Source organism: Parasteatoda tepidariorum, chromosome 7 (assembly GCF_982258835.1).
Source record: "Parasteatoda tepidariorum strain Cologne lab strain chromosome 7, Ptep-v5.0, whole genome shotgun sequence".
Classification (NCBI taxonomy): Eukaryota; Metazoa; Arthropoda; class Arachnida; order Araneae; family Theridiidae; genus Parasteatoda; species Parasteatoda tepidariorum.
Window position 1 is genome coordinate 81,923,622 of NC_141761.1, and position 72,089 is coordinate 81,995,710.

Here is a 72,089-nt window from a genome sequence, read left to right on the forward strand (position 1 = left end):
TACAGACGCATCATAATTCACCACCCTTTATCGAAACTATGTGAGAATTACTTAAATAGGACTTTAATCTTTTGCTAACCATTTTGGTTTTCTTTCTGAATTAATGATTTCGCAACAGATGCTTTTAACTGCTTCTGAAAAGTTGCTTTGTAAAGTCCTTAAATCGAGTTGTGAGTGACTTTTTTTAACAGAAACAAAAGCAGCTTGCAAATGTTGTAATTTAGCTCTAAATTAGTAAGCATTTTGCCTTAACCACGATGAAACTATAATCAATTATATGTATTAAAAATTTAAGGAAACATCTATTTTAATTAAAAGTGAAATAACGATAAGGGATTCTAAGGCTGTGAAAAGTGATAGACAAGCATTTATTTCAGCAAAACAAGAAAATAATCTATGTGACGTTAACGTCACATTTCATTTTTTTATTTTTTATTCCTTGCTCAGACTTCTTCATGTTTAGGCATACAATAGCTGAACTTAGTAAAACTGCAAGTTCATAAAAATTATCATGCGATGGAGTTAAATTAAAAAATATTTGGAAAACACGGTATCAAATTGTTTCTCGGTCAACTTACAAGACATTTTGCTGTACTTTCTTAATTGAGAAATAATTAAAAAGTCGGAAACAAAATAAAATATTTCTAACATCAATACCGATGCAAGGAAATACCACGCGAAACGTACAGATTGACTATACGCGGAGATAAAGAATGGTGAAATCTACCAGAACCTGGTAAAATTTACCATGTATCCGACACTGAAAAAAACAAGCAGCTGGGCAATTTTCCCAAAGCGCTTTGGTAATGATTTTGGTAAGCAATAAAATTTAATTTTATACTATGTGATAAACTTTGAAAAATGTGGCACAATTTGGCAATTTTATCATGATTACTTGGAGTAAAGCATAAAAAACCTCTTATATCGTTAATTTTACTATTCAGTTTTGTGTATTAAATGCATAGTAATACGAACTATAACTTCAAGAGAAATAATTTCCGGTAAGTCGCTACGAAAAAAAATATTAAATTAATGATTTAAATACCGAATATTTTAATTTTATTTACCCGAATTATGCTGTAGTTTATTTTACCAGAAATGTAATTTATCATACAGTATGACATTTCTTGCAGAATATTTTTCTCTGGGTAAGATAAACCTACATTTGAACTTACGAATTAAATTTGTACATTTTGAAATTACGAACAACATATAGGAAACAATGTTCCTTCCGAACAATTACATTTTTTGTGCTTTAATCAATAATAAAACTAGTTGAAAAATTATTTCCTGCAATGCAAAATCATCTATAAATGAATTCTTTCTCTTCTATTTAATTAAATAAAGAAATACTTCAGCTTTTTTTTAAATTAAAATTATCATCTATTTTATAACAACAATTTCTGTTTAAAAATAATCTTAATAAGTGGACATAATTTTATTTCATTGTTTGTTTGAATTATATCAGTTTAAAAAATGGCTTATGTTTAATATGAAGCTCTATAATTTTTTAGCTATCTTGGGGAATTTATAAACTCATTAATTGTAACTATTTCGGCGTGAATTTTGTTTCATATCAATAAATGACGACCTAACAGACCATAAACTGTCAATATCACTTCCCCTATCTTTCGAAGAAAAAGAAGCCCATGGCACTGATTCTTTTGACAATAATCATGTTTTGATGCTCAATGACCTCATTCCTTTCCCGTATCTTAACTCTGATCCAAATACTGCTTGCTGTTCATTTGAAATAAAATGAAGTAATGATACTTTAATGAGGGAAAAATTTTGATATAGTAAGATGAATTATTTTCAGCTTTGATACTCTTAAAATATAATATTTTTATTAATATTTTTTGATAGCTCTATATTAATAATGAGATTTTGTATCATCTCAGCTATTAAGAATTAAAATATAAAAATTAATTTATAAATTACAAAATCAAATCCGACGAATATTTCTGACACAAAAAATAAATTTGTTTTATCTTGTTTACGGGTACTGTTTTCTTTTATTGTAATATTTACACAACTTCATTATGAAATAAGAGTTTTAGCATGTTTTGAAGGATTATAAATAAAGATTTCAATATCAACAACCAACTCAATATAGGTAAAGATAGTTGGAAGTGGGTAAAAGTTCGATTATTTGAACTTGTGAGAAGAGTTTAAAGAGTAAGCTTTTCATTTCCAAAACCTGAAAATAAATTTATTACCTATCATTACCTACATGATATAAATAATTTTATTACCTACAATTACCTACATGATATAAATAATTTTAGTACCTACAATATTTAAATGAATATTAATATTGTATAAACTTCATTTCCATATTTATCTGGAAATTTTGGTAATTATATAGTTATGTACGCACAAAGAAATAAAGAGTGTCCACGCCCTGTTCGCTACACTCAACAACTACCGAGATTTTCTTCCTCCTTCAGTTTCTTCAAAGACAAATTTTTTTTTTTGTAAAAAAGATAATTTTTTAGATAGATTTAAGATTATTTTAATTTTGAAATATGTAAACATTAAAATTTTATGTGAACACTTTTCATTAAAATTTTAATCATTAAAAAATAATCATTTTTCAGTTGAAAAATAAATTAAACTTAAGGATACAGAATGTATCAAAAGGCATGAAAGAGTAGTAATTTTACTCGTTAACGATAATGTTAACTTAATATCATATCAATTCGAATAGGATTTTTATATAGGATTTCATTTCAAACATGTTTTCTTTTCACTTGATCTCTTTAAATTTTTATATTTTTAAAATTTTCAATATAAAAGCTAAGATGCTGTATCTGGCCAGATCCCTCTCCGTGTTTCTCATCTAATTCTAATTCTCATCTAATTCTAATTCTTTCTCTTCTAATTGCTTTGTTACTTTTGAGACTAAAAAAATCTTGAGTTCTCAAGAAAGTTAAATAAAATTGTATGTATAAATCGAAAATAGTATTATTTTAAACAGCATGGTAGTGATAAAAAATCACGATCGAAGCAATTAAGTGTGCAAAAACATTCTAAACACGATATTTAGGAGAGTGCTAAAGAAGTTCATAAACAAAAATGTCCAGTATGAGTCGCAATTCCACGAGCATCAGAGTGGTCCACAGAGGAAATTTTATTACCAGTTTAACAGTCGATAATTTTCAAATAAATTATCGGATGTTAATTTTCACCATTTTACACACTTTTGCGATGCCAAGTCTATAAGAATTAAAGTATTTGCGCAACAAAACGAAATGCACCGTTAAAAACCAAAAGCAGCATTACTGGCATTGCCAATAATATTTTTTTTCATATAGAGAGATTGGATATTTATAGAATTTCTACCATTTAAAAAATAATTATTATTATAATTCATTATATGAATAAAAATAACGCTATTTAACATAATTTATTTTGATTATAATTTTTAACAGTAAGATAACAGTTTTGAAACATCGAATTTTCCAAAACGTCTACATTAATAGAAAATGCTATTTTTTTGAGTTCATGTAGAAGTGCTCCTGGCCTTTTTTGTTTTTTTTTAACTAAAATGTCTGAGACTGTGTATAGGTTTTTCTTCTGCTTGGATGTTCCACGTGGGGTAAGAAAAATCAAAAAATAAAGTTATAAAAAAATAAAGTTAAGATGATCTAAAAATAAAGTTAAAGATCAAATGACGTCATTCGCTAATTACTTTTAAGATTCATAAAATTTAAAATTCTGAAAATAATTGCATTCGGAAACATGTGTTATGTTAAGATGTTTTAGGGGAATATTGAATTTCCATTCATTTGATATATATTTTTTTTTCAGTGATAGTCGTACAAATAGTGCACGTTATGTTCTCTAAACACAGTAAAAAATTCCGGATCAAATTACGGTAAAATATAACGGCGCTCTTGGTGCCATTATTTTTTACCGTAAATTCCCTTTCTCACCGAAAAAATTTACGGAACCAAAAAAACTGATAGACGTTTTTTTTAGAGTAATATTTAAAAAATTATTAAATCACTGTTATCAAATTAATATTATTGTAAGTTCCGATAAAAAATTTTGTGATTTTACTACAAAAACTAGATATTTTCGATAAAATGGATATTATGGATGTTGTACTCAGTCTGTCAGTATATTTTCACCGTAATCAGAAAAATCAGTTGTGCGTTGAAGCATAATACCATGCTAATAACCTGTTTACAGTTTTGAAACATAAAAAAATTCCTAAAATAGAATAATATGAACATTTTAAGTTCCCTGAAAATTTGAACAATATTTAGGATCAACATTCTCCAAAAGTTCCAACATTATCCTTAAAATCAAATGCTTGCCTAATATATATTCTAACGAAGTCCGGGCAATGCAAATTAAATATAAATTTCATATTTATTTTTAAAGAACCATTTATTTTTTTCCCTTCATCAAAGTTAATCTCATTATCAACAAGAGTTTCGTTATCTTTCAAAAACAATACTCTCTGCTTCTTACTTTATCAAAAGAAGTCTCGAGAATCTCGTTAAGGGTTCTCTGCGTGTTTGGAGATGATAATTTATTCTAACTCTCTATTTTGTTCTTTCATTTATTGTACCGTTTGAATATTCTATCATTGATAAAAATAAGATGGAAAATAAAACATATTTTTATAAAATATTTATCATTAATTAGGAGTGTGACCTACCACAATCTTAATCTCCGTGAAAAATAAAATTAGATGGAGATTATTTTCTTTTCCTCGGGAAAAATTTAAAACAATTAAATCATTAGTAATTATGGTTTTGTTAAGTAAATACATGCAAAAAGAAATAAATTTTACTATTTTTGTTCTGATATCGAGCATTGTTAAATACTTTAAATATTCCCACGAAGCAAATATCTGTGCTCATATATAAATACCAGTTGGGGCTGCATTAACCAGCTGGTAAACCTACACGAACTCATAGCTTCACGGTTCTACATTTTTTCCACTATTTTGATACTCAGCAATATTTCTCCAGCAGTATTTCAACTCCATGTTGAGTTGTCAACAAAGAACCAAAATATCAATTGTGTGAGCTGTCATAAGCATGAAAACGTAAGTGTACATGTATTATATTTTAACAATACTTATGCATGTCACAAGGCGTTTAGAAAAATCAGTTTAGTTGTGACAAATTCAGATCTTAGAATGGACAACTTTGAATCTGCCTCAGAAGCGTTTGGTAATTTCACAGATTTCCAATCATGGCTCTAAGTCCTGAAATTTGTAATAGAAATTGTTTTTTAAATCAAAATTATTGTTTTGTATCTGCAAATTTTCCTTCCCCATACCATTTATTTCAATTTAATATTTGCAATTCAATAACCTTTTATGCATTTCAAGCAAATTTAATTCACGGAAGCAAGCAAAAATTGCTAAGCAAACAGTATAAGATTTTATAGCAATCTTTGGGACATCTACGAAATGTGGGTAGAGCCTACTAATTAAAGATAGTATAAAAAATACTTCTTTAATTTTTGGAGAAAAAGTACTACTTCTTTCAGAATATAAAATTTACAAGCACCTCGCAAATTCAAGTTTCAAGAAGAAATTATATCAGAATTCTTTAAAAAACACTAATAATTTATTTTATTCTTAATTTTTTTTTTTGGAGAAAAATTATTTTCCGCGTGTGCAATGTTTCAGAAATTTAAAATTTATAGTTAACAACAGTCATTGTTTAATAGAATTGCATCAGAAGCTAGAATCACAGTCTTGTTTTTTGCAGTTATATTTTAGGGGATTTTAATATTATTTCTCTAAAAGTATTTGTTAGTATCTGTTAAAAAAGTATTTGTTCTGTAAGTATCTGAAATATCTGGCATGTAAACAGTTTCCTTTACCTACTATTGGTATGAAGTGGATGATTGAGTATAGAGCTTTATGCCATAGACTTAAAATGCGTACCTGAATATAAAATCTTATTTAACAGAATAAACTTTTCTAGTCTACTTTTACACGAAAATTACCAAACTTTGAAATCATCGATTTCATAATGAAGTTTATAATTTCAAAATTGCTTATCTGAACTGTTTTTCTTTTCTTTTATAAGGAACCAAATGCATGGATTAGCCTAGGCTGTTTACTTGCATTCAGGTATAGCTTTTATATTTAGAAATGTTAAGAGCGAGAAACTAACTTCTCTCAATAATTTTATCTTAACTAATTAACTAAAATATATCGAAACTATTTAAATATAATTTAACCACCTATTTCAATATAAATTATAATGAATTTGAAAAATAATTAGTTAGTAAAACTCATTTTATTCATCACAATATCATGATATAAAAATAAAGCGCAGTATCATATTTAAAGCATGATTAACCAGTTTTATAGATTAAATGAAGCAAATATCATTTTTAATTTCAATATATTCCATATTTCATTGAGTAGCAGTAATCAAGCGGAAACTATCTTCCAGACTCATAATAAGAGAAATGCATTGGTATTCTGAATTTCTCCTTCTAATTCCTTTAAAGCCATTAGGTATTGAAGATATTGATCAGATATTAGCATAATCCATGAAATTGAATTTGTAAACCCTGGTACAAGTATGATTATGTCTTCCAATAGAGTACAATTTCTAACTTAGATAAATTTAAATGATGTGACTCATTTTAATTTTGATGTGCATTATATGATATTTAAAAACATTTTTCTCAAAAGAATAGCGTGTTTCTAAAAAGTTAAAAGCTTAAACTAATCAAAATTCAAGAAAAAATTTTAAAGTTTTTTACAAAGTTAGCAATTTTTTCAAAGTTCATGAAAATAAAATACGAAAGTTTTAAATATAATGAATTATTTCAAATATTATACAAATTGTTATTGAATATGATGCAAATATTTATTGAATTTAATAGAATTATTTATTTTTTACTAATATTTAGAACTTAATAAACTCAAATTTGATTTATACCATAATATTTCATATCTTAATATCCTAAACGTTTACAGTAGCCAAAATGAAATAGTACATTAAAATGTGTTCCCGATCAAATTTAAGCATAATATTGAGTGAAAATGTGCAATAAAATTTCGATCTAAAGATACTATGGGTCAAATTTGTCAGCTTATTAAGGTTGCAGAAAATTTAAACAAGATTATATATGATATTTAAGCACTCTCTTAAATGTCTGATAGTGTACATTCATTCGAAACATTTTCCATCGTGGCAAAATAGTTTTGACATATGTTCCAAAAATTGTCTAGTCTTTACATTAGTCTTAAAGTTGTGAGACAATAGAGTAAAATAGTAACAGTCACATATCCGATATCGAAGAATGTTCAGCAAGGGTTATAAAATAAAATAAAATAGAAAATACAAGTTACGAGAGATTAATTTCAATAAATATGACAATCACTCAAAAATAATGTGATAATTTTGTTTAAAAATCACTTAACATTTTTCATATCCAACTTCATTCATTTTTATGGTTTTGCGTGCACTTAACATGTCATTTCAAATTTTTCCTGTTATTCCATTGTTTCTCAAATAGTTTTTCATGTTTTCTTGCATTTTTTTCCAGATTTTTACATGTCGTTAGTTTTTATTTGATGAAATAAACACCTCTTTCTGTGACCTGTACTTTATTTAGTTATCCTAATACCTAATAATATTTTTATATAATCTGGTAGAAAGAGTTGATTGACTCACTATTAAATCGTTCAAAAATATGTAATAATTCTCCTTGAAATTAACTTTTACGTACTTCTTTTTATTCTAAATGACAAATTTAAACATGGCTTTTCCCATGGAAAAGGGATCTAAAATATATAGGATGTTTTTGAGAAAGCTTTGAATAATACAAAATAACTTCAAAACGAATCCTATTCATTCGAGATGGTAACATGGAGGTCCATTTTCGAATAAAACTGCTTCCTTCACATCAACTTTCGAAATCAGAAAAAGAAAAAGAAATAGATATTTCACATCGTAATGTTTTTGTTTCAATAATAGACTAAATCAAATTTTCTTTTTCTTTTTATCTCTTCCTCCTAAGGGACAAAACAAAGGATATTAGTTTTCAGGAAGTTTCTCTCGGGGATATTCCACTACTGCGTGGATTTAAACACTATAAAATCTTCAAATTTTATTGGTTTTTGTAGGTATGTATTTTTTATTGCAGAAAATCAGCTAGTAATTTTTTTCCAGACAAATAAAACGAAATAAGTCTGTAGAAAACATACTAAAACAAAATTAAAATAGATTTCCTTCAAAAAAATATTTTAATAAGCTTGAGATCAATTTTTAATCATACATTTTCAGATTTGCAGCAAAGTCGGTAAAAAATCACGGATAAAATTACGATGAAAAAAGTAAGTTGTAATAAGTGAAAAATATTGCATTTAGCATTTTAATAATTTATGATTATTAAATAAAGCGGCTTCCTTTTTTGTGTTAAAGGTAAAATCTTCCCCACACTGCTCACTACCAAACAATTACTGTTCGAATTTGCACTTATTTGCAGTTACATAGATCTGAAAGAAACTGTTACATATCAATGAAATTTCCTCAGTAAGCAAAGTCAATTATTGATAGATTTCTGAATATGTTTTTTTTTTCATATTTTTTCGGATTTTGTATTTTAGTTCACTATAATCCGAATTATCTAACAGATTTTTTTAGTAGCTACAGGACTGTTTTAGTTTTAAAAAAAATGCCAAAATATATTTTGACATTTTTTAAAACTAAAACAGTATACGTCAAAAAATACTAAAAGAAATACCGGTGTCCCATCTACGTTAAAGGGCTAAACATATAGTGATTTAAATGTTTTAATTATAAAACTGTCTCCTGCTTACAAAAGCAAACTAACAATTAAAGCTTTTTACTACCACTTTCAAAAGAGAACAGCAGTAAGTAATCAAAATCTTTTGATCGATGCAAAATATTATTGTATTTTATTTAAATATTGAAAAACTTGAAATTCGTATTAACTGTATTAACTTTGAAGTTATGATTACTTTCTATCAATAATGATATTAAATATATTTTATGCCTAATATTTAATCTGGAAAATTTAAAAAAAAGAACATAAAGCATATTTTCTACTAAATTATCTAAATTATTTTCGCACGAACTAAAGAGCTCCAGGTATACTAAGGTATTACAAAAAAATACACTCTGAAATTGTTTATGTAAAGCTTCGATTATATTTCTTAGTTTTTAAAGGTGTTTTTAAAATCACGTTTGATATATTTTCTAAATTGCATGGTTAATCATATTTCATATCTTAAAAGAAGTTATAAATATTAATAAGGTGGCTTTGCAGAAATTATAAGCTTGAAATCTGAGGAAAAATTTCCTAAAAAGTAGGTTCATTATTTCTAGAATTTAAAAGAACTATCATTTTTGTATTCATGTACCAACAGAAATAAAAAAAAGTTAAGTTAGTTTACTATATTGTATATATTTGCATTTTGTAATTAAAATGTAAATTGTTGTTTTGTAAATTCTTGATGTAACAAAATCTGATTCACTGAGCCTTAAAAAATTTTTTTTTTTTATCACTTTAGATATTTCTCGCTTTTTTCTAGTATTTTTTACGGAAATATCTTTCATCTTTACTTTTTATTTTGATCGATTGTGAGCAATTAATGATTGTAATTGAAGTAAATAATTTAAATTAAAACTACAAAATTTAGACATTTATCTTCTTTTCTATCATTTTGTTACATAATAATTCTGTTATCTTTACTTTTAATTTGATAGATTATGAGCAATGAATTCACACAATTGAAATAAATTATCTAAATAAATATTTAAAGTAACAAAATTTTAAAAAAAATTATTTACATTTTTAGACAATTGCCAAAACTTAAAATTAATGACATGATTAAAATTCTCTTAATTGTTTTTCTTTATAGTAATCAAATAATTTATTAAACTTTAATAAATAACTTCGTCCAAGGAATTGCAATATCAGGAAAACTGTCCTGAACTATCTAACGGTGAATACATTTGGAAAAGAAATTATCAAGATTTAATTGAATTTACTAAATTTTTTATGGTCATATGTACACATTGAACTAATACCCGAAAAAAACATGCAAAAATGAATACGGTAGAATATTATCTCTTCATTCAAATTTTTAGGAACATTGTTTGCTAATTAGGAAAGTAGTTATACCGATCAGTAATCAAGGTTTCCTTTACGCATATGTATTTAAATTTTAATTCGGAAACGAAAGGAAGGTCGTAATAATAAAATTTATTAAATTAGTCACGGTGTTATCAAACGTATGAAGCAGTTTACCACGGCGAATCATTTACACTGGTGACTAATTAACGAAGAGAGACAGATTTTATTCTTTAGGGAACCGGAGAGATGCGCAGTTTTGATATCTGATATAATATAAAATATTTTTTAAAAAAAATTCTCGACAGAAGGAAATAGGTGCACAAATTTAAATGAAATTCATTATTTTCTATTCCATGAATCAATAATTTAGATCGAGTTTTTTTTGCAGCAACTTGCAGCATTCTGTGATTTACTCCAAATTTCTAAATAATTATCTTATAAATATGTTTTCCTTAAAATTTTAGAATATGCATTGCTAAGCAACAAAAGTGTTTTTGGTAATTTTCATTTCACCGGAACTTCATGAAAGTCGCTAATGTCATCGAAAATAAGAATATTTAATTGTTTCTTTTTTATTATGTTTTTATTTGAATTTCGGTTATTTGTTTCAAAAAAGTAAAGAAGAAAATATCAAGCAAAATAAGTAAATACAATTGCTCAATTTACTTTTCCCGCGAAATAAAGTACTTTTGTTTTGTACGATACACGATAACATGATACCCATTTTCTAAAAAGTTACTTAGAAATGTCCAAAACTTTTAAATAGGTCATTTTAAAGCTGTCCAACTGTTGCAATATGAGATGATCAGCATGAATTAGTAATATTAAAATTTGATTCCTATAAATGGGTTGATACTTGCATATCATACAATTAAAAACTAACATTTGCTTGAATTTCAAAATTATTTGTCATTCAAGCCTGGCAGAGTAAATTAGTTTTTCTTATCCATTCCAAGGATAAAGCATTTTAAAAGTAGTAAATTACAAAAAGAAACGCACTAACTTTATTCATAAAGTATAAATTATTTTAAATACTCTAAGAGTAAGCTTTTTAGCTAATTTAATTAACTAAGGTACATTCTCTCAGAGTAATTATTAAAAGCAGATGAGTATTTTTTCTCAGAATTCACATCAAACAAGTTTATGAACGAAACATTTCTCCTCAAATAGTTCAAAGTGCATCAATCAAAATAAATAAACAAGAACTTAATTAAAATCCTTTCTTATTGCCCCTATATTGTGGAAAATTCCGTTCCTCAGAACTTTAATGGTAATTTCCAAAGACTGGAGAAGTGTTTACAAAACGGTTGAAAAAATATTCCGTCAATTTCTGCTTAAAAATATTAAATGTTTATAGCTCATGTTTAATTAAAGGAGAAATGTGCTTGAATAAAGAAAATAATTTTTTTCACCCAATTTTTACGACCATTTATCTTCAATTAAGAGTTTCATAAAAATAAACATTTTATTGTGAAAAACTTCCTTTATAATCTAATTTACTGAATTAAAAAAATTTTAAAAATGTTTTATTTACGCACATTTAGGTGCATATAAGACTAAAACAATTTCTCTACTAAGTAGAATGCCTTCTTACCTGTTTAAATTATTTAATAAATAAAAATATACATGTATCTTTTAATTTAAAGCAATCATTTTTTTAATGAAATAAGCAGGATAAAAAACATACATGGTATAGCATTTTCATATTTCCCCAACTCTGTTAAAGGAAAAAAAAATGGTAAACAAATAATATTGCTTTGTGTTTAAAAATTTTGAATCTATTTTAAACATAAAAGAGTTTAAGCTTACCTCTTTTCCATTTTATTGAAATTTTGAAATTTGCAAACTATATTAATGCAAAATGATTTTAACTAATTACAATAACTTTAGAAATTTTTATGATAAGCTATTAATTACTCCAATTTACAAATTTTCTCAAGAAATGCTGAAATTTATTATAGTAATTTATTAGTCAGGAATTTTTCTGCTTGCCTAAAATTTACTATGTTTGAAATATAAATTTGAGCATTTTAAGGATTTATTGAGTGACATAACTGTTATCAAGGCAGTTAAACTTACTAATTATAGATGAAGACATGCGAGGTGATTAATATTATTAAAATAATAAAAAAAAAGCTTTAAAAGAATACTACCTTAAAAAAGGAAGTAAATGTTTATTTACAAATAATATTTTCTTGTGTGTAAAATCTTCCACTCTTTTTTGAAACATAAACGTTATTCTTTTCTGTTTCTTTAATTTAAAGTTTGTAAATTATATTAATATAATTTTTTATTTAATTAAAATAACTTTCAGTTAACAATATGTTGGACTTTAAAGGGTTGAATTTGAAGAAATTACTAGCACTTTACGGTGATATTAATTGCTCCGATTTACCAACTTCATAAAGAAAGTTTTTAATTTATAACAGTAAATTATTTTTTTTAATTATTTTTCTGCACATTTAAAATATACTATACATGTATTTTCAGCATTTCTTGATGGTCATAACTGCTAACTTACTAATTAGAATATAGGTTAAACTTACTAATTAGAATACAAAAGGACTTGCTAAGTTATTAATTAAGTTAAAGTAAGTGTTAGATTTATAATGTAAAATTAACCTTAGTAAAATTAAATAAATAGTTTAATAAAAAAATAATAATTGCTTTTAAAAATATCTATAACAAAATACGGTGTAAATAACAGAAGATAGCATAAATGTTATGACAAACTCATAATGGAGTTAGGATGCATCATCAAGATTAAAATTACTTAGGAACCCATGCTTGGAAATATCACGCCATATGCATAATAAAGAAGTGTCCTTAGCGGCTTATGATGACATTTCTTTGTATGTGTTTCCAGGCAATTTTGATGCTGATGATGTTTCTTAACACCCTAGACATATGTCACAGTACTTACGGGACCCTCTATTATATATAAATTTGGTTATATATAAAGTATTTAAACTTATAAACTATGAAAAAAATGTCATTTAAAAATTACTCTTCTCTTTGGGGAGCAAAACTAATTTCGGGTTTGAAATCCCCACATCTAAAATTGTCCCCCAGTGAAATCTATAAAAAAAATCCTATTTACCATCTATAATTACAGAATATTAATTTTCGTTAATATTACACAACTTTTGATTACATCGAATCTCAATAAATAAACCCTTTTTTAAAATAAATAATAATAATTTGATATATTGTATTTTTATATCATTTTTAGTTGTATTTTTTATACTTTTTCTACGTTATTTCTCAAATAGATTTTAAAATTTGATGTTCAGTGATACTCTCACAATTTAAGAAATAATAAAATAATAATAACATGTAAAATTTAATTTTAGTTTTTAGGATTTGAAAAAAAAGGTGTTCAAAATATCATATGCGTCAGCGTTATTTCCACCGCTTTTCTTCCTTAAAAAAATATTAAAGTAATAATTAAGATGTGATTGAATTTGACTGCTGATTCATATGTTTATTTTATTTAAAGCTTATAAAATAAGAAAAAATTCTGGCATTAGTACTAATATTAGCCACTTAATGTTTTTTATAGAAAAGCTAGCCTGATTTACGTTAAGCTCTTAATAACTATTTTTATTTATTAAAAAGCTGCGACTCATTTGTTATTTTTTTAAATATTTTATGGTAATAATCTGGAGCAATTTGAGAAGTTTACTTCTGGATGATCTTAAAATAAATTTTTTTTATTGAACCAAAAAAGTATTAATATAAAAATTTTCGAATTTTATAAAACTTTATTTATTGAAATACTTGTGCTAGAAGGGGTTATATAAATAGCAAAAATACTATATAAGCCCTGGTAACATAAATTGCTTATAGTATTTATTTCACTGAATAAGCTACATGTTTTCAGAATTAAATCAAGAAAAGTAATTAATTAAGTAATTTTTTTAATAAAAAAAGGATTTTGAATTTATGTAATAAAACTAGTATGTATTTTCGTTAAGCATTTATGTTTTTCTCCCTTTAAGCATTTTGTTTAATTTTTTCCCATTTGAGTAACCCCTAGGTACAAAATATGGCATAAATGTTATCAAGTCCACCTCGTGATCCACTTATTACATGATAGAAGTGATTGATAGTCATACCTGAAAGCGATAACGCTAACACTTAGATCATTTATTATAAATGCAAAATCATAGAGAATTTTGTCCATATTTTTCTTTTTTCCACTATGATAGATCCACGTACCATATTAAATTGTACACGGAGCAACTTAAAGATATCTAATCAGTTTGGATACGTTTTTTAAAAGATGAGATAAATAATGTTTGCTGGTGAAATATTTTCTGCCCGAAGAAATTTTTTTTCTGCTTGCATAAAGAAAACAATTATATCAGCTAGAAAATTTGGTAAATCAAATTAAATTACCATATATGTATTCTGTACTGTTGTGAAATTTATTATATTTTCAAATTTTTTTTTTACAAATCTTCAATCAAATACACTGTAAAAAATTTCGGATCAAATTATGGTCAAGAGTACCGTCACCCTGGATACCTACACTTTTTACAGTAATTTGATCCGAAATTTTTAGCAAAGTAGTGCTAATTGTAATAAAAATATCAAAACTAAGATTTAAACTGTAGCAACATAAATTGTGAATAGTTATTATTTCACTTTATAAACTGCATATTTTCTGAAATAAATCATTTTAAATGAATGGCAAAGTTTATTTTTTTTCAATTAAAAAAAGGATTTCAGATTTATGGGACTAGAATGACTTAAAGTATGGGACTTAAAGACTAGAATGTTTTTTTTTTCGTGAAGCATTAACATTTTTTTTTCTACTTTTCACACGTGAGTTTTACTTAGGTAGAAAATATGGCATAAATATAATCAAGTCCACCTCGTGATCCGTAAATGACATTGTAGAAATGATTGATTGTCATAACTGAAAAAAGATAATGCTTACTTAGATCATTTATTATAAATGCAAAATCGTAGAGAAGTTAGGGATTTTGTTCGTGCTTTTTCTCTATGATTGATCCACGGACCGTAGTAAATTATACACAGAGAAACTTCAAGAAACCTTGTCAGTTTGGATCCGTTTTTTAAGAGATATTATAAAGAAGGTTTGCTGCTAAAAATTTTGCAGATAATATTTTTGCCGAAAAACATATTCCGTTTCTATAAAGAAAACAGTGATGTCAGATAAAAAAAACATGATAAATCAAATGAAATTAGCATATATTTATTCTTGTGCTTCTGTAAAATTTATTAAATTTAAAAAAAAACTATATAAATCTTCCATGAACTACAGTATAAAATATGTCGGAGAAAATCTTTATAAAAAGAATCAGCTATTGAGTGACGGTACTATACCATTAAATGAAGTTTTACCGGAACATATTACAAAACAAAATTGGATGCAATTTTCACAGTAATATTTGCCGTAAAATAATTGAGTCACTCTAAATAAATATATATTGCTGTAAAATTTACGACACAATGTTTTACAGTAAAAAAGGATTTTGCTGTAAAAATGGCTTTTACAGTGAAATGGTTACGGGCGAAAGGATGAAGTAGTGCGAATGAAAGCACCCAAAATGCCGATACTTTGCATCCTAATTTAATCCGAAAAGGGTGTATTAAGATAAAGAAGTTTATCCAAAATTTTATAACTGAAAAATGCTGCTTTATATTATCAATTTTTTATATCTTTCGAACAAAAATATCTGCACTTAAATTAGCTTTCTTCATCTTTCTTCCATAAATCATAAAGGTTTTAAGAATTGAATATTCGAAATTAAACTTTAATATTGTCTCGATACCTTAACTAATTAAACACTAATTCAGAAGCAGGACACTGAGTTTGATTTCGACTTGACATATTTTTTTCAAGAAAGTCTGTTAGTTTCATATGAAAAATGGTGAAATGCAAAAATATTTATTTTCATTTTAAGATGATGGCGTTTTTCGTTTAAAACACACTTATTTTTTAACTTTAATGTTATGATGCACCAATACTTATTATCATCAGAGAACATTAATTATGTTTATTTATTATTTTTAATTTCATAATTTTAACCGAACTGCTTTTTAAATAAATTCTCAAAGAAGATTTTTTTAATATATATATATATATATATATGTCAGGAAATGTATATTTCTTTACTTAATAAATATCCTGACAAACATATATCTTAAACAAGTAGGTGCTTTAAACTTTGATTATAGATAAAAGCTCAATGCAATAAATTTGAAGAAAAATTCCAAACAGAATGTTCATTTTTTGATCTCTAGCTCTGTTTTACATTTTGAAATATAGAATATATTTGGAAAATGTTACTCTACATCTAGTATAGTATCAGAAAAATTCAAATATAAACCATGTGTAATCGTATGCGTCATTCAGCGATAATACGAGAGAAAAAACGAAAAGATGAATAATGATAGCAGTTTGAGATTTCTTAGAACATGATTGAATGGTTTGCTCTCAGCCAAATCAAAAGGAATGGCCTATATTTCTTTTTCAGATGCAAAATATGTCAGAAAGGAAACTCAAATATATTTCCGTGTTTTATAGATAAATAAGACTATAAAAGGGGGACGTACTGGTGTAAATGTCTTCAATTTTGGTGTATGTTCTTTTCTTTTTGTTTATACAACTGGTATATCTGTAGGATGAATTGCTATATCGTATGTCTCAAAATTTGGTATATGAAATTAAAATATTTAAATTAACTAACACCCACCAAGTTGAATTCAATTAAGTACCTGTAGGGTTTTGCTTTTATTTTTTTTTTTGAAATTTTTTTTGAAGGTTAGATAGTGAATAAAATATTTTCGCTCCCAATTTAAGGAGATTTAACTGCAATTTTAACTGTATTTTCCTTATACCTGTATTACCTGTATTTTCCTGGAATTGACCTGCATTTTCCTATATTCTACTCTTCTTTTATTACGTATTTTATTGTGATTCTTCTTTAACTAAGAAGTTTAAAAGTAAAAGATTTGTCTCTTTTTTATAACGTAATTCTATGATATTTCCTTATTACGCTAAAATTTAAGATAGGTTTATTTAAAACAGAGTCTAAATACATAAACCATTTTACAATTATTAATTTCACGTGCAAATTTTTTGACAATATTAAATTAAAGTTAGAGATATTCGTCAAATGATTAAGAACTTAACGATTTGATTCATGTATAATGTGGTGCATGCATGAATTGTATGTATATATATCGGCCTATATGATAATTGAAAATATTAACTTAAATACTAATTTATTATAGAAATAATTTTATATATTTTAAGAATTATATTTAAAAAATTAAGAAGCATAATAAATTATCTTCACTGATCTATCCTAATATTGTCATTTAAAACATCACAAAAAATGGATTTTAATAGTGCTGCACTCACGATGACAGTACTTTTTATCTTAAGTTTGTCCAGAATTTCTTACAGTGAAGAAACAATAGTTATTGCGAATAAATCATCGGGGTTAGTGAATGCTAGAAAACTGGGGGAGTAGCCCCCTAGTTAATTAATATTTTTATAATTGGTGATTAGATAAGATTTTGGATTTCATTAGATAGATAGAGTAATTATGTGAAATATCTCCAGCATTTTAATCCCTATAAAATACTGAATTTGTTTTAAAAACAAGAAAAAAAATTATATTTTAAATGAACTTCAGAAAGACAATTAAAATCTATACTTTGCCCCCTTAACGTCAATTTTAACAATAATATATATATAAAGAACCAAAATCTAAAATTTGAAATTAATCTGTCTCTTCTTTACCATTATCTTATATTATTTATATATTTTCATACAATTTAGAAAACTACTTTTTTCATAATTTTTATTGCTCTACTGCGATATTTTCCTTCCTTTCTTAAGAATTAAAAAAAAATTCAAATGTGTGAAAACGTATATATGAAAAATGCAGTTGTGCATTAGAGAAAATTAGAAAAAAAGGAGAATAAAGTTGCTTTTATAGCCAATATAAATCATTTTGTTGCGTCATTTTTCAAAAATAAAAATCATAAAAGCATTTCGGAGAATTGCATATTTAATGCTTTCATTATAAAAATGTTTTAAATCGTCTTTTCTTCATTTAGCATAACAATGAGAATATGGTTAGTCGCATGTGCAAATTCAAACTGTCAAACATTATAAATTCAGCTAAATAATGTAATACTACAGGTCAGCTTTAAAATTGAAGCTTAGCAAAAGCTTTTGCAAACCAAATAAATAGGTTTTTTTTTTATTTCTAAATAAAGTTGGAAAATATCTTTTGAAAGAATCTTTATTTTCACGAAGAAACACATTTAATTAACAAATCACAAATAACTTAAGGCGCATTTGACCATTTTTTTTAATTAAAATTATTTTTTTTCAACAAATATTTTAACGTCTTACGCTTTTAAACAGTATGATGAAAAGTTGTATTATATAATAAATATTCAACAAACTAACAAATTATAATTTAAAATAATAATAATATTTATTTTGAATAAATAATTATACAACTTAAAAGTGAAAGAGGAGAGAAAATCTGAAATTAGTTTTGTTCTTGCTTTTACAATGTCACTTTTTGTCCATTCTTTGTGGAAATTTTTTAGGTTTAAAAATTTTATTTATAAAGAAGGGTCGTGCTAAATGAATCTTCGGGGGAGTTTAAGCACATTACCAGGATTATAACTGCATAGGGACTTACCTGGAAATGTAGTCATACACGGATTGGAACGCATCCTTATTATGACCTCTTCAGAAGCTCTCGAAGAAACAAATTTTAATAGGTAAGCAATGCATCACGGCATTTTTGGACATGGATATATACGTAATTCTAATTCCCCTAAAAGTGTGTTGCAATTTGTGCAAGCTCCTTTTATTTATAATGTTTTTAAACCTAAACTTTTCGACAAAAAATAGACTAAAAATGCCGTTTAAATTAATTGCAGATTTGAAACCACCAATATGAAAATATCTAAGATCTGTTTCAAAATATAGTGCAACAGAAATGTTTTTCCTGTGTATTATTTGAAGCGTATATTTTCATTTCTGAATGTTCTTATACATTTCTTTAAAAAAAGCCATGCAGCAATATGTAGCAGATAAGTAGCATGTACAGATATGTAGCAATTCCTTTAAAGAAGGCTTACTAAATCAATCTTTAATATTACTGACAATATTATCCTTCAATATAATTGACATAATTGAATTCAGTCACAATTTTTAAAAGATTATCGCAATTTCGCAGAAATTTTTCAAATTATATCCTTACCTATAACATTATATTTCGCTTAATTATAAAATTTTGTTTTAAATGTAGGATGAAAAAATTCAGGTAGGTATAAATTTTTATGCAATAACCGATAAATGATATTTTATCTGTCTCAATTTTTTATCATCTTGTGTTCTCGAATAATGCATTATCTCGGTGACAGAAAGTGATGAATAATTTAATTATGTCTGAAACCTAATAGCATTCTTTACAGGTTGAGTGGGTATGGTTTGAATCATATGCACCAAAAGTGTATTTGTCTTGTTTTGGAATAAAAAATGTAAATTTGTGATATACTGTTAGAAAGTTTTGGGAAAAAATTATTAAATAACAATTTATTTAACTGTCATTTTACCATATTCAACCAAAACTGTCAAACAACCGTGAAAAAGATGTTATTTAAACTGATAACTGCAAAAAAAAGTCGTTTATTAGAGGTTTTCACCCACTGTGGTTTATTAACCAGAATTTTATCCGAGCCAACCATGCCCACTTTCTGAAGCCACTTAGTACCTTGCGGCTGGATGCATACTTCATCCGAGAAGGTTAATCTGTCAATCTGATTAAACTTGGTTCAAATCCTAGCATTGACACCACAATATGTCTCCCAACTCTTTCAACACACGAGAGTTTCCAGTGTTTAAAACTTTTCAATTAAAAACCCTGATTAATTAGAATACGCTCTTATGTCTTATTCACGCATATATGGCAGCTGCTCAACACACAAAAATTTAGTATTTCCCATCTCTCATCATAAATGTCACCACCGGATCAGCAAATTAAGCCATATTCCACAGTTAAGTGAACAAAAGTTTGGGATCTAGTTCCCACGCTTGATGCAACAACTCTTTGGAGCTCTATAAATATTCTTTTAAAACCATCATAAAATTCTTTTACTCAGCTAAATCTACATAAAAACAACATGTAATTCCCAAAGGCATCTACGGTGAGTCCTTTCCAGCCTCAGGGAGGTCTATTTATCCATTTTTAATATTCAGATTTTGATGTTCCATTGATTTAGGCTAGGCTTAGAGTACCAGACCGCCATATTAAAATGTCTTTCAATGCTAACTGATTTCATTGGTAATTTTGAAATCAATTATTTTTACTAACACTTTTCCATTTTTAACTTATAACACATCATTTCATTCGCCCATGCGATTATCTTTCAGTTTTTATAACTTATATATCTGGTACTCTTTATATCAATATCATTTTAAAAAGTGTTGTAATTGTGAATAGGCTATCGCTGTGTTAAATTTTTCCATTTGTAAACTCTGACTTTGGTCATTGTAATTAATGTCTTATTGTTCTCGCTTCAATCTATTTTTTATATTTGTTGTTCCCCTAAATGTCCTTTATTGCCCGAAACCCTGTTTTTTAATTTTCTCCCATCCTTTGATTTTTCATAGATTTTTATAGAGACTTCACTTTTCAATGTTAACGGTGTTCTATTCTCCATAGCAATTTGTAAACAAACTTCATGATTTCAGATACAGTTAGATGCGTCTAATCACGTGCCATCCAAGTTCTTTTATTAAATTTCTGTAAAATAGTCCTTATGCTCCTCTATAGCTTTTCCAATTCCATGTTGTATTCAGTTAATATTAAAGTCAGAGTTTACAATTCTTTAATATTTTTTTTCCTTTCTTTCTTTCTTATTGTACATACGTTATTCCAATGCATTTTTTTTTCTTTATTTTTTTTTATCATTTTACATATGTTAGAGCTATTCATATTTTCTATTAGTAGTTTAATCACATGTTTTTTTTTCTTTTAAATTTCTTTTTATTTCGTATTGTGTGTACTTTTATTACGACCTAAGTCTTTCATGTATTCTTTTACATAACTTATGGTCAATTAGTATTCTTTTTCCAATCAAATGATTGAAATATAGACTCAACTCAATGATGGACAACTTCTGGCCAACTATTCAAGACTGGTACTAAATAATAATTTGCCTTATCAACTCTCACCACTTTTATCAATATCATTAAGCTTGATTATGTTTCATTAGCACAGCGATGGCCTATCACCTTAAAGTAAATATTTACATTGCTGTAACACTCCATGGCCCATTGCAATTCCTCTTTATCTTTTCTTCTTCTTACCTATCTTCAATATAGTTATTGCTCTGTCTTTTATGTTTTTTTCTTTAACTGATACATATTTTGCTTATCCTTAATTCTCATGTTTTGTGTACTGTTGCCAGTGGCTCAATACTAGTTACCATGGTATGTATCAAACAACTAGGTTTGTCTAGCACTGTCTAGCTTCGCCTTCGACTATATTAGTATTTTGTTTAGTGTATTTCCAATAATGCTTTAGTTCTTGCAATTATCATATTAATAAACATTGATTAAAGTAATGATCTTAATATTTTTGTCTCTGCCTAGCGCCGCAAAAACGTTTTTCTTTAATTATTGCATTTACAGCTCCATTGCTGTAATTCTCTTGGTAAAGTATAAATTTACAATTTAATGTCACGATGGTAGAATTTTTAAACTTGACTGATAGGTTTTTTTAGCCTAAACAATATATCTTAATTCACATAAGCAATACTTTATTGTTTTCGCTAATGTTTTCATTCAGCCTAGCGCTGCCATTAAGCGTGTATACCCCACGATTTCCTCATAACTTGTTTTTATACACCTAAAGTAGTGTTATCATAATTTTCGACTGTTTCACTAATCTTTGAATCACTGGCATCGGCGCACACTAGCATCAATGGAATCATCACATCAAATCAATTTGTAAATAAAATTTTTTACATCTTTCTTGGATTTATTTTTTCTGGGTAACTGGTGGGGACTCACCCTCGCCAATTAAAATAAAAAAATAAAAAATTGGTAACTAATACTTTGGTTTCTCGAAACGTCATTTTCTTCTGACGTATTGACTCTACACATTGACTGACAAAAATCTCTGGTTACATATTGACTACCTTCTTTCATGGCTAATTCACAAGTTACAGACAATTTTCAAAATCCTGCAAGATCAACAAGATCCCAACGCAGAGTTACACAAACCTTTCAAAGAATTGACTATAATATCTCACTCACAGAAACTCCTTCCAGATCAAAAAATTCTCATCGAAAAGATAATAAAACCACACAATGTCCTGATACTAATACATCACCTTCAGTAATCGTTGATCTCACTTCTGTCTATGAACATACTTCTCCGGTAACCAACGACTACATCATCAGTGATACTCCAACTTCTACCAAGAAAAATACCTCCATCATGTCACAGACTAAAACGGATATCGAGCGCCTTCTGCAATTAATAGAGAAAAACGTCAACTACAGCTATCATAAGAAAATATTCCTTCCGCAGGAACCACGATCTGCTTGTATCAACGCAATTCAGCAAATAAGGAAAATAACTTCGGAACAAGAAACTCATGATTTGATAAACTCTAGAAACTTCCAAACATCTTTAGACAAGAAAATTGACGACATACGAATAAAACTTACTGACTTTTCATTAAATGTTCTCTCCTCAAAACCACTAAATCAAATTGAAGAGAATCTAAAGACCATCAACGCAAGACTCGAAAAATTAGAAAGTACCACCTCTATCAATGTTGATGTTCCACGAGTAATAATACCACCAAAGCCAATAATAGTAAGACCACAAGAAGACTGCTCCACAACTGATATCGTGGAAAGGCTGATCCAGGAAGAACCTAAACTGCCCGTGAAAAAAGTCTATAGAAACAGCAAGATGCTAGAACTAAAGTTTCATAACAATCAACATAAAGAAACGGTCCTCTCAACCTTACAAAAAAAGGCATCCAATATCACGACAAAGACGTAAAGTTGTTCTCTCTAATTCTTCTTAACACACCTATCACATTCACAGAAACTGAGATTATTGACTTGATAAAAATCAATGGCGATTTCGACCCTGCCTACGATATCATCAAACTGACCAAAGAAATCCCACATAAGAGAGATAATTCTAAGAGACACATCATTATAAGAGTCAACAGAAAACTCTCCATCAAGCTTTTGAATCTTAATTATTTCTACGCTGGTCTACAACGTTGCACAATTAAAAAAAGACTGGTCTTATTAAGGTGCAGAAAATGCCAGACAATAGGCCATCACCAAAACACATGTACTGAGTCACACTGTTATTGTGAGAAGTGCGGATACCGAGGTCATAGCATTGAACATTGCACAGAAAAAGAAGAATACTGTATAAACTGTCACTCATCCAACCAAGACTCCAATTTAAATCTGGATTGTAATCACAGAAATATATACAACAACAATTCTCAACTTGACGAAGCAAACAGCATTCTCAAAAATCTTTATCCTGACGATAATATTATTCCTACACGTCCACTAATTTACAGTAATAACACACCGGATCCCCCATTCACACACAATGAGTTACAACGCCTAATTAAAACTCTTAACAGCAAAAAAGCACCCGGCATCGATGGAATAGATTGCATTGTAGTTAAATTTTTATTCTCATTTTTCAGTACTTTAATACTTAAATTTTTCAACAAATGTCTTGCTCTAAATTATTTTCCAGATCATTTTACGAAAGGTCAGGTTTTACTTTTTCTAAAAAAGGGCAAAGATCCAAAACATTTAACATCTTATCGCCCAATCACCCTTCTACCTTGCTTGGGTAAATTTCTGGAAAAACTTATTATTAAAAGACTAAATTTTTATTTGGAAAATGTAAACGCCCTTTCAGATTTTCAATTATGACCTTCATGATGATGATTATGATCATCACATCAAATCAATTTGTAAATAAAATTTTTTACATCTTTCTTGGATTTATTTTTTCTGGGTAACTGGTGGGGACTCACCCTCGCCAATTAAAATAAAAAAATAAAAAATTGGTAACTAATACTTTGGTTTCTCGAAACGTCATTTTCTTCTGACGTATTGACTCTACACATTGACTGACAAAAATCTCTGGTTACATATTGACTACCTTCTTTCATGGCTAATTCACAAGTTACAGACAATTTTCAAAATCCTGCAAGATCAACAAGATCCCAACGCAGAGTTACACAAACCTTTCAAAGAATTGACTATAATATCTCACTCACAGAAACTCCTTCCAGATCAAAAAATTCTCATCGAAAAGATAATAAAACCACACAATGTCCTGATACTAATACATCACCTTCAGTAATCGTTGATCTCACTTCTGTCTATGAACATACTTCTCCGGTAACCAACGACTACATCATCAGTGATACTCCAACTTCTACCAAGAAAAATACCTCCATCATGTCACAGACTAAAACGGATATCGAGCGCCTTCTGCAATTAATAGAGAAAAACGTCAACTACAGCTATCATAAGAAAATATTCCTTCCGCAGGAACCACGATCTGCTTGTATCAACGCAATTCAGCAAATAAGGAAAATAACTTCGGAACAAGAAACTCATGATTTGATAAACTCTAGAAACTTCCAAACATCTTTAGACAAGAAAATTGACGACATACGAATAAAACTTACTGACTTTTCATTAAATGTTCTCTCCTCAAAACCACTAAATCAAATTGAAGAGAATCTAAAGACCATCAACGCAAGACTCGAAAAATTAGAAAGTACCACCTCTATCAATGTTGATGTTCCACGAGTAATAATACCACCAAAGCCAATAATAGTAAGACCACAAGAAGACTGCTCCACAACTGATATCGTGGAAAGGCTGATCCAGGAAGAACCTAAACTGCCCGTGAAAAAAGTCTATAGAAACAGCAAGATGCTAGAACTAAAGTTTCATAACAATCAACATAAAGAAACGGTCCTCTCAACCTTACAAAAAAAAGGCATCCAATATCACGACAAAGACGTAAAGTTGTTCTCTCTAATTCTTCTTAACACACCTATCACATTCACAGAAACTGAGATTATTGACTTGATAAAAATCAATGGCGATTTCGACCCTGCCTACGATATCATCAAACTGACCAAAGAAATCCCACATAAGAGAGATAATTCTAAGAGACACATCATTATAAGAGTCAACAGAAAACTCTCCATCAAGCTTTTGAATCTTAATTATTTCTACGCTGGTCTACAACGTTGCACAATTAAAAAAAGACTGGTCTTATTAAGGTGCAGAAAATGCCAGACAATAGGCCATCACCAAAACACATGTACTGAGTCACACTGTTATTGTGAGAAGTGCGGATACCGAGGTCATAGCATTGAACATTGCACAGAAAAAGAAGAATACTGTATAAACTGTCACTCATCCAACCAAGACTCCAATTTAAATCTGGATTGTAATCACAGAAATATATACAACAACAATTCTCAACTTGACGAAGCAAACAGCATTCTCAAAAATCTTTATCCTGACGATAATATTATTCCTACACGTCCACTAATTTACAGTAATAACACACCGGATCCCCCATTCACACACAATGAGTTACAACGCCTAATTAAAACTCTTAACAGCAAAAAAGCACCCGGCATCGATGGAATAGATTGCATTGTAGTTAAATTTTTATTCTCATTTTTCAGTACTTTAATACTTAAATTTTTCAACAAATGTCTTGCTCTAAATTATTTTCCAGATCATTTTACGAAAGGTCAGGTTTTACTTTTTCTAAAAAAGGGCAAAGATCCAAAACATTTAACATCTTATCGCCCAATCACCCTTCTACCTTGCTTGGGTAAATTTCTGGAAAAACTTATTATTAAAAGACTAAATTTTTATTTGGAAAATGTAAACGCCCTTTCAGATTTTCAATACGGTTTCAGATTCGGCAAGTCAGTCCATTTAGCTTTGGATAATTTTAAAGATAACTTAACACACCTAAAAAATAATTGCAAACACGTTGCAGCTATATCTTTAGATATTAAAAGTGCTTTTGAAAACATTCAATATAGTATAATTAATTATGAGTTGTCAAAACATCATATTCCCTCTAATCTTTGCCTTTTCATGGAAAGTATAAACACAAATAGACAAGCAATTGTTTCAACAGATCAAGGTTACGTAACTAAAAACATTTCAAAAGGTTGTCTCCAGGGGTCATGTATTGGTCCTACAGCATGGAATCTTACTATCAATAGTTTGCTTAACATACATTCCGAAAATTATATGATCCAAGCTTTTGCAGACGATCTGATTATACTGACTTTTGCCAACTCAAGGAGAAATTTGGAAGAGATTACTAATAATTCCCTTAATGAAATTCACGCATGGCTTATTCAAAATGCTCTAAATCTCTCTATAGGAAAAACAGTTTACATCCACTTTTATAACACAGATCGCAGTGCAACATTTAAAATCAATAATATTAAAATTAAACATTCTAATCATTTTAAATATCTAGGAGTAGTCATTGATAAAAAATTAAACTGGGGTTCTCACATTAATCTTTTAAAACAAAAATCTAAAACATTATTAAATTCGCTTCAAAAAATCATGGGGTATCAACCAAAAAGCGAGAAAATTAATATACAATACAGTAATAATTCCCGCATTAACTCATGGTTGCAGCCTATGGGCTACGAATATCTCTCCACGTATTTATCGCACTTTACAATCTATTCAAAGAAAATTTCTTTTAAACATGAGTAGAGCATATTATTCTACCCCAACGGCAGCACTTCAAGTACTAACAAATATTCCTCCTCTCGCAGAACAGATTACGTCAATATCTTGTTCAACAACCGTAACTCACCTCAAAAAAGTTGCCAAATTTAATAATATAACGTATAATACACTAGACTATGAGAATAGGCTAAAATTACCACATCGCCATCCTTCTTTTCACACAATTAACAAAATAACTTTAGTGGAACAGAATAATTTTGATTTTAACATAAAAACAAACTATTTTACAGATGGCTCGAAGACAAATACAGGCACAGCTTTCGCTTTCCTCAATATTACACATTCACAAAGCTACACATTAGACAAGGAAAATTCAGTCTTTCAAGTCGAACAGTTGGCAATCTTTGAATGCATTAAATACATTAAGAGCACTGAAAACTTCAATAATAACAATATTTATGTAATCTGGTCAGACTCAAAATCATCAATATCATCAATACTTGATTTTGGCACAAGTAATAGAATTTCTTTTGATATTCAACAAGAACTACAACACACACCAATTCAAATTTCCTGGATTAAAGCACACAGCAATAGAGTAGGTAATGAAAAAGCAGATGATTTAGCTAAACAATCTACGAGACAACCGAAAAGTTATGTATACCCACTTCCAGTTTCATATCTTAAACGACGTATTAAAGATTCTCTTCTAACAAAATGGCAATTTCTATGGAATAATTCAGACAGAGGCAGACGTCTATTCAAAATTATTAACAATGTTACTTTTTTCAAAACAATTCCTCCAAAACAAGTCATCTGGTTCTTGACGGGTCATGGACCATTTCCAACCTTCTTTAATTACCTGCATATAACAGATACTGATCTTTGTACCTGCGGCCAACAAGGTTCGCCTGAACATTATCTCGCTAGTTGTTCCTACACTGTCTCCTGGCATAGTCGTCAACCTAGCCCAACAAATTTAGAAATTTGGCAGAAAACTTTTATTACAAACAATACTTTAAACAAAAGATTAATAACAGTAATGAACTTCTTAGTGGATAATGACTATCTATTAAAATTTTAATAACTTCCCATTTCACATGTATAATTTTTTTTTGTCTTATTTCTTCTTAAATTCCACACTTTGAGTAAAATCTGTTCTTTTTTTTTAATTTTTAAATTTTTTTAAATATTATGTTATTTAGGCTGGAATGGAGCTGGACCAGCGGCCAAGTCCTGGGCTATATGGTTAAGGGTTTTCATAACCTAGGTACATGCTCAGGGCTTGGAGGAAAGAAAAAAAAGAAAAAAAGTTAAGTGAACAAAACACAAACCAGCCACATTTAGCCTGTTTTGTTATATTTCTTTTATATGGTCTTGAAATCTTGCTAGACATAATTGGTTGATTGGATTGGTTGAATTAATTTAATTGTTTCTGATTAATTTACCGTAATTTTAGAATGAAAATTATAAAAGTGTAGTCTTTACCCTAACTAAAAAATGATAACAAATAGTTAGACTTAAAATATTAATATTTGTAAATAGTTTCACATCATGATAACGTAACGAAGAATGAGATTTAAAACAAAAATCGCATTGATTTTGTTCTTTAAATGCAAGGCTTTAATCATAAATGAAATATCTTATAACCAATTTCGAGTTACGTGTATTTCTTTGTTACTATGGTTCCTCGTTGCTAAGAAAACGAATTTTGGCCTTATCGTCTTAGTTCTCAGCTTTTTTCTGGTCACCAAAGCGAGATAACTTTATTGTTTGTTAATTGTAAATATTAGTTTCATTGCGATTCTTAACAGATGGAAATAAAAGGTATTTTTATTACTCGTACATTCTGATAAATAATTATAATATTTTGCTTATGAATAACAATTAACTAGCGTATTTATTACAAGTCATATCTCATAGCAGTCGCGATCCCTACATGTATTCTATTTTTAGTCTAGTATTTCTTCAGAAATATTATATATTCAGGCATATTAATTGCTTTCCAATTTTAAATATATTTTAATCAAGTGTAAATGTAAATATAATGTTTTATTGCATCTTTGTAACATAATAATATATATGAACCGATTTCGTAAATGTCTAAGAATAAATTTTTATTGCCATCTAAAAAATAAATTTTTAATTCTAAAAAAGTGCTTAATGAAGAAATATTTGATGTGTTTAAATTTATTGTTTTAAATATTGATTTTATTTAATTTTTTTAAAATCATGGAGAATCAAAGAAATTCAATATTTCCGTAATTCAATGTTAAACGTAAATATATTTTCTAAAAATAACAGTTTAATGGAAAAAGTATTATTTTTGATCATAACACGTTTTTTTTTAAATTAAGCAAATTTAACAAAAACGCTAAGCATATCCTGTTCTATGTACGAAGTCTGATTAATATTATATAAATTTCAGTAACTTTATTTAATAATTTAATTATTAAATTTATGGAATAGGAAAATTAAGAAGAAAATCTGGAATCGTCACTAAGTGCCTTAAATTAGCTCTAAAAAATACACAATTTAAATCGCAAGTAATTACTTAATTTCTGTGTAAAATTTTTTGTCAGGCCGTAGAAATTTCTGTATGCTTAGTGACGTCGACACCTGATGTCTAATTTTTGATGAGTCCATGCATAGAAAATGTAACTGAACGCAGATAATTCATAAATGAAAATGAATTCAATGCAGTAAATTCACCCAATTAAAATTAATTTAACACAGTAAACTCAATAAATTAAAATGGGTTCAAATCATTTGAGATATTTCATTGGAATTGTTCTGCTGATCTTGGCCGATTATTGCTGCCTAACTTTTCATCCGAAAATAGTGAGAAACATTTTATTCAGCGTGTATTGTAATATTTCAAAATTTTTTTTAAATTTCAAGATTACATAAAACATAAAAAACATAATTTTCTAAACACTAATGATAAAATTTTAAAATTAGAGCTACTAAATAAATTTGAATTTTAGAGACTTTCAAAACATTTTTGCTTAGAATATAAATTTTAACGATTCAGTGATTTCCGAGTTTGTTACGCGTGGAACTAATTCTTCTACATATACATAGTTCAGTATGATGATACGACTTTGGAGTGTGGAAATTTGTTATAGAAAAAAATTCAGACTTTCTGATTAAACAAATGCTAAAGTGCAGATGTCTGCTTAATACCATGCGTAAGAATGTTTAATGTTTGAAGGATATTATGTTAACAATAAGGTTAGACGTTGATTTTCGGTAATAATTTAAAACCACTGAGCTAAGCATCCGAAACTACAAGGTGATTGAAAAGAGCCTTTGCGAGCATACCTTTTACGTGAACTAAATCTAAGATTTAAAAATGTATAAGTTATTAAGAGCTAGGAAATAAACTATTATCTAGTTCCGACAGTTTACAATTACGGATATGATGACGGTATTTTGAATTTTTAAAATAGAATCGCCTTCTTTTTTAAATCAAATTGTAGTTCTCGCAGATAAAAATCTTAAAGTGGAGTTGAAACGATATACTTATTAGCACTAGGTAGATCAGAAGAATCAATGAAAGTAGTGGAATGATATAAAGCCAGTGGATAGTTTGTTAAAACTAACTTTCTTGTTTTTCTCTCATCCATGTCTAACACTGTCTACATATGCTTCCCTTTAGCGTGCTTATCCAGATTTAATGAAATTATGAACTTAAATCAATCCCTCCCAGAAAAGAGTAGGCCTCAGCACTGATTACCATAAACAAGAAATTTGATCCTATTGCAGTTCAAAGGTAATGACATATCTCGTTTTATCTCCCACTGCGCAGCTTAATGACTCTATCGTAGTGACGTTCTTCCAATTTTTTCTCCACTGCGAAGTTTATGTTCGTTACGTCGGACTACTAAATTGATCCTTGCTGAGGCCTTCTATCTTTTAGGAAGTGTTGTTCAGATGCAGTTGTTCTTTACAGAATTCTCGTGAATTTGTAAATTCAGGATAGCATTTGTTTATATTATATAAAAAAGACCTAATCTGTCAACCTCCTGATTGATAGAACGAAGGTTCGAGTTCTAGCGTAACACCGCAATGTTCCTTCCATTTTCATCATTCCATTTCCAGTGTCCTGCACTCCCCAATTTGTGACCCTGATTTATTATAATACCTTACTCTCATTCAAGCATACATGGCAGCACTATAAAGTTTGTAAACTATCACTTATATCTTGGTAAATTTCTTTTTTAATGTTTTGAAAACATGCTAGTTCGAAACGGTTGAAAACGGTTGTAGTTTTGTATTCATGGTTTTTAACCATACAATTTGTAAATGGTTTCAAAGCAGTAACGGCAAAAAATGTTCTTTACCGTAAACTTTATGATAAATTTGATGGACACATAGCTGCTGCTTATTTTTTCGTATTTGTAAAGCGAAATTTCTAAAAGTGATTTCATTCAAAATCTAAAAATCTTCTTTAAAAAAAGTTTTAATAGTTAACACCAAAAAAAGAGATGCGTCCAATATGGCTTAATGTGTCAAAACAGAAACTTATTAAATTTGTAATAATTATTGAACGCCTTCATGAAATCAATGTCCTTTTACTTTGGGTTTGCTATAAAGCTATTTAAATGCTAAAATTTCACTTTAAAATTTAAAAAAAGTTTTTATTTTAGAAATATTATGTTTTCATACTTTTTATTTTTGATACAGATGAAAAAAGTCAGTACAAGATTTATACAGAACAGCAGATAAAGGAAGCTTTCGATGTCTTTAATGAGGACCGAAAAGGAAGAGCTAAAATTAAGTAAGTCGAACAACTAGTGTTTCTTCAAGCAAAATATTTAATATTTAATTTTGAAAGTACATCGATGCAACGATTTCTACTAACTGGAGGATATTTAAATGCAAATTAATTAACGCGAGGAAAACGCAAATTTCTACATACGAATTAAAATATTAAAATAAATGAAATGGCAAACAATAAATATAAAAAAATTTAAACAATTGTAAATTAAATTGAGTTTTTATGAAGAATGTTTAAATATTTATGTTTGAATTTCACATGGTACAAAAAATCTAAAAAAAGAAATTGTAGAACTCAAAATACGTACGATTCATCCCAACTGATCACAATTTTAGATAGTATGTGCGCTACAAATAAGCATGTCGTCACGTTGGATAAGTTTTGATATCGAAATAAAAAAAAATTGGTACGTAAGAAACCATTTGAAATTTCAGCATATTAAACGACGCACATTAATAAAACATAGTTTCACACTGTTAGATCGTTTCTTCGTTCGTCATTCCAGATTGTTTCACTCTGTGTTCACTCAGTCCCTGATCAACTTACAGTGAGAAGTACCGGTACTCAGGCTGTCGTAACTATTTACCGTAAAATCTATTTTTACTCTAACATGTAACGGGGTAAAACACTTTTTACAGTAATACTTACCGTAATATCACTCTAAATGAATCAATATTACCATAAAAAGTACGGTATATATTTTACTGTAAAATCAGCATATGACACATCCAAAGTGCCTGTACTTTAAGTTAAAATTTGACCCGATTTTATTTTTAGTGCTAGATTAAAATGTTGTACATTTATCTCCAAGTTAAGATTCATTTGGGATTACCATTTTCCTCATGAGTCTCTCAACCAATAGGTTTTTCACATTCATAAGAGTTTTTTAGTATTTCAAGCGTACATAGTAGGTTTCAAAAACTTTAAATAATTAACACAATTTATAACATATCTCCCACAAGGAAATATACTTGCTTCTTCAAAAAATAAAATTTTGTGTCTGAACAATGTTTTAAACTATTGTTTACTACTTAAAATAAAAACCTAAAGGATTATAGATTTTTAACTATATTTTGTGTGTCCCGTTTCATTTACAATGATTGCGACAACATGTTAACGAATTTCTTTGGAGATTTAATATTTTTCTCCCACTGTTTAAGCATTATTTTGCTACAATAATTTCCATAAATAAATTTTAACTATCTTTTTTCTGGATTTTATTAAGAATGCAATTGAAAAGCTATGCTCCTAAATTTTAAAAGTAAATTGAAACTCGTAAGTTGACAAGAAAATGAAATATATTATTATAAAAAATGTAACAAAAATAATTTATTATTGAAAGAAATTTTTAGTAATAAAATACTTTTTGCTATAGTTTTGTAATATATTGTTTTTAAATGAAAGCTCCTGTTCTTTACAAGATAAAAAAATAATCGAAAGTAATAAACAAGTTTAATTAAGTTCAAAATTTTTAAATTAATAAAATTTTTCTCGAAATTCTATTTTAGAAAAGAATTTTAAGCATAAGACTATTTTCTGAAATAGAATGTATGACTGTTATGAATAGCTTCTGGTTAACTACTTTTAAATGATAAGATAAAATTAAAATAAGTTTTTTTAAGTAATCTTTTTCTCCGCATTAATCTGTTAACTTTAAAAAATTGCAATATATAAAAAAAAAGAGTTTTAATTGTATTTACTGATATTTAAAATGAAAAAAAGTTTTAAGTACCTTATATAAAAAAAATTCATATAAATCCGTATTCAGGGCAAACATGAATGTTTTGATGAAGTCAAAAGGAGACATTTAATTTTCATTATAGAAAAACTTGATTGCATTTTTGATAAATCAGCGTAATATATATATATATATCGTTTGCCTTGAAAATAATACGTTAAAAACATGCAAAAATGATTTGAAATACACAAATCTGATGTGTATACTTGTATTATACAAAAATATTAAAAATAGAATAATAACAATTAAAATATTACTTTTGAAAAATAAAATTTTAATATCAAGTATTGAAGTAATTATTTATTAATTTCAGACATCTTCACACACTGACAAGTGCCTTAGGGCGTGTTCTCTCAACCAAAGATCGGAAAGAGCTAGAACTTAAAGTAAGTTTTGAAATTTTATTCCATTTAATAAAATATTTCTTTTAAAAAACATTGATCGTCTTAACCGTACTCTTATTATTCAAATAAATTCTTTCTGCTATATCTTTTATAAAAAATATTAGATAAATAAAATAAAATAAAAACATAAAAGTAAATTAAACCAAAGAAACACAAATGCAAAATACTTCATCAGGAAGCACTCTTCATACACTTATAAAGTGGTTTTTCTGTGAATAACTGTTTACGAAAACAAAAGTGTAATTCAATCCTGAAAGCCATATTTTGAAAAGAAAATACATTATAATAGAAGATATAAAATCAGAACTAATACATGAGAAGCAAAAAAAAAATTATGCACTAAAAGTAAACAAAAAATCAGAACTAATGCATGAGAAGTAATAAAATTTATATACCGAAAGTAAACGAAGTATAAAGCTTAAAATTACAAAAAAAAAAGTCAATCAAAATCATATTACAGATTAGAATTCATATTCGACATGAGTGTTGATTATCATTTATAGAAAAATACTATTGCTAGTAGAGAAAGGAAAAAATAAGATATATTATTATAGAACCAACCAAATTGTAATAATTCAGTGCTTCCATTTAAAAACAGATTCAATTTGAGAGAATGAGAAAACTTTATTAAAAAAAATACAAGCTTGATCAAGTAGGATTGCAAACTTGATCTTTTTTATCAACTAAAATGGGATTTATTTGAACGAAGTCTAATTAATAAATAATTTAAAATAGCAGACATTAATTGGAAAATTATAATTTACTAGGCTGTAAAAATATTCCTGAAAAATTAAAAATATAAATTAGATTTAAAATTTCAAAGTGCAATAACATTAAAATTAAATTCATTTCTTTTATCAAATCAACCACTTTTCCCTCTTTCATATTTTGTTTATATCTAAGACTGAAAAAAATAAGCTAGATTATTGTTATTATTAGTTTTATTAAATTTAATTCACAGGATAAACATTCTTTAAAATGCTAATATCTGTACTTTCTCTGACAATATCTGTACTGTTAATACGCAGGTGGCTCAAATGTAAATATGACATTTTTAATAGCAGTAAATGATTTTTATTCTCATTTTCATGGCAACAATATAATTTTCTAAATAATAGTCTAAATGATTGCTTCACTTTGTAAAGTTCCTTATTGTTCCTTGTAAGCTCTTTTATTTAGGAACTTGAATCAATCATAAGTGACGGTAACGCTTCTAATGCAGTTGTACAACTCATGATAATTAAAATTTTAAAAGAAAAAAAAAAGTCAAACCTATTGAAATTTTGCTCAGATTATCGGCACAGCTTTGCAATGTTACTCTGCCAAAGGAACAAGTATGCAAATGGCATAAATTAGAGCTGTGAAGTAGCTGAAATCTTTTCTCATTCTCTCCGACACATCAGTAACGCAACAAAATGTATGGACGTTATATTGGGAAACAGTTGAACATCTTCCGCAGTATTGCTAGGACTTGGCTCCTTAGGAGTACCATCTGCTTGGACCCAAGAACGAAGCTTTGAAATGCAAAAGATTTTCCTCCAATGAAGATTTTTGTTCGTAATTGCTTCACTACCTGGCCTACTTTTTTTCTAAGCAACCTGGATTAAAAATCCTCTAAAACATTGGAAAAAATAGAAGTTCACGGAAATTGTGTAAAAAAATAAAATTTTTGAATTTTTGAAAGCTATATTTTAATATTTTGTTATTAAAAATGTCTCATTTATGTTTAATCCACCCTCTTATAACCAAATATCCTTTAATCTAAATCAGTACAAGAAATTAAAATTATAATAAATAAATACTGACAAAAGTACTGACAATACTGACAAATTCATTTTCATTTTAAATTCTTTAATATGCTTTTAAGAAAACCATTTAAAAAACCGTTTTCAAAAATAGATAAAAACAGATAAAATCATTCCATACTCTGTAATAGTTTTATATAAGATGTATATTAAATGTATCTGAAATCATCTATACCAAATTATTATGTGGGATGCTTTTAAAAAAGTTTTCAAAATCAAAAGCTTATATAGTTCTAATATTATTCGTATTCAAATAATCATTTAAGTTTTTATTACTATTTAAAATAAAATGTTTATCATTTAAAAAAATATATATAAAATGATTTTAAAAATTTGGTTTCCTTTTGAAAGAATGGAATTATATTTATATAATAAAGGAATTTTTTTACCTGATTTTTATTTAAAAATATGAATAATAAACTCTCAAAAAATCAATAGTTTTCACCATTTGATTATTTTCATTTGGTAATTCAAATAAACGTTACCCAAAGTTAATTATTTAAATATTTAACTAAGTATAAACTATATGCATCTATGAACCTTGTAAATTCGTATGCCTGTTTAACAAATGAAATCATGATTAAAATTTTCCACTTGCATTTTAATTTACAGTTTGTATGTCATGCAAAAATGTTAGTGTATATGTTCTACATTAAACAAATGGAATATCAACTTTATAGTAATCATACTCAGTGCAATTCAACTTGTTTAAATTATTTTTTTAAATGATATTCTCTCACTTGTGTCTCATAGAACGTAAGAATTTTAGCAAAAATTTTCTTGCAATTTAGTTTAAATGCTTAAATTTTGTTTTAACAACTTCTATGTATTTATTGGAAATAAATGGAAAATATTAAAATACAGTTATATAGGCATTCAAAGTTACGTTTCCACTTTTTCTGATTGAACTTTTTGCGATGCTTTGGGCAATAAATTAATTACTGGTTGAAAATTTGCGTCAAAAGCAATAGAATTAAAGCTTCATATTATTTCATACGGTATTGATATTAATTAAAGGAAATATAGTAAATGACTTTTCCTTCCTTTCCTGGATTCCAATCGAGAGTACAAAAAAATCTTGGTACAAAAGAAATACAGTCCGCAAATGTTTTGCCCTTTATTTATTTTTTGTAATTTGGGAAGAAAAGAACTTTTAGAATGCTTCGGGAAGACACGAAAAAACAGTTAATGTGATTTTTGCTTTGTTTAAAATATACTTTCGATTCTGAAACTGATTTTAATTAAATAGAAAAGTGCATAATGTTTTCATGGTATTTTAAGGCAAATAATAAAAATATTATATAAAACAATTCAAGTAATAATATTAATTGATTCCCTGAAATGCATGTGAGAAATGTATATGAACAATTGTATATAAGACACAAATTAAGAAGTTTGGAATGCATTTACCACCACTTAATTCATATGATACCTGAAGGTATTTTAAACCGGGCACTTGGCGAGAAGTTTGCGACGAGGACACTCAATATCCTACAACTGAACATTAATGGTACGCAGAGGAAAACAGAAGAACTTTCAGACATCCTCCACCAAGACAACATTCATGTGGCTTACCTCCAAGAAACCAAACTTAATAAAAACCTCGAGCTGTCACCTGTGCAGATGCGAATGCCGTCGCCAGACGAAGGATATACAACCAGTATTTTAGCAAGGCAACAATCCCCGATCTAAACTGCCCAAGAAACCTCTCCTCTACAAGCTAGGCTACGTACTGGACATTTCAAGGGCATGAAGATCTCACGCACCCATATAAAATTCTATCCCATGTGCAAGTACTGTCCTCATTTGCAACTAACTCCAGACCATGGTTTTGACTGCCAGGCTATTATCGGCTCCTTCTTTCAACTTGGAGCACCTCCCATCGAAATTCTCCATAGCCATCAAACTCCAGAACTTGCAAACCTTGTTATCAAGACTTTTGGAGGACTCTAATCTTTGCACTATAGCATAGACACGACAACAACAGGTATTTTAAACTGAGCAAAAAGAATAGCCATGTTGTTTAAAGCACTATCTACTCAAAGGAAATAAAATTAATTTTAAAAAATTGGAATAATGAAAAAAAGAGGAAAATAGAATATTAGAAAATTTATCTTACATACTCCCGCCTGCTGGACATCTACTTTAACTACGGCGAATGTTAATTTGTAATTTTTTTTTCGTTTTAATTTAGAACGGTTTGTTGAAAGTTAAATGCTTGTCAGGAAAGGAGTTTTTTGTAAATAAAATAAACATCTGCTTCTAAAAGGGGTTGACTTATAAGTCAAGATCTATCACTAATGATTTTGAACATTTTGAAGGACACATACAGTTTTTTTTTAATTTCTTTATTCCTAGGTTTGACAATTTTCTCAAATATAAGAAATCTTGATTTTTCTTCATTGCTTATAGCTGCGGTTAATGAATAAATGACAGAAATCTGTATCACATAAACATAAGCAAAGATCAAAATACTGTCTAAGAATTTTTATTTTCTTTGAACCGAATATTTAAAAAAAATTAATCACAGATTTTAATTACGTGATGAGTATTTATTGATAAAAAAATTGAAGTAAGAAAAAAGTAAATTACATAATTTACTCGAAACAAGTCGGATGAAATAAAAGTAATAAACTTCTATGAAGAAAACTTTTCTTCACTATAATGTCATTGCCTGTGGATGAATAAAAAATGCATTAAATTAACTATTTCAGGTGGTCGACAATGAGAATCCTGAATACATGAAACTAGAATCTATACTGCAGCCCTTAACAGATATATTAATGAAAGATATGTAAGTAGAGAATGTATATATAATGTATATATAATGTATATATGTAAGTAGAGAATATATATATATATATATATATATATATATATATTATATATATATATATATATATATATATATATATATATATATTATATATATATATATATATATATATATATATATATATATATATATATATATATATATATATGAGTTATTAAAAAGGGAACCCTTGAACTTCAAACCTTGAACTTGGTATAAATTGATTTGAATTTGTATTAAATCAATTGAGTCATATACATTTTCCCTTGCATAAGATTTTCCTCTTATTGACATATAAAGAAACGGTTGTCTTAAAAAAATCTTATTCGAAAAATGGGAGGAGGAAAAAATGTTCTACTTGCTCAGTTCTACGCATGCCAGAAAATTATTTTCTCCAAACAATAAACACATTACCAAATATTAATCAAGAGAATTTGTTGTACATCTAAAAATTTTTTCAACACGTTGTTTTAGTACATGCCAGACTATTTGAATCAAAATATTTGTATATTATAATTCAACTATTTGTACTATTTGTTATAAAATAGGTATTGTAAAGTACAAAATGATATGATACTTTTTAATAAAAATAAACATGAGGGATTTACAATTATTTTCTTTCTATATTTCTTAAAATATAATTGCATTATAAAATACTGTATATTAAGTTGCATATTAAAATATGCCAGGTGGAAATCAGCATCAAAGGAAAATTTATTAAGAGCTTTTCGCCAGATAGATAAGCACAAATCAGGATTTTTGAATGCAGATGGTTTACAACCTATTTTTGTTCAGAACAGTAAGTATCCTTTCTGTTAAAAAATTTTACTTTCAAATCCTAATCATGTTAATAACTGTTTTCTTCAACTAAACAAAATTAATGAATACAATCACAGATTTAATCAACTTAACAAAAGAAATTTTGAATGTCAGCAATTGCAGAAAATATAAAAGCAATTAAAAATTACGAACAAAATAAGATGATAAAAGTTATTGTTGATATTTTTAATATTAATATCTTTTATTTCGCACGGAATATAATAAAAATATAGTATAAGTTATTTATTTTGTATTGTATTACTTGCGTTTAATATACAATAAGAATTACCTTAATTTTCAGGTGATGAGTCGGAATATGAAGATCTTATGATCTTATAAAATTTCTGGAATTTGCGACTGACCCAAAATCTTATACTGTTAATTACAAGTTATTAATCCAAGATTTAATTGCTCCCCAGTCCATTGATGTGTCCGAAAGTAGGAGGAGTATCCGGGAAAAATTGGTGGATGACAGATATCGACTTGGCTAAGTGGCACAAGTTAAATTTGTAACCTTACAACACAAATTTAAAAACATGATTGGTACCTGTTACTTAAATGTAATTTAATTCAATGTAAACCAGTCTAGAAATACGATTTTTCAATAATAAGTAAAAAATTCCGAATCAAATGTTGGTAAAAAGTGCCGGCATTTTTACCGTTAATTGATACGGAATTTTTTCGAGTGCAAAGTAATGACCGTTTATTATACTTATAAGAATAATAAAATGGCGTATTTATATTTTATAAAATAATAATTCGGTGTTTAGTTTAAATTAAATGTGTATTCGAGGATTATAAAAACAATTTGATGTCATTGTATTTCGTAGTTCACTTTAACACATTCTGGATCAAATTACGACAAAACAGTACTGGAACTCAGGATGCCAGTTTTTTTACAGTAAACTTTTCATGAAGAAAATTTTAAGGTTATCAAATTTTCAGTTTTCTTCAGTTAAGTTTTCTTGAACAAAACAATAAAACACGTCGTGATTTTTATAATAATATTTACTGTGAAATCACTTAATCATTGTACTGAATCAATATTACAGTAAAAACTACAATGTAAAATTTTACGATAAAAATAATTTTACGGTAAAATGAATTTTACAGATGAGGCATGCTTTTACTTTTTTTATAGCCAATTTAATCTGGAATCTGAAATGAAATAATGTAAACAGAGAATTTGTTCGAGTTTTGATAATTTCAATTGTACAATTTAATTTTTAAAAGTATTTTTTTTTTTCAATTTACTGACAGTTTAAAAAAAACAGCTTGTATAATTGTGGAAAATACTACTAAAGCATCTTTACAAGTTACAAAAAAATTGTTTACGAAAATTAGCTTCTGCCACAAAAAATACAATGCATACTGCCCATATTTTGTAATTACATTTTAATGAAAATAATGAAAAAAATCTTGTTATATCAGTAAAGTGAAGAAGATATAACGTCACAATTATGCCAGAAAAACAAGCCGATACTCATAACTGAATAATGGTAGACAATAACAGTATAAAATTTTTTTCACTCAATTATTATGTTTTCAACTACGCAATGGTATTTCTCTCATTCGTTCTAAAAGTTATAAACTGATGATTGGAAATGATTTGGAAAGATCTTATATCAGTGTAGGTTGAGTTATTTTAATTTCAATTTGTATATAAATATTAAATATCATAAATTATCTGGGAAAGTTCTTTTTTCCTGCCTTGAAAGTTTTTATCTATTTAATATTTTTGTATTTAAAAAGTAGAACTTTGAAAGCAATGCAAATAACCGAAAACTATATTATAAATCATATGAATTATAAGAAAATAAATTAATTAAAATAAAACTATTTCTCGAAATTATTATTGAAAAAATATTAAAATACATACTAAAATGAAAGTTTTAAAGTTTTGTCATAAAATTGTAACCCTAAAATATTTTAATGTTGCTTTCAGTGTAAAAAAATTACATGTTTCACAACAAAAGCCCTTCTTTAGATTTTTTTTTTTGCATTATTGAAACAAATGATAGCAATAATAGTATAATTATAGTATACATTGTGTTTTTACGGTGTACATATTAAATAGCTGAAGCATTTTATCGAAATGAGAGCAAAGGTTTTCTGAAGGAAATATAAATACGCTGAGAAGTTTTCTGGTAAAATTAACTTGAAGCATTTTTTAAAAAAAAACACAATTCCGTTACTATAACCAAAAATAAAAGATATTTAATTTGGCAATTTTTTCTTTTACATGGTATTTTACCGAAATTTCTGTTTTTCAAAATTCTAGTTCGGAATAGTACGCATTCAGTTAAAAAATTAAACTTAGAAGTAAATATAACCTAAATAATGTCATTTCTTTAATATCATATTTAAAGCATTATATTTGAACTTCAATATAGTTTATATCGCTTAAAACCTTATTACAGTATAAAATGTAAATTCTCAGATTTCAAAGAATGAAAATAAAATGTGTAGAATGATATTTTAACGCAGTTCTTATAATTGAGCAGTAGAAAATAGTTCCTTTTTATTTAAAAAAAAACAGTGGAAAATCTGTTATGTTAAAACAATTTTCTCCATATGTTTGTTTTTCAAAGTTTATTGGCTTTTCTTTTGAGACAATATTAATAGCCCAAAGTGGAACTTTCTTATCTCTTCTTAACCAAGACCCTGAATTGGACTTTATTGAGCTGTAAAAGTTTAGGAAACTAATAAAGTCGAGAAGTTTTTCTTTTTTTTTCTATTCATATACCTTATAGTTTTCTAGTTCTTTAAAGCTGCGTAAGTATTTGTGCCCTTTTTTTCTTCGAGGAAAACATCACTATCAAAAAAATACAGAGTTTGTTGAGGAAGGTTTTAGGAAAATTTTTCACAAAGCATGCAAGTTATGCTGGATTTCAATATTTGTTATATTTACGCCCACTAATTAGTATAGCCCACTATATACAATACATGTTTATAAAATAAAAGAGTGTAGTAATAAAAATGAAGGAAAATGCTATTTATGGCCCAATTATGTTCCAATATATAATGATTTGTTGTTCCAAATTTCGTAGGTCATGAAATAGGTCTATATTCATGAAAAATTTGCAATTGAATGGGCTTCCGTAAAACAGTGATAATTCATAATCATTCCGAGTAGTCGATTTTAATTAATGTATCTTCTCTTTTGTCCCCTAGATATAAGCTTTAAAACGTCTTCGGGGTTTTCCCCTGAATTAGACCACAGGCCGGGATATTTTGTAGGTGGGACGCTGGGCTCATGTTCAGGATTATCATGAATTCGAATCCCGCCGGCTAAATAATCCCCGCGTATGGAAAAGTGACTGGTGTGCGCTAAGTGTGTCGGGTCACAAAGTCCACCAAGTTCTCATAACAAAAAATACCTCTGGAGGTACTGAATTAGAGATTCATAATTCTCTCGTATTATGATATGTAGATGAATAAATGGGTCCTCCCTGTAATACGGGCTGTGACGTGTGTGTGACTGAAGTCGTATTCTTGGCCATAGATGACACTACTGCAAAACAAGAGGCGCACTCACTGCTTTAAAATCACTTGGATTCCCATAGCAGGCTTGCTGGTATTGGCAAGTGGCATTAATAACAACAATTAAATTACTCCACAATACCGATGAAACATCGTATTTCTTTAATAGTAATTGTAATGGTTAATTCAAAACTAATATGTTAGAGAATGCTGATAATTTAATTCTACAAACTTTTTAATGAATCAATTCTCTAATTCATCACGGGGAAAAAAGATTATTAGTTAAGATATTTATCTTGAAATTATTGATGCGTGTTTCTCTTTTATTATTTTAAAAACTTAGGTAATAAATGATTATTGATACTTATTTAATAAAAGTTTTTATAATATGTAAATAAGAAGTTACGAAACAACATAAATAAATAGAAAATGTTTGGCAGTTTGAATCAACGTAAACTTAAAGAAACTTTTTTTATGATATAAAGCAAAATCGAAGAAATGTAAGAGTGTGGTATCTTATTCTCTATTCGAATTTCTATTGATATGTATGATTATTAAACATGATTAATTATTATTCTACAAAATATTTTGTGGAGGACATATTATATTGAAAAAAGATTTCACAGCAGTTAAGAGAAGAAAAAATTTTAAACATAATTAAAGAGGAACAGGACGATGATAAAAATATTCGGTTAGCCGCTAGTATTTTTATTCCGAACAAATTTCACAATTTTTTTTAAAAATTTGATCACAGATAGCAGGTGTCAATTCTAAATCCATAAACATGTTTACTGCTGCCTGTCTGCTTGGCGCTTTAAAATTAACATTGTTGCACGAGCGTCTTTTTAATTTCTTGTTTTTCAAAAATTGATGTTGTTAATAATATATAAAAAAAAACTGTATTTGAGTGAAGTTGTGGAGTTACCCTTTAACTTGTCCTTTTATTTGAACCCAAATTGAGTGCAAACAAGTAAAAATAGATTTTGTTTTAAAAATTTTGCTACTTTTTCTATCACAAGTAAAAAAAGTTAAATAAAAATAATAAGATATGCGTTTTTTCATTGCAAGAACTTTTTTAGCATACACGTAAAAATTTTATGTAACAGCATTAGCATTATTGAAAAACTAAGCATTTCACCGATTTACCGTACATATCCGCCGATATTTTTGAAGAAACTATTTATTTCTACGAAACAATTTCTTGTTGTAAAGAAAAACTCTTAGTTTTAGAACAAGAAATATTCTCCCTTATTTAGGTTTGAAGACTTAAGCTGCCTTCAGAGTAATCCAGTTTTCCTTTTAAATTTGTGCTATTCATGCAATATTCCTTTGAAGAAGCCGGTAGAAACTGAATGCATTTTTAAAACTTATGTCTATTTTCTGCCAGATAAGTAAATAATAAAGAAGATACATAGGCTCATTAAATTGACTGCATAAACTCATTTATTCATCATTTCATGGACTATTCGTGACCATAGCATAATACTGATAGTCCCTGTCATCATTAACTTTGCAAAGTATTATAATAAATCTTTGCAGTATTTTGAAATCGGCAATTTGTAATTCACGTTTTTGTTCGATATAGAAGTAATAAAATGTAAGAGTGATTACATAGTAGTTCGTCATAAGACATTATTGTCATTGTTATGCTATTTTTTTAAAAATAGAAATAATTAAGCACTGCTTAGTTAAAATTTAAAAGTTTTTTTTCAATACAACACAGGATTTCAGTAAAACTCATGCTTAAGAATTAAAAAATTTAATGTTTTAGGCTATAAAAATGATTTTCGATCTATATGAGGTTTATAATCATGGAATTTATTTGTAGTCGTTATGTTTTAATTAATGTAGCAGTTTAAAAATAATTTAATCAAAAAACAAGACTATGAAATCAATAACGTATACTTTTATGATATATAAATAATTATACGAATTTAAAATTTAGATAATTCAGTTTTATTAAATAATTTTGAGTTCACGTGTTTAGAGTCTTATAGCATTACTTTTTTTAAAAAAATTAGGAGTTATATGTATATTTTTTTAAATAGTAATATGAATTTATAGATACTTTTATAGTCAACGAATATAGTTTAAAAGGTTTGAAATACATGATTTTGTAAGCAAACTTTTCTTATCATTTGTTTTTAATCAAGTATATACTATAATATTTGCTTAGTTTATGAATTCAAAATTAACTTACGATCAAGTCATATTTTTAATTTTATGATTCAAATAGAAAACACAGCCATGAGTCAAAAATGGAACTATTTTGTTTAAAGAAATGATGCACAGTATTTTCGAAATTATTCATAACTGCACACATTTATATAAGCACTAAGAAATAAATAGTCAAAAATTTCCATACGAATTTGCAACATTTATTCAATATAAAATTATTTTAATCATTCAAGTTAACAAGGGAGCACCTAAAAAAGTGGAGCGAAACAACTTGTAAAAACTTAGTTCAGTTTTTAAACAACGAAAGATCATAACTTCGATAGATATGCGTGAAATCTCTCTGCCTAGTACTAAATTAAAAAAAATAATGAAACAAAATAAAATGTTATAAAACAAGATTTTGAGATGAAATATATACCACGTTAAAGCAGTGAATTAAACGTATATGAGTAACATAAAAAAAGGAAATAAACACACTTTACATTGAAATCGAAAAATAAATTAATTTACTTAAACTATAGTGAAAGTAAAAATTGAAAAATTAGCTTTTATTTCAATTGAAGAAATAAATTATTAATTCTTTAATCAAAGTACAGACAACTAAGCGATATTTTTCTCAAATTTAAAGAATGAATTAACTCTGACTAATGTAATAATGGTTACCAAGTGAGATTTCTTCAAACGTGTGTTGGAGTTATTCACTGTAATAGACTATAATTAACTTATTGAACTAATTAAATCATTAATTTTTGAAGCATAAATTTCAAAAAAATACCCAACTCATTTCTCAAATTTAAAAAAAAATATAGGCTGTTTTGAATTTTCATGCTGGTGTTTCATGTAAAAATTTTTATGGATATTTTAAAAAAAAATAATTAATAGTTAAAAAAGTTGGATATATTTTTAATACTTGATATATTTTATAATGTTATGTTTTAAATACTATTCCATAAACATTAAAAATATTTAAGTTTGATGAAATATTAAGAATAACATAGGAAAAAAATTATTTAAAATAACTATATATCAAAAATAGCTTAAAGCAATTTCAAAAACAGAATAAAAGTTTAAATTTGTATAAAAACTACTTTGTTGCATAAAAATTACTTTCAGTGCATTTGAAAATTAATTTTAAAAATATAAAAATGGTGAAATGAAATTGTTAGTGTAATTTTCAAAACAGAGACTCATAGGCTGCAGGTTCTCAACTGATATATGGTTTCAGTTCATGCACGAAAAAGTAAAGTCAAAACTTTATCAAATCAAAAAATGACTTTGAGATTCAAAAAACACAAACGAAACACTCAGTTGAATTCAAGACTTGTGAATTAGGGATTCTTTTGTGTTAAGAAAGTCAGAAATGTTCAGCGCAACAATTCTTATACGAGTCCAGGTCTATGTGTTTATCTTCTTAGAAATTCATATTTTTTCTACCAAGCAAATTTTGTGAAAAAGGAAGCTTTACAAATGGAATGTAATTCAAACCCAAGGAACAGAACATACTACAAAAAGTAATAGAGTATAAAGATAATTTTGAAAATTTTATGTTTTCTTCCAAGAATCTTTTTAGTTTGCATTTTCATAAATTATAAAAAAAATTTTTTTGTTACGAAAATTTTAGTATTTTTTTGTACGTAAATTTTAGTTTGTTTGGAGCATAAATATGATATTTAATACTAAATGTGAACAGGAAATTGACCGTGTTACTTTTTAGAATGGCTAGGCGTATGACTGGTGCAAATTGTTTTTTTTTCTTTTTAAGGGAGAAAAAAACATACAATAAAAAACAAAATCTTTTACATAAGAAACACTTTTTCATATCTCATACATTATACAGGTAAACGAGAATTTAATTCCTGTTTACTCGTCCTTAAACTAAAAAATTCGTGAAAACTTTTGGGAAACATTTGTAGATGGCACCACTACTTATAGAATAAATACTACTCTGACGCATTTTTATTAGTTTCAATATGCAAAATATTTCGGCTTGCGTTGAAAGTATCTTAAAAATCTATATTTAATATGCTGGTTGTTGAAGAAATTACAGTATTTTAGTTATAATCCAATTATTTCTAAATACTCAATTGGATTCAATTGAATCATAAGTTTTTATTAATCCTATTCATTTTAAAAAAGCATTAATACTGACTTTTTCTGTTTTGATATTTAACACATTAGCGATTTTAATTATTAAAATATTTAAAATTTACGTGCAACCATTTATTTATTTAGTTTCAATTCATTTAAAAATATTTAAGCTCCAAAAAAAAACTTAATTCACAAACACAGATGGCATACCAAATTATTTACTGAAAATGCGTATTTTTCATTTGTTGTATTAAATTTAATGTAAATGACCATCATGGGTCAGTAAGCTTTTTTAGAAATCAATTAATAGATAGCGGAGAGTTCTTTAAACAGTAGTTAATAGCCTTTGTTTTAGATTTTCTGTCTTCAAAATGGTATTAAATATTCTGATATACGGCTTTTGCACCATTGTAAGTATCAGTGTTTGTCAAGAGATAGCAGCACTAGTAAATGATATTTTATTAGTCTCTTAGAGTTAATTGCATTTGTAAATAATTGCGAAGTACATTGGTAAAGAGATGAAAAGCATAAATTATTATTACTCTTTAAAAATTAATTTCTTTGAAATTTAGAGTTAGATAAATGTTAATATGTCAATGGAAACAAAGTTAACTTGCTTTCCTTATTCAAAAGTATCATAATGTAATAATGTTCTAAACAAATTATCAATCTATTTACACATTTCAACTTACTTATTTACACTTTTCTTGATCACAAGAAAAAAATGTTTATATATATATATATATATATATATATATATATATATATATATATATATATATATATATATATATATATATATATATATATATATATATATATATATATATATATATATATATATATATATATATATATATATATATATATATATATATATATATATATATATATATATATATATATGTAACATTATTATTTATTAACATTATTGATCCTTTTTGCAATTATTCATTATTAACATTACTAATTATTTTGCAAATTATATCATTTAATCTGAACCCGATATAAGACCTGTTTTTCTTTTAACCCAACATTAGATTTCAAACGATGCTAAAATTCTAAAAGCTCTTCGAATCATTTTCTGGTTATTTCAATTTAATACTTCGTTGTTAAACTAATAATACAATTTTAGACTTCTTTACAAACTTTCTTTGAAAAATAAAAATCAGAATAATTTGAGTTTTGAAGCATGTTGGAAGTGCTGATTAAAATTCTAAATAGCAAAGGTAAAAATCATGACGTAATAAACATTTTAGAGATAAATATGCTAACTTATACTAAAAATCATAAAATCTCTAAGCTTATTATATTCAGTTATATCAGATATTAGAGATTTTTAATAATAGCTTTAAACAGTTCATAGTATGCTTTTAAGCAATTTTGGAAACATTTTCTGAAAAACAGCTGAAAAATAAACTCTGAATAATACATGCATTAAAAAAAACGTCAAAAATTCTGGCTCCTTTTAAAAAAATAATGCATATAGTATATAAAATTATAGGCAAAAAAGACGATTACTGTAAAAGGTCAATAAAACTTATTTAAGATCAATACAAAGAAATTATGATATTTTAGACTTGATATTAAATGTAGAACTGCTATTGATAATCTTAAAGTCAGAAGCAATTTTTGACTCAGTTAAGCCTAAAAAAAAAAAAATCAATGAAACTTAACTTGCAAATCAATTAAAGTAATACATTCTAAAGAGACATCACAATTATGGTCGTAACTATCCTGCTTCTTAGAAAATAAATTACAAATATCTAATAATTCTTTGAATTTTAATCTTTTAAGCAGATGTGAAAAAGAATTTAAAACGTTTGATTTGGAAATTAACGCAATTTAGTTATTGCAAATCATTTTTCCTTACCTTTTCACTGCAATTCACTGAAACCTAATTAACAACTGAGCAAAGTGAATATTTTAATATCTTTAATTAAAATATTTAATTAAATAAACTTATAAATTTTGTAAGTCAATCCTATGTAAACAATATTTTCTTTTTTTATTTATATTGAAGAAAAAAAATCTCCGTGAAAAAGACTCCGTGAAGGAATGTAAACAAGGAAAGTTTTTTTTAAGGTAATCTAAATATTTGGTAAGTACATCTTCGCCAATAGATTTTAAAATATAAAATTCTAATTAACTTATTGGCATCTAAAAGTAAATTGCTAATTTAAAGTTTGCTAAAGCGGGAGATATACATTTATAAAATCTTAAGTAAACAAACTTTAATTTAAGTCTTTGTACATATTTCCAAGATCTTTCACCTTTTAAAAATTTAAACTTCTAGTCTTCAAATTAAATATCTCAGAGATTATTTAATTATACTTTTTTTAAGATATTAAATTCTTATATTGCTACAGGAATTAATCATGCTCAAAAAATTAATCGTAATTTTCCTAACTTTTCTGTGATTATGATCGTACTTAATCGATTTTATTTTATCTCTAGAATTTTTCTTAAAAAGCCGGAAAATTATAATTATTTTAGACTGTTATGAGCTAAATATATTCTCCGATGTTTCTTTAACATTAACAGTTTACATGTGACATAACGCATCAAAAGATTTTATTCCTGGGCAGGACAAATTCTCTTATTAAAAATTAAGATTTTGTCAAACATTCTCGAGCATTTGAGTTCGAGAATGCGCATCTAAAGCTTAAAATACGCCTCTGTAAAAAATAGAGTATCAGAATTGGCAAAGTTTGCTTTATTTTTAAGAGAATCATTTCCCAAAAAATGTTCCAAGTTAAAATTTTGCCCAAATTTAGGATATACTATTGCCACCTTCAAGACCATACTGATTTTTGCGAAATATATATATATATATATATATATATATATATATATATATATACAGTGAATTCGCGATAACTCGAATCTGATAGGACTGACGAAAAACTTCGACATATCGGAAGTTCGACTTACCGTTAGTTTCGGTTTTGGACTTTCAAAATATTGTCGGATTATTTAAATAATGCTTATTAATCATTTTTCTAACAAGCCATTTACGATAAGACTGTTTGAAGCACTTTATGATACCCTGGTCCATCGGCTGCAACTTTGCTGTTGTGTTTGGCAGGAGAAACTGCAAGTTTACTGCTTTCAAATTAGGTAGATCACTATGTGCTGTGCATTTATCCATAAGAGTATCACTTTTCTTTTTTTAGCGAATAATTTCCGATCCAATTTTCTTACATAGTCTTCAAATAAAACTGATGTCATCCAAAACTTTTTGTTAGTCTTGTAATCCAAAGGATACGTTTTTACATTCTTGAAACATCGGGGATTTCGCTTTTTTTCCGATAACAAGTAAGGGCAATTTCTCTGTCCCAGACGCGTTTCCTCCAACTAGGACAGTCAAACGTTCCTTGCTCATTTTACCCCCTGAGCGGTTTTCATCCTTAAACATCATAGTCTTATTTGGAAGACATTTAAAAAATAAACCCATTTCATCAATATTGAAAACATCATTTTAACTGTATCCTTGAAGTAAATTTGGTAACGTTTCACATAACCACTGTTCACATACTTCAAGAGGGACAGCTTTATCTTCTCCATGAAGAGTGCGAAAGACATTGTGTGTGCGTTGCAAAGGAAGGGGCAAGATATCAGCTCCTAGGTTTTTTTTCTTGGTTTAAAAGATCCAAAAAAAATCAAGTTAAAGGGAGTAAAATTCGAGTAATCGAGAATAATTAACATGAAATTGAAGATGAAAGGGTCGGGACCACATAAAAAATCGAGTTATTGTAATATTCGAGTTATCGTACTTCGAGTTATAGCGAATTGACTGTATATATATATATATATATATATATATATATATATATATATATATATATATATATATATATATATATATATATATATATATATATATATATATATATATATATATATATATATATATATATATATATATATATATATATATATATATATATATATATATATATATATATATATATAAAGAGCATACCTGGTGTTCTGAAAATTATTTTGCATTTCGGATTGTTGCTAAATGAGTTTGTATTTTGTAATATTTAAATTAAATATATTTTTAATAACTATTTCTTTCTTTTGACATAGCAAAATTGCTTTTGCACTTAGTTTTAAATGAAAAATAAATCAAAATTAAATATTAATTTATGAAATTATTGTTTTTTATTTTAATTCGTATTAAATTAAAACTATTTCATCATCAAATTCGTACTTAGTATTTTGTCGAATTGGAATAATTTAAGTTTGTTATTAGTTTGATTTCAAACAGCTTCTTATTGTGAGAGCCTCTTTATTAAGCGTCCTATCTCATCAGAGGGTGCACACCCTTCTCTATGTTGCTTATAGCATCAAGTAATAGACAAAAATGTCCCAAAGATCCTAACGGCCTCTAAAGAACATCTATATCACATTTCCACTACATTGGTAACCACGGATTGAGAACTCGCAAACCTCTCTCAATGGCAGATAGCAGAATTTATCTATTTAGCTTCATTCCACGGTTGTTTTGTTTCGACTAACAAATCACATGTTAGAAATCTATTATGGAAGTTATGCACCCAACGCTGTCTTACGACTGATAATTTTAAAATTATTTATTTTTACGTTCAGTCTATATGAAAACTTTAGTTTCTGACATTTTAATTTATTTTCATTTAATCATTTTTTTTTTTCAGATTCTTGTCTCTTTACGTTGAAAATTGTCAAAATTTGAGTTTTACTTTCACGAATTAAAAAAATTGACTTGTATAAGCATCCAGGATGCAATTGATGTTTGATCAGTCTAGCTAGTAGAAAGAACAAGAATAAATTCTAATTAATGAAAAACTTAAATTATACTTGTCACAGCAAAAAAAAAAAAAAAAAAAAAAAAACATCATTCAGACACAAATTTCGAGAAATAATTTCTTTTGAATGCCGATAAATTTCTTTTGGCGATAAGATTGATCAGAATCATTTTTGTAGTAATCAAGAAACGATTGAAACTTGTGAGCTCTACAATCTTAGAGCTCTAGTGGGAATCTAAGAACTCTAGGATTTTAAATTCGATTGATCAAGAATTTCTCGTAGAGATTGTATAACGATATATTATGTATATAGGGTTCACGCTAGTGCGGCGATATGGCGACAATTGTCGCCAAATGTTCTACAAATATATCTGACATTATAGGAATGGCGACAAAATTGGCTCCTTTAAATATGTTCAAAAGTTACAAAATAATAACGAAAAAAGTTTTTAACGCATCAAATTCCATGCATTTCTTTAAAAAAAAATATTCGTACTAATTTTATAGTTCCACGCGTAGAGAGGTTTTAGTTTTAAAGTTTTTCAAACTCATAAAGTATAATTGCTCATCAATAAAACATTATTTTTTATTAATTTGAAATCGGCTTTATTTAGAATTTTACAACTGTAATAATTAATTTCAATACAATATTTTATTAGTTCATACCTTCTCTGTTTTCTTAGTTAATTTATTTAGTCTCAGCATATACATGTATACACATATACATACATATATATATATATATATATATATATATATATATATATATATATATATATATATATATATATATATATATATATATATATATATATATATATATATATATATATATATATATATATATATATATATATATATATATATATATATATATATATATAGCACAAACTTATAGAACTTAACTAATAGAACTTATTAATTATTTTCGTTTTTCTCTTTGTTTTTATTGTGCTATGTTATAGTGATCATATTTAAAGCAGCTTTAGCGCTTGATATTATCTACTATTACCTTACTTCCGTTTTCTTTTTGCTTCCGTTTTTAGTTCGGTTTTGTTTTTATTGTGCTATGTTATAGTGATCATATTTAAAGCAGCTTTAGCGCTTAATATTATCTACTATTAGCTTACTTTCGTTTTCTTTTGTTTCCGTTTTTAGTTCGTCTTCTAATTTCGTGTGTTTAGGGCATTGCTCTTTGAGCCTAATATTTTGGATTTCAGCAGCAATAATAATTTGGCTCCTGCTAAAAATCAATTCAAAACGAGCAAATCCTGTTTTTTTTTTTTTTTTTTTTTTTTTTTTTTTTTTTTTTTTTTTTTTTTTTTAAATTATCAAACTTTTTAATTACAAACTTTAAATTATCCTGTATTATATTATTACCTTGCGCGCATCCATTTTCGGGCCCACCCAAGGTAACTAACAAATTAGACGCGCTTCAGTTTTGCAGTAAGAACGTGCCATAAGATATCACTTTATTTATGCTTCTGTTTTCATATATTGTAATCTGGCAATCTTATTACGAAAATATTTTAAATCATTCTTGAAAGATTCCGGTACGCGTAAGTTCATTTAATTCGCTCCTCACTATGTAGATTTCCTTTCGTGTACTGTTCTCTAATATCTTTACATTTTATTTTCAGTTTTTTGCTTGATATTTTTGTTTGTTTTTCCGTACATATTTTTTACTTAATGTGTTCCAATTTCGTTAAAAATTTTTTTGAGTGCTCCTCACACTGTTGTATTGATATATTTTGCTTTGGCTATATTAATACAATATTAGAAAGCACTCCTTTTGCGGATATAATCGTGTGAGCTGATGAAGAGATTATATCTTTTCTTAGTTTTGTTTTCCAAATTTAAATTTTTTTTTTTTTAAAGGTATTAAAAATTATGTTTTTTTAAATACTTTAAAAAAATTATTGTTAATAATTTTCTTCTCTTGTCATTATTTTTTATTTTCTTCCTTATTTTCTCAATTTTTTATCTTATTTTATGAGTTCTATATACTTGCAGCTTATGCGCAGTTAATAGAACTTATTAATTATTTTCGTTTTTCTCTTTATATATATATATATATATATATATATATATATATATATATATATATATATATATATATATATATAATCCCCAATAGAGTGCCGTAACCAGTCATAAAGGAATCAAAATTTCAATTTCAATTATTCCCCTTCAATGAAATGGTAACGAGTTAATAAAAACAACGAAATAAAGGAACAAATGATATATTTTACTTAAAGTATTTCATATAAAACGTTTTTAATGTTTTAATAATATTGCACACCTACTTAAAAAGACTTAAAATAAGATTTTGCATTACTAAGCGCATCATCTTGATATTTCAAAATTCTTATATCTTAAAAGTGTATTTCTAGTATTTAAATGTGGCTGCAAAAAGGGAAATAGATTTTTCTTTTTTGAATTTAAATATATTTGAAAAGTCTGAAATACTTTCGCCGTCGGTTATCAATTATTCATGACTCTTTCTCTTTGTGAATCAACCAGTTTTCAAAATTCGTCCCAAATTCATTCTCTGCAAATTGAAGTACTGCTTAAGGCAAAACACTTTGGAATAAACAGAATCGGGAAAACTAAGAGTTCCTTTAACAAATATTAAATATTATTTTATTCGTTTCGTATTAGAAATCCTCTTTAATTCTAATAAAACTTTCTAGTTGAAAATGACATTTTTGATTTATTTTTCCCCTATAATTGTTCAAATATTATATTTCAAGTCTTCCTAAGTCTTTTCGATAGCTTATTAAAATTTGAAATTGAAGAAGAATGATTGCAATTTTTATTGAATTGCTTTAGTAATAGAGCTGTCGTAAGATATTACTTTAATAACAGTTTGATTTTAGATACTTTTAAAGTTCTCTAACGTAATGAGATTTTTATGAAGAAAGGTATAATATGTACGTAAATCAAAAATGTTTTATCTGCATTCAAAACACCAAATTATAAAAATTAACAATGTATAAGTATTTACTAACGTTATTTTATTATTTCTTGTATACAGAGTACAGCTGAAATATGAGTATATATGGCAGCTCTTTTTTTCCAGCATTTAAAATATTCGGAAACAGCATACTGCTAGCATAGCTGCCATTTTCGACTACAAATATCATTAAAATATCAAACACAAGCAAAATTGCAGCAGTTGTTTATTATCTTTTGTTTAAACTTAAAAGAAGTTGCTATTATTGTTTTGGCCAAGTAATTGCTTCTTTTTCCAAGTGATAAGTGTTTGTAGAAATAAAAAACAGTAACGAAAAATTGTATGTTGTGTGAAAAATACATTTATGTTTTTATTATGTCATAGGAATTTGCTCTATATATTATTTATTGCTAAATATAATTACGCCAAAAATTATTTATGCAGGTTTTATAATAATTTTTATTTTGAGAACATACTCGAAGAAAATTAAGAAAAACAATAAGTTTCATTCATTGCGCGTAAGCTGCAAGTAAATAGAACTCATAAATCCAGTAGTGACAAAATAGTTATCAGTCCACACGATTATATCCGCAAAAAGAGTGCTTTCTAATATAGCCAAAGCAAAATATATCAATACAATAGTGTGAGGAGCACTCAAAAAATTTTTACTAAAAACCAGTTTTTCTCTCTTATTTTCTAAAAACGGAATTTTTTTTCAATTTTTTTTTTGTATTTATGCCTTCGTTAGAGTGTAATATACACATAAATCGCGTAATTCTAATTTAACATTCGACATTCTAATTTAAAAATGTGGAAAATTTTTCTCCAGGAGTACTTGGAAACCTTACAGATACATGATAGAACTTTTTTTGATCAACCTTCACTACATTACTGTAATTCAATAATGAAAAAAAGTTAAAGTGTAAAGGAAAATCGAAATAATTAAATTACCAAGAGGTAGGTAAAAACATGCTTACTTTAAGACATATAAGGATATTTAAACGTAGTTAAAGTGGTTTTTAAATATTATTTATGAAAATAGTTTTTTTAATGTGGTTTAGCGACGAGCGATTGCTGTTTTAATATTTTGGCCTTATACACTATAACAGGGGAACAATATGAAAAAATTTCAAAAGTTTAGAAGGCCAGTAGGAAAAGTTAGTTGTCGCTATGAAAGAAAATATATCTTCTATTTTATGTCAAAAATTTTTCATAGTAATGAAAAAATAAAATACAGAACGAAAATACAAAACGTTGACTTAATGCACAATTAGAAATGTTAAAGTTTGCAAATAAGAATACTAATTTCGTGAAAATTTTCTTCTCTTGATACGAAACATTATTTCAAACTAATGTCAAATTAATTTCTTGTTTAAATCTACACTTCCATCTAGGTGCAATCATTTTGTATTAAAAGGCAAGTATTTTGTATTTTTTTTCCGTCATTTTTTTTCATTACACTTTGCGAACTTAAATTTTGAAGAAAAAAAAACGCAAAACAAATGGAGGAAAAAAGTTTATCGCATTAAAAATATTTAACTTACACACATAAAAATTCTGCTCACCTTTTCATTTTATTACTTTTCAAAATTAGCGTTTGAGAGAAAAAAAAGAGTCTCACTCCCTCTTAACAACTTTTAGTGCTTTTCAAAACCCATTTAAAAGCTCACCGTCTTCTCTTTTTTCAACACGGCATTAAACATTAATTATAACCTTTAAACTAAGGGCATTCATTTATTTTTCTTATGGCGAAAAAAATCTGTTGCTATTTATGTTGTATCACGTACTTTTGTTTTTCTATATTATTTTCAAAATTTTTTGTATGTATGTGTTTATATTACTCTTTTATTTATATTTACTTATTTTCTTTAAATTTATGTGTGTTCAACAGAACATGAAATTTAATCTAATAATATATTATTTTGGAATAAAAAAACGAACAGTGTATCATAAAATAAAAAAAACTATAATAAAGGGATTCTCAAAATTGAGCAAAAATGAGCAAAAATAGTTCAGAAACAAATAAAAGTTGAATTTGTAAAGCCAAATATTTAAAATTGATGCAGTATATATTTATGTTCGATTAAAATGCGTGTAAAGGGAGAATGAGTCAGAGAGATTTTCGTTGCCTGCTGGTAGGATTCAAACCCAAAGTCCTCCGTATCCGTAGTAAGACTTTCTTGTTTTCTAAAACTTATTTCTTACTTAAACTTATAATTTAAACACTGTAAAATAACATACATAAAAATAAAAATTTTAATTATATAATGTTTAAGTAATATTTGTGACCTGGTTATCTTCTTTGCATTTCACTTATGAAAAAATTACAAAAATGGAATAATAATTAGTAAATCAAAAACAAATTCTTCTTATTTTTCTCCTTTGAAACCTTTATAAAGCCTTAATACGAACTCTCAAGATAGCAAAGTTCCTTAACTCGAGTTCAAAACTTACTGTCATGAAAACCTTTACAAACTTGTATATTTTAGTATTGAAAAGAATTTATAGATTCTTCTCATTATATCTCTTTAACGAAATTTTGAAATTGAAAATTTATTCATCTGAAAAATATTATTATTATTATTATGCAAATTTATTTGCTTTTTATTTAGGAAGATTTCAGATTTATTTTAATTATCTTTAAAATAAAATGTATGGTAATCATGCGGTATAACTATTTGATGAGCAATATAGTGATGTGCCATATTGGAAAATATTGAATAGAAAAAAAAATATATGTTTAACTATAAATATTTTTGTGGTGAGGGAAATAATTAGTTTAGATATAAAGGTTGAATAAGAACTATAAATTCAATGTGATCTAAAATTCCAATATAAAATCTTTTTGATTCAATTTTTGCCTTCATCTTATAGCATACATTTTAAGTTTGATAATAGATTTATTTAAAGATATATTATAAAATTTCCAGATACATTTTTTTTAGAAATTTTTAATTTATTTTGACTCCCTTTAATTATATGAAATAGTTAGGCGTTTTCCAAAATAACTGAGCCAAAAGATTTATGATTATCAGCATGCAGTCCCCTCAAGAGACGTTACTCACAAGTTGAAGTTTTTGAAATTGCTTTTCTAATGACAACTTGAAGTGACTTCCATTTGAATTAGGCACTTTAAAAGTAGAATGTTAATAATTGCATAAAGAAGTACTCCTAATGAATATGTCACAAAATGTGACGAAAATAATTTATTTACTGGGAAATGGTAAAGGTAAATATATTATCTTTTGGAAGTTTAAAGGCATATTAATATTTCCCTATATCAATTCGATTGTTAGAATTCTCATTCCAAATAAAAAAAATGCTAAAAATTATTCAATATATTTAGTGAATTCCTGAACATGAGTTATATAATTTAGTTAATGAAAACAAACATAGCATTTTAAGAAAATGAGTGAAATTCTTAGAATTCCTACAAAGGCATTTCTTACGAATCATAAATTTTTTTTTCAAATATTTTCCTTCCTTAAAGTTACAAATAATCCATGTATTTGTATCTTATATACAGTGCGTAATGTAATTCTCATTTTTTTAAACTGAGTTAAATTATTGAACCGATTTTAGTGTGCATTGTGTATTGTCAGAAATTTCTCGAAAAATCTGGTTTAATGGCAATTTAATTAAAAGAAATTTTTAACACATTCAAACAAATCAGTTAAATCACCATAAATAAAATGGTATTTATACTGATAGAAAAACCGTTTATCTACTGCTTTCACCTAATACTGTTAAATAACCAGAACTTTGTCACACCAACTAAGCCAACCTAATGAAACGCAGCTAAGTACAGTTTTCAAGAGAGGGCTAATCTGGTAATCTCATGACCGAAAGAACCTGTCTAGCCAGTCCTCGCAGCAATATTTCCTAAATTCATTCAGCGCATGACAGATATATTAAGATGTGTTTCTCGTACCTTACATATATAGACTCTGGACTACTAAAATGTGAAACAATGGAACCAATAGATAAACTAATTAAGCCATATCCCACGGTTTATGTGACAACACAACCACAAAATATGCTCCATTTCCCATTACCTAATAAGAAAGACAGACCCCAATGTTCAGTAGAATTTCTTTTTTTGCTGTTTTGAAACCATGGTTGTTGTAATGGTTAAAAAAACGTGTAGTTTTGTATTCATGATTTTCTATAATACCATTTAAACATGGTTAGTAAATTTCTCATATATATATATATATATATATATATATATATATATATATATATATATATATATATATATATATATATATATATATATATATATATATATATATATATATATATATATTTAATTTTACTAATTTCTTCCACTACTTTAATAATAAAAACGTAATTTATTAATGTAACTTTGTTAAATATTCTTTGTTTGTTATGTACAATTGTTCAAAATTCTTAATACCTTCAACTAATGTACCTTAAGTGATTTATAATAGTGCAAACAAGGAAATTGCCCTCAAAATCACTCCCGTGTTTCTCGTTTATCTTTGGTGCTAATCTTAGAAGTAACAGTGACCTTATCCACTAACTTCCCAGAGAGAGGATCCCAAGAACAGGTAATCTTGGAAAGGATCCGTTTCCGTTCTGTAGCAACTTTATCTGCAGCGAGGGACAGTTTGATTACTAACGATCCGAAGAACCAAGTTTACTTCGAATCTTTGGCAAGTTATCTTTCCATTTGAAGGACAAGTTTAATAACTGTTTACAACTAAATCGATAAAATAGGAATGATATCCCATCAATGTTTTCTAGCAATGTCAAATATCGCTTGGAGACATTTTTCGCAGGGTTGTTGATTGAAAGTTTACCTCCGAGTCTTTGATTAATATTAGTACTTTGAAAGAATATACAGAAATATAAGCATAAACTATATTACTACGATGCTTTTGAATTCATTAATACCTTAATTAAAAATAAGTAAGATTGCTATTGGGTTTGTATATTGTCTTATATAGAAAGGGTGTTAGTTAAAAATAATAATTTTGCTTATTTATAACTTAAATATTTTTAATTTTTAATTTTGCAAAATTAAAATATTACTTCTGTATAATAGGATTTATTATTAATAAAATTATACAATTTATTCTACATCATACATGTTTCGTTTTAATGACTATGTTTAAAACCAATTTTTGGAAACTTTTTTAAACTTTAAGCAGAAAAGTTTAAACACTATGTTAACTTGTTTTCAGAATGTAGCAACAAAAGCTATTTTATTTCCAAACGTAATTTATCGTAAATTAAGATTTCGACCACTTACCAACTAGTTGGATTTAATTTTGTATTATAAATGTTTTAAAGTGCTATGTTTCGGAAGATTTTAGTTTAAAAAAACATGGAATTATTTCTTTTTTGCATTTGTTATTTTCTTACTTTTATTTTTGACAGATACATTAAGAGAAACTTAATTTTAGATCATGCGAAAATGATATTAGAGACTCTTTAAAACGTTTAATTGTTTTCCTTTTAAAAATGATATATATATTACAAATATTTAGTATTTTTCATAAAGTTAAAATCAATATATTGGCATTCAAAGTTTATAAATAAATGAAAGTTTCAATACAGATTATGACGGTTATATGTGACTGGTTACAATTTAATATAGTTTTACGATTCATGTAATTCCTTTTAAATCTATGAGTAATATTTCACTTCAAAGAAAAATAATAATCATAAAAAACAGAAAGATATCGTCACAAGTTTCGTAAGATTTTGTTTTGTATCATTATTTAAAGTTCACTCGAAGACATTTTAAATTCTGTATGAATAATGCATTTACGTTTTGTTTATAATGAATAATATTCACAATTTCCATAGATTAAGATATACCTCTTGTTATGTTCGCTTATGAACTTATGTAGTAAAAAAGAATTTTTTTGTGTTGCAGTAGTTTTAAAAACAAATTTGTTAAATTGACCACATCTAAAAGAATTCGCAATAAAAACGTGCACTAGTATGTTACACTGAGTAAATAGATTCCTTAAGTATGTTTTAGGCGAGTGTGCACTAAGTATGATTTATATAAATGAAGAATGCACGTTACAAGTGCGTGTTTCCTTTAAACTATGGACTCATTTAATATTTATTGAAAACTTTAACTAAACCATTACTAATCATTACATTTAAACATTTCTAAACTTGATTTAATGAATTTACTTTTTAGAATTATATCAAGAGTGGAAACATTAATTTAATTAATTTGGAATTGAAATTAATCTGGACATATTTAAAGTAAACTGGAAATATTATTCATTCAACACCTACAGGAACTACTGGAATTAACTGTTTATGAAATATTTAATTATTAAATGTGTTCTGAAATTTGGATAATCAACTTAGCTGTATAAGTATATCATCCAAACCTCACGGGTACTTAGTATTAATCATATTTTATTTAGAACAACATTACATTATATGGAGGAAATAGAAATCATAACATTTCAATTGTTTACGAATATTGAAAAATACGACAGGTGAATTCATTATATAGTTACAGTAAGGTGTATTTATTAAATAATTATAAAATTAAAGCGTGTGTTTATGCTTTATAGAAATATTCATGTAAAAGTAAGGTTTTTTGATAATTAAGATCCTTGTAGCCAATTGTTTTAAGACTAAATGTTTTTTTAAGCTTATCGCATTTTTATATACAATTTTAATTATAATTTACTGTCTTTCATAATTTAAAAATATATTTCAATGATCAACAACATATTTTAGAAATGTTAAAATAATCTTTAAAATTTACTGTTATTTCAACTTCTTAGTTTTGGAATTTTTACTAAATTCGTAGTTATTTTATTCTCGAAGTTTGAGTTTTTTTAAAAATTTAAATATATCTGAAGTAGTACGAAAATGCTGAAGTAAAAGAGATTTTACGTGCAATAAATCTTCCGTTTTCAAACAAAAATGTCTCGTCATAAAATGTTGAATGGGCTAAATTACACTATAAAGTTACTTTTCAAGGAGCTAGATGAAACAATTTTACTTTCTGATCATAAAAAAAATTTGCTCTGGATTAATGAATGATTTTTTTAGAGATGGATTAAGTATAATTTATTTCACTAATTATGTATACTTAATTATGCATAATTTAAATTCCCATGGAATTACAGTACCTCATCGAAATGTTGTTTAATTTGTCCTAATTACTATTCTTATAACATTCTTTAAAATACAATTGATTGTTTTGATATTTTAAATGTAATTCGGTTTCCTGTATATCAGATCTCCCTATTCACAACATACGCAATGTATATATATATATATATATATATATATATATATATATATATATATATATATAAATATATATATATATATATATATATATATATATATATATATATATATATATATATATATATATAAATATATATATATATATATATATATATATATATATATATATATATATATATATATATATATATATATTGTCAGGGTCACGTGAGGTAATAACACGCATTTGCTGATGTTGCGAGCTAAAAGCTTGATATTAGAGATATGATCATTTTTTTTTGTTTTGGTTTTTGGACGATGGATGAAAAAAAGAATAATAAAATGGTGAATTAGTTTTTGTAGAATTTTACGTTATTTCTTTTGTAAAAGGTTACGACTGACAAATGTGCGGGGAAACCCCAATGGATTTCGAAATAAAAGATTGGTAGTTGTTTGTTCTATGAATTTCAAGTTGTTTGATGGAAGATAGTGAGTTATTTAGATTGTCTTGAAATTGGTTTAGGAAGTGGCATTTTTTTTTTGTAAGAAGGTGCAGTTTAGAAAGTAGTAGGTGAAAAATGGCATTTTTAGGAAGAGCTTTAAAAGTAGATTTGAAGTGTTTGGCGGAAGAGTTAGGAGAAACGGCAACGGAAGACATGAGAGTTACCGAATTAAAGAAGATTATATTGGCAAGTACGGAGTACGAAGAGGAGTTTGTGAAGGAATTATTAAAAAGAATAGTTAGTGGAAGAGAAGAAATAAAGCGCCAACAAAAAGAAGATGAAATTAGGCGACAAGAATATGAAATTAAGCAACAGGAAAGGGAAGACGAATTAAAGCGGCGAGAACAGGAAAGGGAAGATGAATTAAAGAGGCGAGAACAGGAAAGGGAAGGTGAATTAAAGCGGCGAGAACAGGAAAGGGAAGATGAATTAAAGCGGCAAGAAAAGGAATATGAATTGGAGAGGTTGAAGATAGAAGCTTCATTGGTACATACTGGTACTATAGGAGAGACGAGCAGCTCTCGAAATGAAGAAACAAGAGAACATGTACCTGGTGGATTGCAAAAATTAATGCGTACTTTTGATCCAAAAGAAGGTGATATAAGTTTTTATCTAATATTGTTTGAAAGACAAGCACGAAGAGTCCATATAAAAGAAGAAGATTGGGTAACGCATCTTGTTGGATTATTGCCTCTAGAAATGGCGAATTTAATTGCAAGGGAGCCTGAAGAAAAAGCAAATGATTATAAACATGTAAAATGTATGTTATTGAAAAGGTTTAAATTGAGCCCAGAAGCATTTAAAATAAAGTTTAAGAGACATTGTAAAGCGGCTGAGAGCACTTGGCGAGATTTTGGATTTGAATTGGCGAACTATTTTAACGAATGGGTTTCGGGACTAAAAATTAATGATTTCGACAGCCTGAAACAACTTGTCATTGTCGAACAGATAAAAGAACGAGTACCTGGAGACATACAAAATCATTTTATTGATGAGTGGAGTAGAATTTGCTCAGTTGACACACTTGCTGAGAAGTTAGATGAGTACGAGAATGCAAGGAAATATAACCAAACTACTAAATTCATTGCTTCTCAACCATATAGGAACTTATACCGGGAAAAACCAAACATGGTTAGTAGAAGATATCATACATTTGGTGAAGGATATAAACATGAGCATAACAACCATGGCAGAATTGATAAGCGGAGTTCTTCCCAAAATCCAGTCACATGTTTTAATTGTGGACGATTAGGACACTTGGCACGATTTTGTCGAGATAATAAAGAGAGGAGAAGAAACATTGAAGGCAAAGTGGCCGAGGTTCAAGTATCGGAAGGGCAAGTATCCGAAGTTAAGGTACTCAGAAATGGAAATATCGAAAGCAAAGTAGTCACTGCAAGATTTAACGGTGAAGTCATGATAGGAAACAAAAAATGTAAAGGCGTTCAACCAAAAATAGCTGCCCTTAAGAAAGTTAGAATTTCATATAATGGAAATGAATACGAAGCTGTAGTAGATTCTGGTGCACAAATAAGTGTATTTAAAAACGATATAGTGGGTAAGGAAGTGGATTACAAAGGACATATAATACTACAACCTGCGTTTGGCGAAAGTCTAAAAGCTGAATTAAAAGAAGTGGAAATCGCTTTGGTAACGGAAGGATATATTACGCCTATAATTAAAACGATGATAGCAGCCGTCAATGGGTTAAATGCTGACATTTTGTTGGATGCTGAAACTTATGAGGCATTATTAGAACAAAAAAGAGTATACAATCCCAGTTTTACTGCTGCTATGAAGCTAAGATCAGATTCCCGAAAGGAGCAGTTATATATGAGTGCAAGTGACGGAGAAGAGCAGCAGGAGCCAACAGTAGGTGAATGCGGTGATAAAAAGAATGGAAATGAAACCGAACGATTCAAGATACAACAACAAAGTTGCGATACTCTCCAAGAAGCATGGAAATTGGGGAAGCAAAATAAAGGAGGGTATGTGATACAAAATAATATACTATGCCATGAAGAGCTGTTGGACGGGAATAGAATACAACAATTAGTAATTCCCGAAATTAGAAAAGGTAAAATACTAGAAATTGCCCACGAGTCAGTATTCGGAGCACATCTAGGAGCTCGTAAAACAATTCAAAGAATTAAATTTTCCTTTTATTGGCCAGGGATGGTCAAGGAAATTAAAGCTTATTGTAGCTCATGTCATGGGTGCCAAGGTAGAAGAGTTGTTCGTTCAGTAGACAAAATTCCGATAACACCTGTGTCACGTCCTGAACTTCCATTCCAAGTGGTGAACGTAGATCTAATTGGTCCTCTAGATCCAGTATCAGCACAAGGACATAAATATATCCTTTGTTTGATGGACCAACATTCAAGATGGCCTGAAGCAGTCCCGCTCAAATCGTTAACGGCAAGGAATACATGTGAAGCACTGCTCGAAATATTCTGTAGGACAGGAATTCCAGAAGTAATCGTGGTGGATAATGCGACAAATTTTACGGCAAGTTTAACGCAAGAGTTTTTGAAGGTTTTAGGAGCTTGTCCGCGATTTTCAACGCCATACCATCCGGAAGGGAACGGATTGATTGAAAGATGGAACCAAACTTTCAAAAATATGCTACATCACATTATTAGAGAAGTAGGAAGAAATTGGCATCGACATATACCATTTGTACTATGGGCTTATCGAGAAGTTCCAAATGCAACTACAGGAGTACCACCTTTTCTGCTAATGTACGGGAGAGAACCGAAAGGCCCGTTATCTATATTGAAGTCAATTTGGGCCGGAGATATGTTTTTACCTTTGAATATGAAAGGATCAGCGGAGGGATATTTAAAAGAGTTAAAAGGAAAATTAGAAATAGCAACCGAAAAGGCAAGGTTAACAAGTGATGTGCAACAAAGTAATTATGCCAAATATTACAATAGAAGGAAAAAATACCGGGAATTTGCGCCAGGAGATCAAGTACTTGTGCTAATGCATGATTCATCCAATTCATTATATGCCAGATGGATAGGTCCAGTAAAGGTAATTAGAAGAGTGAAACCGAATTCGTATTATTTGCAAATGCCTGAAGGAAATTTAAGATTATTGCATGTTAACAAAATGAGAGAATACAAAGCGAGAATTCAAACAGTTGGAGTTGTCTATGATATTGATGATGAATTTGGTGAAATATACGAAACACCAACTCTTCCTACAGATGTGGAAAGCTATGAAGCATTGAAAGGATTAAATTTGGATTACTTACCCAAAATGCAACAAAATCAATTGAAAGATCTTTTACATAGACGCAAAACGTTGTTTTCGGGGAAGATAAGGATAGCTAAAGTTGGGAAACATGCGATAAAGCTGAAAGCTGAGGAGGATACGATGAAACCAAAAACGTATAAGATACCAGAAAACTTAAAGGGGAAAGTGGATGCACAGATCAATGAATTGCTAGCGTTAGGACTGATTGAACCGGTGGTAAGTGAGATAGCACACCCGGTAGTATGTGTTCATAAGAAAGACGGAACAATCAGGTTATGCATTGATTTCAGAAGTTTGAATGCTCTTACCGTTCCGGATGCATATCCAATGCAAAATATGATGGAGTTGAATTTCTTAGTAGGAAAGAAGAAATTCATTACTGTGCTAGATATGTTGAAGGGATATTGGGCTATACCGATGGAGAACGGCAGCAAACACCTCACAGCATTCCGAACTCACCGAGGCCAGTACCAATGGAATGTATTACCCTTTGGATTAAGAAATGCTGCTGCAACCTACCAAAGAGCTATGTCTAAAGTGGTTCAGTCCATGTCTGATTTCACTTGTGCTTATATCGATGATTTAGCAGTATTTTCTGATACGTGGGAGGAACATTTGATTCATCTTGAAGAAGTTTTTAAGAGATTGGAATATTTTAATTTCTCCGTGAACTTGAGAAAGTGCGAATTTGCTAGACAAAAGGTTAAATACTTAGGACATATTATTGGTTCAGGTAAACATGCTCCTGACAAAGAACGAATAAGAGTAATACAGAAATTAGAGGCACCCAAAACCAAAAAACAACTGAGAAGTGCTTTGGGATTATGCAACTTTTACAGGCAGTATATTCCAAACTTCGCAAAGATTGCTCTTCCACTAACAGAGCTTACTAAAAAGAAAGTTCCTAATGAGATTCCTTGGAGCGAAGAAGCTGAGAAGGCATTCAAGGAATTGAAGACGTCGCTATGTAAGATCGCAGAGTTACAAGTCCCAGACATAGAGAAACCATACTACTTGCATACGGATGCATCTCAAAATGCGGTCGGATGTTGTTTAGGTCAGTTAGATGAAGAAGGAAATATTCGTCCCATAGCTTTCGGTAGCCAGAAGCTGAATTCAACTCAACAGAAATGGTCTACAATTGAAAGGGAAGCTTATGCTATTATTTGGGCTTTGCAGAGATTTGAAACCTTACTCTGTGGTGCTAAGATTATTTTATTAACTGATCATAATCCCCTAGTATTTCTGACGAGTGCGACACCCCAAAGCCCGAGGTTGCAGAGATGGGCGTTAGCCATTCAACGCCATGATATTGAGGCAAGTCACATCAAAGGATCGAAACTTAGTAATGCAGATGCATTGTCCAGACTGTAAATATAAACTAAAATAAGACTCTGAACAATTTTTCCTATTATTATTATTAGGTGATTAAAGTAAATACCTAGTGTTAAGTTAAACCTAAGATTCAGTGAATATTTGGGTGAATGTGAAACATAGTTTGTTTATGTGTAAAGTGTGACCCTTAAATTATTTGCCATATTCGATCTTTGGATCTAATATGACTCTGGGGGGAAGGTGTCAGGGTCACGTGAGGTAATAACACGCATTTGCTGATGTTGCGAGCTAAAAGCTTGATATTAGAGATATGATCATTTTTTTTTGTTTTGGTTTTTGGACGATGGATGAAAAAAAGAATAATAAAATGGTGAATTAGTTTTTGTAGAATTTTGCGTTATTTCTTTTGTAAAAGGTTACGACTGACAAATTTGTCAGTCGTAACCTTTTACAAAAGAAATAACGCAAAATTCTACAAAAACTAATTCACCATTTTATTATTCTTTTTTTTCCATTGTTCAAAAACCAAAACAAAAAAAAAAATCATATCTATCATATCAAGCTTTTAGCTCGCCACATCAGAAAATGCGTGTTATTACATCACGTGACCCTGACACCTTCCCCCCAGAGTCATATTAGATCCAAAGATCGAATATGGCAAATAATTTAAGGGTCACACTTTACACATAAACAAACTATGTTTCACATTCACCCAAATATTCACTGAATCTTAGGTTTAACTTAACACTAGGTATTTACTTTAATCACCTAATAATAATAATAGGAAAAAATGTTCAGAGTCTTATTTTAGTTTAAGTGTCAGGGTCACGTGATGTAATAACACGCATTTTCTGATGTTGCGAGCTAAAAGCTTGATATTATAGATATGATCATTTTTTTTTGTTTTGGTTTTTTTTTTAAACAATGGATGAAAAAGAATAATAAAATGGTGAATTAGTTTTTGTAGAATTTTGCGTTATTTCTTTTGTAAAAGGTTACGACTGACAAAATATATATATATATATATATATATATATATATATATATATATATATATATATATATATATATATATATATATATATATATATATATATATATATATATATGGGTCATTCTCACGAAAACTGTCATTTTTCAGTTCATAAAATCCCAAAAAAGTAAAGTGAATAAAAAGCTCTGAAACTTTTTATATTAATAGAAATATGTAATGGCATTATAAAGAAAGTATATATCCTATAAATTATACTTAATATTTAAATTAATTAATTTTTTAAATAATTAATTTATAATTAATTAATTTATAATAATTAATTAATTTAATAAATAAATTAATTAATTTTATTAATAAATTAATTAATTTAATAAATTAATTTATTACTTTTTTAATTTATTTTTCAAATTAATTAATAAGTAAATTAATTATTTTCACTATTTAAAAAGTGAGGGAATGACACTAATAGTGAGGGAATGATATTTTATTTTAATACATGTTTTTATCTAAGTTACATCTACCTAAAGTTTGAAAATGATAACATACTAAGTATATCTAATATTTATTATAATTTAGTCTTATATATTTAATAGCTTTTACAGGTTTGGGAAATAAAATTGGCTGGCACGATTGAACAAAAAAAAATTATAATATACTCATCTTGAATCATTCCCTCCCTTTAGCGTCATTCCCTCACTTTATACACTAGTGAGGGAATGACGAATTCAATAAAATTTAAAAATAACAGTTAGGCCTTATTAATTTCTGAAGTCAATCACTTACAATTATATTCATACAAGAAAGCAACGTATAATTATCCACTTTCTCGATGAAGTTGTATTTTATTTTACTCTAAAAAATGACATGAGGGAATGACAAATGTAAAAAATTTTACCTGGTTCGATTCATTCAAATGTATTCCACAGCAAAGCTTCTTTAAGTTGAAGATGGAAACATACTGCAATTTTGTTCTATGATGCCAGTTGTTAACTTCAGAAGTTTTTATTAAAATATTTTTATTCTAAGAAGATTGCAGGTCATAAGAACATTGTTGTGAGGGAATGACGCGAAACACTGGGGACAAAGTTTAAAATAGTACTGTGTTAATATTTTTATCAGAAATTAAATTTAAAATTGATTTTCTGAATTCTATATTTCAGTATTCTGAAATAAAAAACACGAATTTGTAAAAAAAAAAAAAATTTATTTCAGAAATAATTTTTTTCTTTTTTTAAATCAGTAGTGGGGACAAGTGAGGGAATGACATATTGGTATATTTTAATTACCTAAAATAAATAAAAAATAAAAATTGATAATTTTATTTTTATTCTTTTGTTAGCTTGCATTCTGAAGGACACTTTCCCTGAATTTTTTTTTTCGTAAGCTGTAAAACAAACATAAAATATACTGGGGACATGAAAATGACTGTTTTTTTGAGAATGACCCATATATATATATATATATATATATATATATATATATATATATATATATATATATATATATATATATATATATATATATATATATATGTATATATATATATATATATATATATATATATATATATATATATATATATATATATATATATATATATATATATATATATATATATATATATATATATATATATATATATATATATATATATATATGCAACAGAAAACGAAAAAAAAATTTTGTGCTGTAATATGTTTTCTTAGAATGGGATATTATTTGAAAATATTACTCTAGAGGAAGAATCTATAGAATAAAAACGTAACTACGAGAGTTAAGAAAAATATTCGTTTAAAAATTCTTTATTTTGTACCATTTACAATAGTTAATTGTTTGAAATAGGAAGAGGGATATGATTAATAAAATAATGTGTAAGATAAAACCAGTTAGTAGTTTAAAAATTCCCTCGAAATATATTTTTTTCTGTAAACTTTAGAGAAAAGTTTCAAGTTTCAAGAAAAAAAAATAACCAAACTATTCACTAACTATCCGAACAACAAAAAAATGAAGTATTTTGAAAACTCTGAAAAAAATGACAGAAGGTAGTTCGGACCCCAGAGATTAAAAGTAGCTAATGTATCAACGGAGTAAAGAATAAAAATCTTAGATCTCTTGGCAGACTTAGTGTTTTAAAACTTAATGTTAGACTTTAATGATATTTTTCAAAATTAAAACGTGTGTTATATCTTGTATTAAGTTCAAGAGTATTTGAATTTTTTTCCGCATTATTTAAATAGAAAAATTTGATTAATTTTCTTTTTAAAAAAGTAATCTTCATAAAAATAAATGCAACGGTGTCAGATAATACCAGCATGCTTTTGATGTGCTGACTTTTTATTCTGAGCATGACTCTATGACGTACAGCGGTTCTCTGACGTATAACTTGATTTCCCACCATCAAAATGAAGCTAATTAAGTAATATGGCTTTCAACGTTTGCTTTTGTTTTTGTATGACCATTTTTTTTTATCTATTACCTATTTTCCGTACATTATCTACGTTTTTTAAAAGCATTTTGTTTTAAAATTTATCAATCTCTTTCAACTGATTTTGTTCTGTGATTTATGACAACATATCATTAACAAATTATTATTAATTAAATGACGTTCATGAAATGTAGCTTAAACCAAATGTCAATGTCACTGTAGTGACAAATACAGATTAGCTTATACCAAATGCAACAAGGATATTGGTTCGTGGATGGAACATAATAGTACTATATCTGTTTTGAAAATATCCAGGTATGAAGATAAAATAATGTTGAAAGATGAAGCAGTTCGTAAATTTGAAGTCATATTTTTGTTTGAAATTGCTACAATATAAAAAAAATCCCGCTATAAGTAGAGGCACTTTGGGAACATTATCCATAAAAGCCATTTTAATGTAAAATTCATTTTTACCATGGCATATACCGTAAAAATTGTGGCATATCAGATATTTTGCTCTGTAGCATGTTCTAGCAAAAATTTATTTTACTGTTAAAAGTACCAACATCCTGAATTCCCGTACTGTTATTTGATCCGGAATGTTTTGCAGTGTAGAGCTCCTCGCAAAATGACTCTTTGTTCAAATTGTATATAACACTTGTGATAATTTGCAAAATTTATATTTAATAAAACTCTAAAATTTAGAATATTGGAAATAATGCAGGTCTGAACAGTAAATGATTTAAACACATCCTCTTACTAAAAAAAAGAAAAGTATGTGACAAGTAGTAGTAGGTATCAAGTAGTAGAAGTAGCAAGTAGTATTGCATTCATTGACGTGGAATGTAAAATAATTTACGATAGCTATAAATGTTAAAACAGTTTTGCTAATGCCCTTTCTCTCGGCCTTTCTCTTTCAATTGCAATGACTTTTAAAACTGACACTACAGCAAAGACAGAAATAATAACGACTCTTTTTAAAAGATGTATTATAAATAAGCAAAAGAATACAAGAAATGCATAGATATAGATAGGTTTCTACTTGCACATTTAGGTTGATGAAAAACTATTTTTGATTGTAAATGAGATTTAATTTATTGAAAAACGGATTGAATAAATAAATAATGCATTTTTAGATTGATTAAAAATATGCAATGAAGAGTTTTTTGCAAGAAAAGTAATTTTTCTTCTGGGGCAAACAAATCTTTTAAATTCAGGATTTTTTTTTACTGTTTAATCAATAAATTATCAATTTTCTTAACCACAAAGAATTCTAAAAATGCCCTTCAAAATCATTTAAAATTAATATTTACTCTTAATTAAAGCATTAAGTAAAAGTTTCAATTTCTTCGTATTAAGCGTCAAGTAGTGTGAAAAGTTAAAATATTTTTTTTGTTTCTGTTCTGTTAATTTTAAAAGAATATAAAAGCTGAATCAGATAACTACACAAAACTGGGATATGCAAACTGAATTTTAAGACCTTACATTCTTTGATACTGTATCACGATTTTCCACTTAAGCGTAAAATAGAAATATATGCA

At 27.4% G+C, this 72,089-nt stretch overlaps 1 protein-coding gene across 1 annotated transcript; it reads left to right on the forward strand.

Moving 5' to 3' along the window:
- Nucleotides 1-28,648: 28,648 nt before the first annotated feature.
- LOC147807275 (dynein regulatory complex protein 8-like) lies at nt 28,649-39,629 on the forward strand. The gene is made up of 6 exons (XM_087168859.1): nt 28,649-28,753; nt 31,616-31,709; nt 33,761-33,833; nt 38,371-38,450; nt 39,161-39,270; nt 39,592-39,629. Exons 1-6 carry the CDS (start codon nt 28,741-28,743, stop codon nt 39,627-39,629), a joined length of 408 nt encoding a protein of 135 aa, XP_087024985.1. The 5' UTR covers nt 28,649-28,740.
- Nucleotides 39,630-72,089: the final 32,460 nt, after the last annotated feature.

What these genes read in the sequence shown, in the direction of transcription:
- LOC147807275 (XM_087168859.1), top strand. An exon ending in AAAGGAAGAGCTAAAATTAA is followed by an intron (nt 31,710 to 33,760) that starts GTAAGTCGAACA and finishes TATTAATTTCAG; the next exon opens with ACATCTTCACACACTGACAA. An exon ending in ACCTATTTTTGTTCAGAACA is followed by an intron (nt 39,271 to 39,591) that starts GTAAGTATCCTT and finishes CTTAATTTTCAG; the next exon opens with GTGATGAGTCGGAATATGAA.